The sequence below is a fragment of the Ceratotherium simum genome, chromosome 19, assembly GCF_057802395.1.
Source record: "Ceratotherium simum simum isolate JZ-2026a chromosome 19, ASM5780239v1, whole genome shotgun sequence".
Lineage (NCBI taxonomy): Eukaryota > Metazoa > Chordata > Mammalia > Perissodactyla > Rhinocerotidae > Ceratotherium > Ceratotherium simum.
Genome location: NC_141918.1, coordinates 37,883,436 through 37,955,524, shown reverse-complemented (window position 1 = coordinate 37,955,524; position 72,089 = coordinate 37,883,436). Strand labels below are relative to the sequence as shown.

General features: G+C 38.2%; 2 protein-coding genes, 1 long non-coding RNA gene and 1 pseudogene across 3 annotated transcripts; 1 reads left to right on the top strand and 3 right to left on the bottom strand.

The window, feature by feature from the left end:
* LOC101401021 (amine sulfotransferase-like) overlaps positions 1-5,083 on the bottom strand; it is a 16,716-nt pseudogene extending 11,633 nt beyond the window's left edge.
* A 17,743-nt stretch (positions 5,084-22,826) lies between these two features.
* RWDD1 (RWD domain containing 1) lies at positions 22,827-43,718 on the bottom strand. The gene is made up of 7 exons (XM_004422245.3): positions 43,532-43,718; positions 35,170-35,235; positions 32,828-32,958; positions 26,935-27,078; positions 26,096-26,228; positions 25,505-25,567; positions 22,827-23,122 (listed from the first exon to the last, which is right to left on the bottom strand). Exons 1-7 carry the CDS (start codon positions 43,602-43,604, stop codon positions 23,001-23,003), a joined length of 732 nt encoding a protein of 243 aa, XP_004422302.1. The 5' UTR covers positions 43,605-43,718; the 3' UTR covers positions 22,827-23,000.
* Positions 43,719-43,818: 100 nt separating this feature from the next.
* Positions 43,819-49,400, top strand: LOC147914533 (uncharacterized). The gene is made up of 3 exons (XR_015555263.1): positions 43,819-45,258; positions 45,571-45,670; positions 48,424-49,400. It is a non-coding gene; the product is annotated as an uncharacterized LOC147914533 (long non-coding RNA).
* Positions 49,401-55,077: 5,677 nt separating this feature from the next.
* On the bottom strand, positions 55,078-59,711 carry CALHM4 (calcium homeostasis modulator family member 4). The gene is made up of 2 exons (XM_004422244.3): positions 59,154-59,711; positions 55,078-55,464 (listed from the first exon to the last, which is right to left on the bottom strand). Exons 1-2 carry the CDS (start codon positions 59,709-59,711, stop codon positions 55,078-55,080), a joined length of 945 nt encoding a protein of 314 aa, XP_004422301.3.
* Positions 59,712-72,089: the final 12,378 nt, after the last annotated feature.

The following is a 72,089-nucleotide window of genomic DNA, read 5'->3' as shown; positions in this document are numbered from 1 at the left end:
AGAAAGTAATCTATGCAGAAATCTGAGGGAATCCAAATTGGAAATGATGATGTAAAACTGTCTCTTTGACAAATGACATGATTTATATATAGAAAACCCTAAAGGCTCCACCGAAAAACTGTTAGAACTAATAAATGAATTCAGTAAAGTTGCAGAATACAAAATCAACATACAAAAATAAGTTGCATTTCTATATACTAACAATCAACTATCAAAAAGAGAAATTAGGAAAAAAATCCCATTTATGAAAGCAATCAAAAAGAATAAATTTAACTAAGGAGGTGAAAAACCTGTACATTGAAAACTATAAGACAGTGATATAAGAAATTGAAGAAGACACAAATAAAATGAAAGACATTCCATGTTCATGGATTGGAAGATTTCATACTGTTAAAATACTACACAAAGCAATCCACAGAGTCAATGCAATCATTATCAAAATTCCAATGGTATTTTTCACAGAAATAGAACAATCTTAAATTTTGTATGGAACCATAAAGGACCTGAATAGCCAAAAATATCTTGAGAAAGAACAAAGCTGGAGGTATTGTACTTCTTGGTTTAAAATTATAACACAAAGTTATAGGAACCAAAACAGTGTGATATTGGCATAAAAACAGACACATAGATCAATGGAACAGAATAGAGAGCTGAGAAATAAACTCATGCATACACGTTCAATTAATTTACAAAAGAGGAGCTGAGAAATACAATGAAGAAAGGATAGTCTCTTTGATAAATGGTGTTGTAAAACTGGAAATCCACTTGCAAAAGCATAAAACTGGACCACTATCTTACACTATACACAAAAATCAACTCAAAATGGATGAAAGACGTGAATGTAAGACCTGAAACCATAAAACTTATAGAAGAAAATATAGGCAGTGAGTTCCTTGGCATTGGTTTTTGAAAATGATATTTTTCTATATGACACCAAAAGAAAGGGTAACAAAAGCAAAAATAAACAACTGGGACTAAATGAAACTAAAAAGCTTCTATACAGTAAAGGAAATTATCAACAAAATGAAAAGGCAACCTACAGAATGGGAGAAAATATTTGGAAGTCATATATCAGAAAAGGGGTTAATATATAAATATGTAAAGAACTTATACAACTCAGTAGCATGGAAACAAACAATACAATTAAAAATGGGCAGAGATGTGAATAGATATTCTTTCAAGGAAGATATACAAATGGCCAATGGGTACATGGAAAGGTGCTTGGCATCACTAATCACCAGGAAGATGCAAATCAAAACCACTATAACATTTCATCCCACATTTGTTAGAATGGCTGTCATCAAAAAGACAAGAGATAACAAGTGTTGACAAGGGTGTGGAGAAAAGGCAACCCTTGTGCACTGTTGGTGGCAATGTAAATTGATACAGCCACTATGAAAAAGACTATGAGGGTTCCTCAAAACATTAAAAATAGAACTACCATATGATCCAGAAATTACACTTCCAGGGTACATATCTGAAGGAAACAAAAACACTGACTCAAAAAGATATATGCACCTCTATGTCCACTGCAGCATTATTTACAATAGCCAAGACAGGAAAACACCCGAAACATCCATTGATGGGTGAATGGATAAAAAAATGTAGTATATATATTACACCATGGAATATAATTCAGCCATAAAAAAGAATGAAATCCTGCCAATTACGACAACATGGATGGAACTCAACGGCATTGTGCTAAGTGAAATAAGTCAAACAGAGAAAGACAAATACTGTATGATCTCACTTTTATGTGGAATCTAAGAAAAAATAAAACTCCTAGAAAAAAGAACAGATTGGTGATTGCCAAAGACAGAGGGTGGAGATGGGGGAAATGGGTGAGGATAGTCAAAAGGTACAAACTTCCAGTTATAAGATTAATAAGTCATGAGGATGTGATGTAGAGCACGGTGACTATAGTTAACAACACTCTGTTGTATACTTGAAAGTTGCTAAGAGAGTAAATCTTAAATGTTCTCGGGAAAAAAATAATTGGTAACTACGTGCAGTGATGGATGTTAACTAAACTTGTGGTAATATTCTGCAATATATATATATATATCAAACCATTATGTTGGTTTTTTTTTTTAAACAAATGCACTGCCCTATGTCAATTATATCTCAATAAAACTGGGAAAATTTTTTTTTTAAAAAACCTTACTGATATATATAACATAAATATGAAGTTTAAAATCTGTCAGATCCATATCCTTGTCCATTCCCCATACAGAAATACTGCTAAAGGTATGTAAGTATACTTGAAAAATTTTTTTATACCAAAGGGGTTCTAAACATGAGACCCCAAATATGCCACTTTGGCATATTGATTATTTTGAGCTGAAGGCACTTGAGAAATAGCGGGTACAGGAAGGACTCGGTGACCTCTCCCTTTTACCTAAAAGCAGGTCATAAAATGTCCCATGAGAAAAGTACCAGTACCTGTACCAGGAAGAAAAGAACATTCTTATCAGCAGAGAATGAGAGTCAACCCCAAAGTAGATCTATACAACAAACCTACTAAAATAACACTTATCTTCCACTAGTTTCCCCATTTATTTCCTACTCACTGTCCCACGATTTACTCTCCCTTAGGCAAGCCCTTTTGTCTGGTCACATGCCCACATTTTTATCCTTCATTGTGTAAAAAGTATGTAAGCTTTTAGGTCTAACAGCTTCTCTGGGTCTTCATTTTCCTTCCGAAGACTTCCATGTACAAGTAAAAATGTTAAATAAATGTATATGCTTTTCTTCTGTTAATCCGTCTTACATCAGTTTCTTAGGCCATCCACAGAACCTGAGAGGGTAAAAGGAAGTTCTTCCTCCCTTACAATAAACACTAATATGCCGTCCATTCATATATCATTTTTCTACACTCAAACACATTATATAGTTTGTGTTACTTTTCTTTCTCTGTTTCTGTCTCTGTCTTCCTCTCTTCTCTCTTCCTTAAAAACATATGGCATTATACAATAGCTATTTTCCTACAATTTGCTTTTTAAACTTAACCAATTCATTATGAGTATTTTTCCGTGACAGTATGTGTCCATATATATATGTACAGGCATATATATATGTACATACTCACATATATATGCCTTAGTCCACTCAGGGGGCTATAAGAAAATACCACAGCCTTGGAAGCTTATAAACAACAGAAATCTATTTCACAGTACTGGAGGCTGGAAGCCCAAGAGCTCGGTGTCAGAAGATTCAGTGTGTGGTGAGAGCTGCCCTCCTGGTTCATAGCCAGGGCCTCCCCGCTGTGTCCTCACATGGTATGAGGAGCTAGAGATCTCTCTGGAGCCTCTTTTATAAGAGCACTAATCCCTTTTCTGAAGGTTCTATTCTCATGAGCTAATCACCTCCCAAAGGCCCTACCTCCTAATATCATCACCTTTGGGGGTTAGGATTTCAACATATGAATTTTGGGGAGACATAAACATTCAGACCATAGCAATATATATCAATGTATATATAACATATATTGTATCCTCTCTTGTCTCTATGAATCAAATAATATAGTAACTGGAACCCACTCTCAAGGCTTCACTCTGCATCTCTTGATAGCCATTAAGGTAACTTAATGTTTTAGAGGGACCTTCCTGGATACCCCAGGCCAACTGCACATCCCACACCCCTCATAGATCCACAAGAGACTAACCTGAATGTAAAGATGTTCCCCGTGTCACGTTGACTGCCCAGCTACACCAGGACACTCTCAACATTCAAGTAATTGGGAGACACACTTACATTCAAATGGAATTGAAAGGTTTTCCTCAAAAAAAAATCCCTACTACTGACCCATCAAGTGCTGGCTTGGCTTTAATCTAGGAAGGTTACAGGAGGAGCACACAGGACTCTTAGGGCTCCCTTAGAGCTGCAGTGCTCACTGCGGGGTCCAGCAGACTCAGCGGGAATAAAAAAATATTGTTAAAGTACTCAGACCCTTCATTCTCCTGTGAACCCCTGTAATTTACAATTGTACCCTGTTCTTTTTTTGAGAAGCTAAGAAAACTTTCAAGGAGCAAGACTATTTTCTATTAAGAATTTATGTTTTACGTATATTCAAAGACTATCTAAAATATCTCTGATCTTACAAATGCTGATTGGTTTCTATGGTTTTGATACAGTATTATTTAAAAGCTGAAAGAGTCACTGTTTGATCATCCAATCTGAGGCAATAAGGAAACCGTAGCATTGGAAATGGGCTTAGTGTGGGGAGCTATCAAACAGAATGGATGAATGGGGAGTGAGAAGGGGCAAAAGAGTCCTCAGAATACAGTACATGAAATAAAACTGAGCTGCCTGAGAGGAACAAACAGAATAGAAAATGAAATAAAAATTGGGCCTTAGTCATATGGGGTCATCAGCAGGAAAAGGGCAGGCACAGGTAGGGGATGAAGGTACCAGGCCCTGAGGCAGAACCTTGGGAGAGAAGTGAGAAAAGGCGCAGCCCTTTAAGGTCTTCCCCATGCACTGCTTAGAATTTTACTTTAATGGGACCAGACATTCTATGACCCAGAGACTAATTAAAAATATTTGGGGATTATTACTCATTCTGGAGAATAGTATAAGTTAAATTTCCTCCTTCTCATGCCCTTAGTTATTAAATAAAGCTTGAAGGATGTGTCCAAATACCTGCCTAATGGTAACTCTTCCTGCCTCCTTTCCCAGCCCACTTCAGCAATCAATGTTTGATAGGTTGTCTTCAATTTAATGCTTCAATACTTTGTCCCTTTCGCTTGCCAAAATCAGATATAATGTTCCGCTACATTGTAAAAGACCTTATTTCACAGGGTATTAAATTCAGTTAACTTTATCATACTCAATAGATTAAGAGTATATGCCCATATATAATGCTAGCAAAAAGACTAAGTTCTCATGTTATAAAACTATTATTTATTTATTAGATTAGCTGTTGAGTACAAAACTTACCAGATTTGGGGTATGTGATTATGAAGACATCATCATCATCTCTGATTTCAAAATCATCTAAATTTTCTAAAAAGTCAACATCAAGTCCAACACGTTTAAAATAATATCCTTTAAATTTCAATAAACGTCTTCCTGTGTCTTCCATAATTTAGTTGCCTGCAAAAGACAGACAAAATTATTTGAAAGAAATTTAGAAGAATTTTATATCGTCTTCCCTTCCATTTATTTGCTTGCTGGCCATGTATTGAGAAAAGAAATCGATTTCCTGTTTCTCCACAAATACTGATAACCTGTTGGCTCTGAAGCTACTCTCCCAGATTCTGGACGTGTGGAGTTTGCTCCAGTGTCCAGGAGCCTGCTGTTCATGGGCTGGGTCTTGCTTTTATGTGTGTGTGCTCCATTCAGGTAGGTACAGGGAAATACTTAAAAAGGAATTATTGTAATAATTTCAATAATGATTCTTTTAATCAGAAATCTGATTATGAATATACAAATTCGACTTAAATAGGCTTCAGAAACACTTGTCCATTAGACTAGGCAGATAGTCCTTCATCAGCCGGCCTTTTCTCTCCTGTAACTGAACTGTAATGACTTCGATTTTACCAGATTTATAGAAGATTTTCTTTGTAAACTTTCTGGGTGATCGTCATCAGTTTTAAATATCTTTTGATAAGTTTTTATTTACATTTGACTTTATTTCTTGACTTGCAATTTGTTTAGATCAATTGCCAGAGTACAACTGTGAAGTAATAAACATGAATGTACCCAGGACGCCTAAGAAATTGCAGGTGAGCAATTAAATTGTACATAACGACAAAGTAAACAAAGGCAAAAAGTGAAAGCATGAAAGAAAACATTCAAATAATAGGTTACACACAGAGAGTGCAAGCCAAGCCTTGTGAGTCATCATTTCTATATACATTTTATCTTTCATTATTATCTGTCACTAGCCATATGGAAAAATTTATTTTGATACAAAGAACTCTGAGGTTTTAGTTGATTTGGGGATTTTGTCAGAGGAATCTCAAGTTTCTTTTTTTTCTTTTTCCCAGTTAGTTGGTCATAGGAATAGCTGAAACAAAAGAACAAAAGAATTTCACAATTTGAAAACAATTCCAGGGAGACTGGGCCAACTGTCATTATAAGAAAAGGGAAAACAAAGAATTTTTTTAATGTATTTTGACAGTCACACTGTAACTGGAAAACTTAGGTTTGATAGCCTCTCTTATAAAATGAGATTTCTGAAAGGCAAAAATCAGTTGGAACCATCAACATGAATTCACAGCCAGGGAGGAGAGTAGGGGGCCACAAAGGGGAGGGTGGATGAAGAGAGAGAGGGGGGATTTTTCTGTCACTAGAGTTATTTAAGGAGTCTCTTCATTGCTGTCCTCTGCTGATCAAGTGGAACAACCTAATTGCAGTTTGATCCCCAGATTTGGGCTCTAATATTAACTTCCATTAGAAAGAAGCAGTGCTACCTGAAGAGGAGCCGATTCCATGTCTTGGGATCAAAAGAATAAAGATGAGCCTGTAACATATTGATCTTTTCATAAAGTAAACATAATTTTAGTACTATTGTGGGTAGTGCCAAAGGAACAAAGAGAACAAAACAAGGACTGACCCCCAGTGAACAATGATTACAATCAGCTAGAACGAGTAAAGATGATTTGAAGCAGCATGAGTGCATGATGATGCTGTTAAAAGGTAAGTACATAAACTTGATGTGATGTGCAACAATTTCTAAAACCCCTAACAGAAATTATGTGACTACCACATGAAAACCTAATCCACAACCAGGTAATCAATTATGGGTTGTTAGTAAACGTAGGAGGACATGCTTAAAATGCAATTTAAAATATGTATGCATAGCTTATTAGTTTAGATGGAGGAATAATGAGAATTACTAATAAGAAAAATATGGAAAATTCAGAATGGCTTCTAACAGTGAGATAAAAAGTTATGAAAGACATGTAAAAGATACAGGAGTGTTGAGGAGTGAATGCTTTTCCCTTGCTATCTTTTCACCGTTACTATACTATAGTAACAGTGCCTATATTTTTCGTAGCTGTGCTGAAATATTATAAGAGATGCACCTGGGACAGAGATTGGTCATAGTCTGAATGTCACGTGTCCCATAGACCAAATGGCTTATATGCTCCTAAGTATAGAGAAATGTATAGAGTGGATTTTGAGGGAATGCACATGCCCCACATCTGAGCTTCTACCTGATTGTAAATTAGATTGGAAGGAACACTGGGCATGTGACATGTGTGAAATTGCACAGTATGGAATATTGAGGCCTATTACACAACAGGGGAGAATTATAATTAGACGGTGATGATTCACAGTCTGTTCAAATAGCCCACTAAGGCTATTTTTAAATGTTTGTCAGTATGTAATTCTTGATATTCAAGAGCACCATGAAATGTGGTGAAAATGAGGGAATTTCCTTTACCACCGGGTAGTCAAGAAGAAAGAATATTCATATCTAAAGGAAGTGGCAGAGCAATTAAAATTAGCTTGGAAAGTGGCAGGGAGAATGTGAATACATGTTAAAATGTGGCACAAAAAATGGATCAAAAATATTTACTGTAACAAAATATATTGCTTCTGAGCATGACAATTGAGGCCAGTTAAGAGGGAGATCTGATGAAGAAGAGATGGGGCTCCTAGGAGCTTGTGTAAAGTTGTATGGACATTATAATCATAGGAAACCATTAGAATGGTGATGAATCACAGCCTGTCTAAATGGTCCATTAAAGCTGTTTTTAAACGTCTGTCAGTATGTAATTGTTGATGTTCAAGAGTATCATGAAGTGCAGTGAAAACAAGGGAATTGCCTTTAGCACCAGATAGCCAAGGAGCCAGAACATTCATATCTAAATGAAGTGGCACAGAAATTTTAATACTTTGGGAAGTGGCAGAGAGAATGTGAATACACGTTAAAAAGTGAAACAAATATTGATCAAAAATATATATGGTAGCCAAAAGATATTGCCTCTGAGTGCAATGTTGAGCCCAGTTAAGAGGGAGTTCCGATGAAGAAGAGATTGGGCTACTGGGAGCTCGTGTAGAGTTGGGTGGACATTATAATAATAGGAAAGATTATTTTTCTTCTAATATTTTACTGAACTAATAGAGAAAAAACAAATAAAATAGGAAGACAAATAGGGACATGTCATGAATGGACTCTTTTTCCCAGGGAGATAAAATGTTTAGAAAGATATGGAAAAGTTTAGTGTGATCACAAGGGGGAAGAGAATAAAAAACAAACCAACTAGACCTAAAATCTGATTTTACTATTATACATAATATGAATTCTGCTGTCTTACATTCTACTTTTACTAGAACCTAGTACAAATACTGCTGTCGTGGTGAGTTATATCTTTGTTTTTGAATAATATGTTCAAATATTTTGGAACTATATTCTGGCTCAGTTTACTGAAATTCAAAGCAAAACACTTAACAGAATGTTATTCCCTCATACATAAGATATCTTACATGTATTTAGCTTAGTGTTTATAAAAATAAAACTGCATAACTAGTACAGTACAGACAAGTGAGGTTGAGCACAATAGATCACCCCAAAACAAGCCACTTTGGCATGTAAATTGTTTTGAGCTGAGGGACTACATCAAACTAAAAAGCATCTGCACAGCAAAGGAAACCATCATCAGAACAAAAAGACAACCTAACAATTAGGAGAAGATATTTGCAAACCATATATCTGATAAAGGGTTAATATCCAAAATATGTAAAGAACTTATATATCTCAACAAAAAAAACTAACAATCCAATTAAAAAATGGGCAAAAGACCTGAACAGACATTTCTCCAAAGATATAAAGATGGCCAACAGGCACATGGAAAGATGTTCAACACCACTAACTCTCAGGGAATTGCAAATGAAAACTACAATGAGAAATCACCTCACGCCTGTCAGAATGGCTATAATTAACAAGACAGGCAATAACAAGTGTTGGAGAGGATATGGAGAAAAGGGAACTCTCATACACTGCTGGTGGGAGTGCAAACTGGTGCAGCCTCTATGGAAAACAATACGGAGATTCCTCAAAAAATTAAGAATAGAACTACCATATGATCCATCTATTCCACTGCTAGGTCTTTATCCAAAGATCATGAAAACACCAACGCATAAAGATACACGCACCTTTATGTTCATTGCAGCATTACTGACAATAGTGAAGACCTGGAAGCAAGCCAGGTGTTCAACAAGGGATGAATGGATAAAGAAGTTGTGGTATATATACACAGTGGAATACTACTCAGCCTTAAAAAACAATGAAACCTTTCCACTTGTGACAACATGGATGGACCTTGAGGGTATTATGCTAAGCAAAATAAGTCAGAGGAAGAAAGTCAAATACTCACTCATAAGTAGAAGATAAAAACACAACAAACCATCACATAGACACAGAGATTGGATTGGTGGTTACCAGAGGGGAAGGGGGAAGGGAGGAGGGTGAAAGGGGTAATAAAGCACACCTGTATGGTGATGGATTGTAATTAGTCTTTGGGTGGCAAATATGATGTAACCTACACAGAAATCGAAACATAATGATGTACACTTGAAATTTATATAATTTTATAAACCAATGTTACCACAATAAAAAAAAATTTAAAAATACCCAGCAAACTCAGGAAAAGCTTTTTATCTCTCCCTTAACTACCTGGAAGAATTCCAATAGGGGGCGTGTACTAGGAAGAGAGCTATTATCAGAGATAACTTTTTATATCAGAAGACTTATCAGTATTGCAGGGCAAACATCTGTTTACCAAACATTTGCTTTTCTCATCTTCCTGTGAATTGTCTTGCTCCCTTTTATAGCCCCAGACTCCTACCCCCTTCTCTTTAGCCCATGGTGGTATAGAAGCCTCAATACCAGACTGTGTTTGAGTCTCCATGTCTTTCTGGGACTCCTGTTCACACCTCATTAAATTTATTTTTCTCCTGTTAATCTGTCTTATGTCAACTTAATTATCAGACCAGACAAGGAACCTAGATGAGAAGAAGGGAAAAGTTTTCTGCCCCCACAGAAGAATGAAACTACTCACCTTAAGGGTTAGCTGAAGTGAAGTGTTAACTTCTCATATAAACACAAGTGAGAAGAATAATTTTGTTGATGCTGATGGAGAATGATATAGATGAAATAAATGTATTTCAGTGCTTGGGTGTTGGGAGTGTATATATTTACAGTTGTTATATTTTTTTGATGTACTGACTCCTTTATCGTTATATAATGACCTTCTTTGTCTCTTGTTACCATCTTTGGTTTAAAGTCTGCTTTGTCTGATATGAAAAAGCAGCCTACGCCTGCTTACTTTTAGTTTCTGCGGGCTTAGAGTATCATCTTCCATCCCTTCACGTTGAGCCTATCGGTGTCTGAAATTAGTTTCCTGTAGGCAGCATATAGTTGGGTCTTGTTTTTTCATCCAACCAGCCACTCTATGGCTTTTGATTGGTGATTTCAATCCATTTATATTTGGAGAGATTATCGATGTATAATGACTTAAGGGCCGCCATAACATCCTTTGCCTTCTGATTATTTTCTATCTCCATCTTTTGTTTGTCCTTCTGTTTCTGTCTATCTTTTTAAATTGGTAGTTTTCCATGATTCTGTTTTCTCAATCTGCCTTTTCTTTGTGTTTTGTGTCTCTTCTCTGATTTTTTCTTTGAGTTACCACAGGGTTATAAAATATCTTATAGATAAAATAGTCCTTTTTCTGCTGCTTACAACTTGTCTTCATTGTCTATAATTATTTCACCTTTTTAATCCTTCCCTTTTATATTTTTAATGTCACAAATTATGTCTTATTATGCTGGGAATTTGTTAACCAATGGTAGTAGCTATAGTTAAGTATAATGCTCTCTTCCTTTAACCTTTAGGCTGTAATTAAGTGTTTAACACACTATTCTAAAATAGAGTTACAGTTTTCTAATTCTATCACCTTTATCAGAGTTTTGTGTAATTTCATTTTTGTATGTGTCACTATTCACCATCTTTTCATTTGAGTTTGAAGAACTCCTTTCAGCATTTCTTGTAAGGCAGGTCTAGTGGTGGTGAACTCCCCCACCTTTGGTTTGTCTCAAAACACCTTTATTTCTCCTTCACATATGAAGAATAACTTTGCTGGATAGTGTATTCTAAACTGGCAATTTTTATCTTTCAATACTTTGAATATGTCATTTCCCTCTCTCCTGGCCTGTAGAGTTTTTGCTGAGAAATCTGCTGATAGCCTAATGGGGGTTCCTTTATAGGTTACTTACTTTTTTCCCTGGCTGCCTTTGAAATTAATTATCATTGATTTTTAACAGCTTTATTATAATGCGTCTTGGAGAAGGTCTTTTTGCATTGAGATAATAAGGTCTTCTTTTCACAACTGAGTATGATGTTAGCTCTTGGCTGTCACATATGGCCTTTATTATGTTGAGGTATGTTCCCTGTATACACATTTTGTTGAGAGTTTTTCTCATAAATGGATGCTGAATTTGGTCAAATGTTTTTCCGCATCTATTGAGATGATCATAGGTTTTTTATCCTTCATTTTTTTAGGATAGTATATCACATTGATTGATTTGCTGATGTTGAACCATCCTTAGATCCCCAGAATACATCCCACTTGATCATGGTGTGTGATTCTTTTGATGTACTGTTGAATTCAGTTTGCTAATATTTTGTTGAGGATTTTTACATTTATGTTCATCAGGGATATTGGCCTGTAATTTTCTTTTATTGTGGCATCCTTGTATGGTTTTGGTGTCAGGGTAATGCAGGCCTCATAAAATGAGTTTGGAAGCATTCTCTCCTCGTCTATCTTTTGGAAGCATTTGAGAAGGATTGGTATTAATTCCTCGTTGAAGTTTTGATAGAATTCACCAATGAAGCCATCTTGTCCTGGACTTTTGTTGGAAAGAGTTTGACTAACTGATTCAATCTTACTAGTAATCGATCTCTCCATATTTTCTATTTCTTCCTGATTCAGTCATCATAGGTTGTATGTTTCTAGGAATCAGGGTGCTTTCCCATTTGTGATCTTTTTATCCCCTCTGCCCCCTGGAAAGTAGATATTCTTACTGCCTATTTATACAAGAGGAAATGAGTCTCAACACAGTTCAGTGCCTTGACCAGGGTTACCAGGGCTAAACTGTGACAGCGGTAGGCCCATGTAACACTTGGTTCACTACCGTGCCCCTATTGTATTTCTGACAACTGAGAGCTGCTCAAATTTTGTTTTATCTGTCAGGTAGAAATACTACTAATTGGTTCAACATGATCCAAAAAGGTAAAAGAACTTAGATATTGTACATGGAGTTTTACTTTCCTTTAGGTCATATTAGATTTTTGAGTTTCTATTTTATTTATTTTATGTCTTTTTTACCAGTAGTTGGCAATTTGTGGTTTGATCATATTAGAGGCTGGCACACTCATAAGGATGACTTCAACATTCTCTTTGTTACCTATGAAGAAATGAAGAAGTCTTGTTGTGTGTTTGAGTGGACTTTACTGAAATTTCTTGTCAAACCAGCTCATAACATAGACATAAAATATATATATACATATTCAAACACATATTTTTATGGCACACTGATGTTATCATGTTTAATCTTTACCATTTTTAACTTTTTATTTTAGAATAATTATTAATTCACAAAAAGTTGCAAAAAATACTCAGGGAGGGCCATGCACCCTTCACCCAGCCTGTCCACATGATAGCATCTTGCATAACTGTAGTACATAATCAATACCAGGAAACTGACATTGGTACAGTCCCCTGAGCTTATTCAGATTTCACCAGTTTGACAAACACTTGTGCATGTGTGTGTGTGTGTGTGCACGCACGCATAGTTCTATGTAATTTTATCACGTATGTAGCTTCATGTAGCCACCACCACAGTTCCTGGCAACCAGTAATCTAGTCTCCATCTCTATCATTTTATTTCAAGAATGTTACATAAATGTAATCACAAAAATGTAACCATTTGAGATTGAGCACATGCTTGTACAGTATATTTGCCTATGATGTTTTTAGATAAAAATGTTTTTAGGTTATTAATGAGTGAAATTTGGTTAGAAGTTTCGAAGATGCATGGGTTTTATTTATTCTTAGGTCTTCCTATTCCTTTTATTTAAGTTAGGCAATAGTAATTTATTCATTTATTCTTTCATCCAACAAATGTATCCAGTGCATACTACATTCTGGGCACCATTCTAAGTATTGAACAAAACAGGCAGAAATCTCTACTTTCCTGCAGCTTATGTATTAGTGGGGAAAGAAAGACACTAAATAATAAGTATAATAAGTATGCAAATTGCTTAGTATATTGGAAAGAGAGAAATGCTCTTTAAAAGGACAAAGGAGAGTAGGAACCTGGTAATCAGAAGTGCAGACAAGGGGTTGGGCATGTCACATTATTAAATAGGATGGTCAAGGATGGCCTCATGGACACATAGGTAGGCAGAAATGAATGGAATGCATAGTAAAATGAGTTTCTTCTCATGTTTCTACTTGATTCTTGAACATTTTAGTCAAATTGTATAAACTACAAAGAGAAACATTCATATATCTTTGAGTGGCACCTGCTCTACAGAATCCTTATTCACATGTCTAGTTACATCGTGGGCCTTTACTCTGATACATATGTTGTCACTTTGTCATGGGATTCATATGTGATCAACTTAACCCATTTCAGGACCTCAGAAGCACTGCGTTAAAAATCAGCAAATTTCTTGAAAAGCAGCTGACTAATGAGGATGTGGAATCCATAGTGAAACAGATTACTTTCAAAAACATGAAAGAAGACCCTGGAGTAAATTAGGACATAGTAGCCCACATTCTCAGAAGGACAGAGAAACAAGACTTTCTTCGACAAGGAAACAACAAAGTGCTCTGCTTTGTTTCAAAATCAGGAATAGGGTCCTATTATCAGAATGTTCTTTGAAATATTTTTATGTCTGCAAATGGGTTTTGCTGAAGTCTTCTCACTCTCTTTCAGCATCTCTTGGGCCTAATGACTTGCCTTGTGAGCCAGTTAATTGCTATTTGACAGCTGTCAGACACTGGTTGGAAATCTAATTGTTTCAAGAGGATGTTGTTCTAGTAAATTGGTCTAAATTTGAATAATATAAGAAAAACCAAATAGATACAATTTATAATTCAACAAGAGTTGATGGATATGTGACTTGGTTAAATAAAATTTTAAAGTTACCATATACACTCTGCATGCCATGTCTGGAATAAAAACAATGCTAGGATTTCTAATATCATCTTCTATGGTATAATCATGCTCTGACACTCATTTTGTCTTTATTTGTCTAAGTGTTCTCTTTGTGAACAGGTTCATCTCTGGACTAAAGTTCACACTATTAACCTTATTTGGATCTTTGATTCCTAAATTGGCATTCTTTAACTAACGTTGCACAGATTACTGTTGTATATATTTAAAAGGCAGTTCCTTTACATCACAGAGTGCCTTATGATATTAATTATTCATATTGAAGTTGTGGTGGACTTTTTACTGGTTACTTCCCCAATGGACTTTTCTTACATTCTGTGATTTCTAATAAGAGGAAGAATTATGATGATGCTATCAGAGCCCAAACAGATTACAGCACCTATTATCCCTGTTCATTTAGCACAATCTGATAGATAATAAACTAATATTTAGAAATTTATCATTTTTTCCCATTCATTCATGTCTGTGTACATAATATAGTACTCACAGAAGATCACTAAACTCTTGTTTTAACTTGTATGTCTTGTTTATCCAAAGGGTAACACACTTGAGTGTATCTTTCTCCCCCTTTATAAATTGTCAATATTCTTTGTCCAGAAAACACACTCTTTTTTTTTTTCTCTCACAACTCTAAGTCTATATCCTTTATCTGCAACACTTAAGAAAATATTTCTTTCTATGGGGTGATAAACTTTACCCTAGGAAACATGACTGCTTTCTCAATTGTTACCTTTAATCTGGAGCCACAGCCTTAACTGCAGACATATCTCCACATTCAGTCCTTTTCTCTAGATCCTCTCTTCACATTCTCTATCAGAGCCACATTGACCATGAAGCTAACGAGACTTAAGCGCCAAGGCCTGACCCTTGTATAGGCCCCTTGCCATGCCCTGCACTTAATTTTGAATTCATAGTTTTGTATTCTTTTTCTTAAGAGACTCCTCCAGATTATATAAGCTTCAGCCCCACAAATCCTCGATCTGCCCTATTCCTATATAGGACTCAAGAGGAGAAGGCTCATACAAATAAAAAGCAACCCAGTCTCCTGATTAACCTGAGATTATAAATTTTACAGATTAGCAGTCTTATTCTCTTGGGTGGCCAACTCACCTATATTATCTTGAAGAGAATGGAAACAATTTACTTGTGGCTTTAGTTAACTTGATGTGCAGTTTTCTCTAGAACCCTATTTTACAATGAGAATTGACACTTTGGGAATACCTATATGCCATGTTGTTGATATAAAATACTTTATTTGACCCCAAACAGTAGGAATTATAGTCCAAAACTCTGTAACAGAGTACTAAGTAATTTGTCAAAGGTTAGACAGCTAGAAAATTTGCATGTGGGATTTAAAACCAGTCCTGTCTGACTCTAAATCTCATGGGGCCTCCACATACCACAATTGTAGTCTTCTTTTAATTTTTCTTAAATTGATACTTTATTTTATAACGATCATCCATAGAATACAAAGTTAGAGACAAGTATCGGGGATAAGATAATTAGAAATTTTCCAAATAAATTCCTTAGTAATATGAACTTAGACATACTGCATTTTTCCATTTGTCACAAGATAAATTATCAATGGGGACTACTTAAACGAAATGTTCAGCTCTAGATAGGGTGGTGGGTGGCACCATTTTCTTCTGTAGAATAACTTTTCACTTTCCTATATAAGTAGCATTGCTATTCCTCCATTATACATACTTATGTGGAAAAATTTATCAAGGATTTTTGCCAGGGGCAGGAAAATTAAAATAAAGCAAGTCTGGTTTCCTATTTGACTAATTGTTAACTCAATTGAAATTTTGGGGATAGATGTTTAAAATCTGACCATAGTTTTGCTAAGCATTTGCAAATCTGCAGAATTCCTTAATCCTTAGGTATAGATTTCCACAGCTTCTGCCTTAAAGTTCCACTCAGCCCCATCTGTGACTCTTCTCCTGGCTGCAGTGGGAGCTAGTCATCACAGTCTGGAAGGTCACGGTAGAAGTAGCCCTGAACAGCCTCACTATGCTCTGTGGGCAATAATCAAGTGGTAAAATACAGGCTGGAACATCAGGATGCCAACCCTCAGGAAGAGAACAGTCCTGTTGGTGCCCACTTTGCTGAGGTGGCCCACTTCCAGAGGCTGCCCATGATAACTACTCTGCCTAGGACTTCTAGTACTATGTTGAATAGGATTGGTGAGAGTCAGCCTCCTCATCTTCTTCCTGTTCTTAGATGAAGGGCTTTCAGTTTTTCACCATTAAGTAAAATGTTGGCTGTGATTTTTCATATAGAGCCTGTATTATCTTGAAGTTTTTTTTCTTCTATACTCATTTTAATGAGAGTTTTTATCATAAATGGATATTGAATCTTAGATGCTTTCTCTGAATCTATTGAGATGATGATGTGATTTTTGTTCTCCATTTGGTTAATGTGGTGTATCACATTGGTTGACTTGTGGATGTTGGACCATCCGTGTGCCCCTTAAATGAATCCCACTTGAATGTGGTGTATGATACTTTTAATGTATTGTATTCAATTTGCCAATATTTTGTTGAGGATTTCTGCATCTATATTCATCAGTGATATTGACCTGTAATTTTCCTTTTTTGTGTTGCCCTGGTTGGGTGTTTGTATCATTGTAATGTTAGCCTCATAAAATGAGTTACGAAGAGTCCCATCCTCTTCAAGTTTTTGGAAGAGTTTGAGAAGGATAGGTATTAAATCTTCTTTGAAGGTTTGGTAGAATTCACCAGAGAAGCCATCTGGTCCTGGACTTTTTCTTTTAGGGAAGTTTTTGATTACTGTTTCAATCTCTTTACTAGTGATCAGTCTATTCAGATTCTCTATTTCTTCTCGATTCAGTTTTGGGAAGTTGTATGATCTAAGAGTTTATCCATTTCTTCTAGGTTATCCAATTTGTTGGCATATATCTTTTCACAGTATTCTCTTATAATCCTTTGTATTTCTGTGGTATCCATTGTAATTTCTCCTCCTTCATTCTGATTTTATGCCATCTCTTTTTCCTAGTGAGTCTAGCTAAAGGTGTGTCAATTTTGTTTATCTTTCCAAAGAACTTGCTCTTAGTTTCATTGATCTTTTCTAATATTTTAATCCCTATTTCATTTATTTCCACTGTTTTTTATTATTTCCTTCCTTCTACTGATTATGAGCTTTGTTTTTCTTTTTCTAGTTGTCTTAGATCTAATGTTAGACTGTTTATTTGAGATGTTTCTTGTTACTTGAGGTATGCCTGTATTGCTATAAACTTCCCTCTGAGTACTGATTTTGCTGTATCCCATAGATTTTGGTATGTCTTATTTTCATTTTCATTTGTCTCCAGTGTTTTTTTATTTCTCCTTTGATTTCTTCATTGATCCAGTATTTGTTCAGTAGCATTTTGTTTAATTTCCACATATTTGTGACTTTTCCAGTGCTTTTGTTTTAGCTGATTTCTAGTTTCATAACATGTAGTCAGAAAAAGTGCTTGATATTATTTCAGTCTTCTTAAATTTATTGAGATTTGTTTTGTGGCCTAATTTGTGATCTATCCTGGAGAATGTTCCATGTACATTTGAAAAGAATGTGTATTTTGTAATTTGGGAATGGAATGTTCTGTATATGTCTATTAAATCCACTGGTCTAATGTTTCATTTAAGGCTGATGTTTCCTTGTTGACTGTCTGGATAATCTATCTATTGATGTTAGTGGGATATTAAGGTCCCCTATTATTATTGTCTTGCTGTCCATTTATCCCTTTAGATCTGTGACTAGTTGCTTTATATACTTTGGTGCTCCTATGTTAGGTGCACATATATTAACAAATGTTGTATCTTCTTGGTGGATTTTCCCCTTTATCATTATGTAACATCCATCTTTGTCTCTTGTTATCTTTTATTTCTTGAAATCTATTTTGTCTAAGTATGGGGACAGATGCTTTCTTTTGGTTGCCATTTGCTTGGAGTATCATTTTCCATCCCTTCATTCTAAGACTATGTTTCTCTTTAGAGCTAAGATGGGTCTTTCGGAGGCAGAATACTGTGGGTGTTGTTTTCTAATCCATCCAGCCACACTGTGTCTTTTGATTGGTGAATTCAATCCATCCATTTACATTTAGGGTGATTATTGATGTATGAGGGCTTGATACTGCCATTTTATCTTCTGTTTTCTGGTTGTTCCATATTTCCATTGGTTCTTTTCCCTTATGTTTCTGTCATTTTCTGTGCTGTGTTTCTCAGTTTCCTCTTTTTTTATATTTTGTGACTCTACTCTGATTTTTTGTTTTGTGATTGCCATGAGGTTTGCATAAAATATTTCATAGATGAGATAGTCCTTTCTCTGCTGACAGCATCCCATCTCCATTTGCCTATGCAGATTCCATCCTTTTCCTCTTCCCCTTTTATGTTTTTATTGTCAAAAATTATTCTTTTTTGTATTGTGAGTTTGTTACCAAATTGAAGTGGTTGTAGTTATTTATTTATTTTTTTGTGTGTGAGGAAGATCAGCCCTGAGCTAACATCCATGCTAATCCTCCCCTTTCTGCTGAGGAAGACCGGTTCTGAGCTCACATCTATTGCCAATCCTCCTCCTTTTTTTCCCCCAAACCCCAGTAGATGTCATAGTTGCACAGTTGTAGTTATTTTTAATGCTTTTTTAAAGCATTTTTCTTTACACTTTATGTTATAAAGCCTTTATGTTATAATTGTTTACTAATCTATTCTGATAGGGAGCTGCAATTTTCTGATTCTGTCTATTTATCACCTTGTTTACAGCTTTGTGTACCTTTGCCTTTTTGTTTCAGGTAGGAGAGCTCTTTTCAAAATTTCTTGTAAGGCAGGTCTAGTGGTAATGAACACCCTCAGCTTTTGTTTGTCTACGAAAGCCTTTATTTCTCCTTCATATTTGAAAGATACCTTTGCTAGGTATTCTTTTTTTTTTTTTTTTTTGAGGAAGATCAGCCCTGAGCTAACATCCATGCTAATCCTCCTCTTTTTGCTGAGGAAGACTGGCTCTGAGCTAACACGGATAGGGTATTCTTGATTGACAGTTTTTATCTTTCAATATTTTGAATGTATCATTTCACTCTCTCCTGGCCTGTAGAGTTTCTACTGAGAAATCCACTGATAGCCTAATGGGGTTTCCTTTGTAGGTAATTTGCTTCTCTCCAGCCACCCTTAATCTTCTTTCTCTGTCATTGACTTTTGACAGTTTTGATATAACATGCCTTGGAGAAAGTCTTTTTGTGTTGAGATAATTAGGTGTTCTTTTAGCTTCATGTACTTGCATGTCCAGTTCCTTTCCCAAGTTTGCAAAGTTCTCAGCTATTATTTATTTAAATAAGCTCTCTGTTTCCTTCTCCCTCTCTCTTAGTTCTGGGATATTCATTATCCTTATGTTGTTTTTCCTAATTGAGTCGATATTTCTCGTAGAATTCTTCCATTTTTTAAAAATCTTAATTCTCTCTCCTCTTCCACCTGAATCATTTCTAGATTTCTATCTTTCAGCTCACTAATTCTCTCTTCCATATGATCTGCTCTATTTCCAATGCTTCTTACTTTATTCTTCATCTCATTTATTGTTTTCTTCAGCTCCAGAATTTCTGTTTCATTCTTTTTTAGAGTTTCAATCTCTTGGGTGAAGTACTCCTTCTGTTCATTAATTTTATTCTTGAGCTAATTGAAGTGTCTTTCTTTTTCTTCTTTTTTTTTTTTTGTGAGGAAGCTCAGCCCTGAGCTAACATCCATGCTAATCCTCCTCTTTTTGCTGAGGAAGACCGGCTCTGAGTTAACATCTATTGCCAATCCTCCTCCTTTTTTCCCCCAAAGCCCCAGTAGATAGTTGTATGTCATAGTTGCACATCCTTCTAGTTGCTGTATGTGGGATGCGGCCTCAGCATGGCTGGAGAAGCTGTGCGTCGGTGCGCGTCCGGGATCCGAACTGGGGCCGCCAGTAGCGGAGCATGTGCACTTAACCGCTAAGCCACCGGGCCGGCCCCTGCAGTGTCTTTCTGAGTTTTCTTGTAACTTGTTGAGTTTCTTCATGAAAGCTAATTTGAATTCTCTTGTCAGTTAGATCACAGTCTTCTGTGACTTCAAGTTCCGTTTCTGGAGACTTGTCATTTTCTTTGTGTGATACTGTGTTACTGTAGTTCTTCATTGTACTTGATGAGTTATTTCTGCCAGCACATTTGTGGTAGCAAACACCTTCTTATTTGGGTAAGGCTTTGGTTACTTTGATTCTGAGCTGTTTCTGATTGTATTTGCAAGTCTGTGCTTTCCACTCTCCACTGTGTATTTGCAAGTCTGTGCTTTCCACTCTCAGCTGCCTCTGCCAGAGATGTCTTCATGCCCTCATTGTCCTGCTTGCAACTCTGAGGTTGCTGGTGCCTTGCTGCTTACACTGTTGCTGCAGTCACAGGGGTCACCACTGGGATCACCAGACTGCTGAGCACTTCTGCTGCTTCTGGGGTCGCCTGGGTCACAGGTTCCCCCCATGCAGTGGGGGAGGAGGGGGAGAGTGGGGTGGGACCTTGGGTCATAGGCACCTCTGGCATGTCCAGGTTTATTGAGTCTGCAGGCGCCACTGCTATGGATAGGGGTGCCAAAGCAGTGCCGCTGCTCCCCGGTTATCTGGGGGTGCTGGAAACACTACTTCCAGGAATGCTAGGTTCACAGGTGTCACATCACTGCTGGGTGGGCAGGGGTCATGGTTTATGGGCAATTGCCACTGCCATGGGGGGAGGGGTACCTAGGTGGCAAGAGCTGCCGGGATTCCTGAAACCTCTGCTCTCCAGCACCTGTATGGTTCCTAGAACCTCAGGTCACAGGCACTGCCACTGCTGCCAGGGTCTAGGGTCTTATAGGCAGCCTCTGCTGCTGGTAGAGCTGGTGTCACATGCACTGCTGCCAAGGCTGGGTCACAGGCAGCACTGCATTCCTGAAGCCTCTGGTCACAGTGCCACCTGCCACTGCTGGAGGAGGGAGAGGGGCTGAGTTGCAAGTGCCACTGTGGTTCCTACAGCTTCGGGTGTCCAGCACCAGTGCGATTCCTGGAACCTCAGGTCATGGGCACCACTGCCACTGCCAGGGGTATTGGGATGTTGGATGCAGCCCCTGCTACTGGGAGGGCCAGGGACAAAGGCACTGCCAGTGGGGGAGAGGAAGGGTCACAGGTATCATCGCGGTTCCTGGAGCATCTGGTCACAGGCCCTGCAATGATTTCTGGTGCCTCTGGGAGCATGGGCTGCCTGGATTCCTGGGGCCTCCATTCATGGGTGTAACCTCAGTTCCTGGGGCCTCTGGTCTCAGGTGCACTCACAGTTCCTGGAACCTCTGGTCTCTGAAGCTGCTGTCACTGCTCCCCTAGTTCCACCACCTCCAGGAGGTCCATTCCACTCACCGTCAGATGTATAGATGTATGGATCTCAGGCATTCTGGTGTGCTGTGCAAAGTCCTATGTTAGTCCTATGTTGGCCTATGGATGTCCTACTGGTTGTAACTTAGAGGGGAGAGACAAAGGGAACAACTCACTCCACCAGGATGCTGACATTGCTCCTCACCATTGCTATTCTTAACTTTAACTGAACCACTGTTTTGGGTTCTTATGTATCAGCTGATCAATTTCAAAAAGGACCTCTTCCCTGGAAAAGCAAAACCTCACGTAACACAAACTTTTAGACTTCTCTCTGCATAAAAATGCTGAACAGTGCTGCTATTCCCTTTTATTGGTCTGGAATCAAGGCTGGTGAAAAGTATCAAACTCCTCAATAATAGTTTTGTTTTAAATAATTTGATTTTAATCATAGTCTGACTCCAAAAATAAACATGAGATTGATATTGCTGTTTGTGGGTATGTGGTATATATATGAAGGCAACCATTTGCAATAGCACAAGTGATTTCCTATCAAAGTTAAAATTCAATCCTCCAAAACTGCAGTAACTTGCATAAAGCCTGGCTCTCCTACATAGAGTCCCCAAGTCAATCATTCCCAATTAGTATGAAGGAGGTCTCATATGTGCATGGACGTGGATGAGTGGTTTTCTTGTACATAGTGTACAACCCCAAGAATTCAGACCCCTTCAAACTGGTTAGTTAGAAAATTAGGGGAACATCACAATATATAGTCTTCATAACTGTAGGAGAGTGGTTCTTAATCAGGAGTGTGCATCAGAATCACATGTGTCACTGCATGAGATTTCACTATTTTAAAAATTCAGATTGAGGCTCAGTGTTTATTAGCCTAAAGTGAGAAGGGCCTAAAGTACACACCTATTAACAACTCCACAGATGATTCTGATTCAAATACTACTATAGGACTAAAGTCCATTTCACTCCTGACTACTATGGACTTCTCGTTTTATTAAGACTTGAATTTATCATGCCCAAAGGCTAGACTTCGGAATGCTTAATGTTCTATTCACCTCAGTCTTCCAGTATTTCATATGACTGACAATACTTGGAATTCAAAAGGCACCACTGTCTCCAGCATACAAATTCTGAGTTATTCCAATTCCTTTTATATAAACCCACACCTGTGCACAGCAACAGCCTATCTTCAAGTCTTAGTGTTATAGGCAGGATCTCTGTCCAACACTAAATGTTTTTAAATATGTAACCTTCTTCTCACTAATAAGAGGAATTGAACATTTTATATTCGAAATTTTAAAGTCAGTTTATTTAGTTTAATGATGAAAGCTATCAGAAGAATATTCTCCTGAAAATTATTTTTTCTTAGAAAAAAAGAAAGGAAAATCAACACCCTCTCAGCATAGCCACAGATGCTGTGGCAGTCAAGCCTCTCTGCAGACAGGGACAGTCCATTAGTCAGTCAAGTCACTCTCTGGGTCAGCAGGATTGTAGTCTGGATCATCCTCATCGTCCTCCAGCTCCAAGTCATCCATTTCCTGGAACAAAGACTCATCTACCTCCACATTATTTCCAGCTGCAAAAGACAAAAGTTTTCACATTCAGTCTTACACTCGGGAATAAAACAAACAACTCATTGGCAATACCAAACAGAAACTTCTAAATGTGCATGTGAGGCTCAAGTGACGAAATCCTAAACTACTACTGCAAATCATACCAACAGTGATTTGTATTGGTCAGCAGAGACATACACATTTTAAAAGCAACTTCATGCTTCCAGTTCATAGTCTAAAAAATCCAGTTATTAAAAAAAAGCCTTCCTAGAATGAATTATTTATGATGTGGCATACCATAAGTTGAAGACAATGATGATGTCCTGGTTATACAAAGCTGATTAACACTGACCATACTCTTCCAATAGTGGCAGATACGTACATCATTCAAGCTCAACTAAACTTATTTAATTAATAGATTTAACTTGATCTTCACCCTCACCCAGTTCCCCTTGTAACCAATGGCATGCCTTTCCAAGATTCCAAATATCTAAGCCCTACAGGAAGCAATACCTAGCCTTTGTATTAAACATCTTCAGTCTTCATTTTGTCTGAAGTATATGAAGGTACAATATTACAGTAGTCTTAAATCACCAAAAATTGTTCATCTTCCTTCTCAGACTCTAGCCCACTGACATTCCACTCAATGAGAATGAGTCTTGCTTCAAGCCTTTGAGCAGTTCAGTAATAAAAAATAATTTGCTAACTTTAAGCCAAAGAATAACTGACTGGGAGAGGTAGTGAAGGCTTCACAGAGCAGAGGACATTGGAAATATCTTCATGATAAATTTGAATCCACCAAGAAAAAGGTTCAGGATGAAGTAATTCTAGGTAGAAGTATATGCAAAAGGCAGAGAGAAAAGATAAGACCTTGAGTACTTCTAAGTGGAACACAAGATTCTTGAGGAAAAATATCTGGAGATAACACAGACTGAAGGATTGTGTGGGTCAACCTTTTCCTCTAGGCAGTAGGGAACAGTCAAAGGATTTTAAGGAGAAAAATGTCATTATTAAATATGAGTTTTAAAAATACCATCTCAGAGGCAATGACTACAGAGTAGTTAAGGACACCAGAAGGAGGAAGAGACTGAAGCACAGAGATAATTTAAGAAACTACCACAAAAGTCCAGGTGAAAAACAACAAAACTTGCAAATCAGGAGGAAAGAGCTGATAAGACATTTCAGAGGCAGAATCACCAGACAGCTTTTGGTAAGTTATTGGGTATGAGGAGATATTTGATCCATTAGATAGGGAAAGGAGTCAAGAATGAGTGAAGACATAAAATTCTTAAAGTGCAAGAGAGAATAAGACAAAAGCTTTTTGGATCTAGAATTTCTCAACAAAATAGGAGGTCAAATGAGTTCCTAAAGTGAGAGGAGGATAGATGAGGCTAAGGACATCCTTGTTGTTTTTTGTTTTTTGGATTTTTTTTGAGACTATAAAAATCTTGGAGTAAGAATGTAATATGTTATTTATATATATATAAAAATATAAAATATATAAATATTTATTTATAAATATGTATATTTATAAATATATAAATAATATATATATAAAATGCTGAGTGTCAGTAAGGGCCCAGCTCAGGTTAAGAAGCATGATTTAGCAATGGGCCACAGCAACATTGATTCTTAACCTTTTCCAGCAAACAGTCCAGGAACAACGTTGAAAGGCCAGATGCTAGAGGATCCCCAACCAGCAAGACGGGCATGAGAGAAGGCTCACGAAGTGCAGGACTCTAGGGTGCTATCGGAGGTATGATAGGATGGAGCCCAGTTTAAGAAACACCCTTGGCCATATGCTCCATGAGGGCAGAGAATTTGTCTATACTGTTCTCTGCTGTATCCTCCGTGGCCAGGACAGTGCTCAGCTTATTGTAGAGGTTCAATAAATATTTGTGGATGGATAGATAATGGATGGAGAGAAGACTGAACATGGGTAAGAGTCAGGATAAAAAGGAGAAGGAAAGCATAAGGGACTTCATGCTCCAAAGACAGCAACAGTACTATGAAATGTAAGATTTCTGGTTGGAGGTTATGCTAGGAGTTCCAGATTTGAGGTTTTTATAAAGCTCCATGACAGACCATGGAATACAGTTTCCACAGATTTATGATACTAGAAATTGGAGGAAAACAGGTCACCTGAGTCACAGTGGCCCATTTTACTAGCTGTTAGAGGCTAATATGACCATAATCATTTATATTATCTTTAATGTTAAGTTATCAGAAAACTTTAAAAAATACTATAGTGTAACGTATAAATTAATCAAACATTACAATTTATTCTTCAAAATGTTATTTCTTTATCGCCTTGGGAGGAAAATTTTACATTATCACTCTGATTTTCATGGTTTAATATTAAAAACAGCATATCATGTACATGTGGAATTCTAATATTATCTTACCATCCTCCAAGAATTGGATATCAGATGTGTCAAGATTATGATCTGTTTCAAATAGCTGTTTCCCTGAAAGAAATAAATATGTTTATTTCAAATGACATAGTAGTCCTCTATCCTCTTAAAAAGGATCTGTAGAGTCCTACAACCCTCTTAAAAAGCATAATAATCCAAGAAAATAAGTCTGAAAACCTGTTTTTCTGTGAAGTTCAATAAATTTAGGAACTCAGTAAGTAGCTAAGAGGCACATGAAATGTATCTGCATTAAAAAGAAAGAAGTGAAAACCTAGTCTGCCTTAGAGTCCTAGAAAAACAAAGGGGTTTGACCCTACAACTTCTAAGGCTTGTGATCCTGAAAATCATGATAGCTGTATCTTGGAATCTATCTATTGCAATATTGAGATCAAAGATAAGCAATAAAAAATAATTATAATTTGTATGAAGAAATATCATCACGTAGAGAGAATGTTTTCTCTTTTTGTCCTAGATGCCTAAGTATATTATTTTCTTAGAGAAGTCTGTCCAAATGATCCTCTTGCTATGTAAGAAGTAACACAGGAGGGTTTGGAGGTAACAGGAATGGGGAGGGGGTCATACCACTTAATTTATTTTTTCCTGCTTGTTCTTCTTCTTTCATTCGTTTCTTTTTAATTTCCAAGAGTTCTGCATCAAACTTGGCCTTCCAACTCAAGAAATTCTCAATTGTAACAGGAGTGCCATGAAATAATTGCTTAGAAAATAAAAAAGACATATCACCAGACAAATGAGACATAGTTTAAAAAATAAAGCCTAATGATCTTCTAGACGAATGAAAAGGCACTTATAAGAAAAACATAGAAAAATTAACGTTTCAAGTTTTGAAATATTTAATCTGATTTCCGCCTGCACTCGCTACTCTCATTGGTCTTGGAAATTTATTCTGGAAAAGTCCATTTTTTATTTGTATTACAAAAAACAAAGATAACATGCAATGTATCCCCATTGCTATTCACTGTTAAGAAGAAAGATGTTGCTGTCAGTAGTAATGTGTTTTGAACACACATCAATTTACAACACTAACATCATAGCTTACCTTTTGTAGTCCATTTCAGAATTTGAGGTTTTCTTTACATTTAGTGAGTCTTTAAGTCACTCTGGTGAGAGCTTTATAATTCTAAAATCTATACCATAAGTGAAATAATGTATATTTCTTGATTTTATCTGCATGAGCTTTACTAACTAATTATTAATCATTACTCGTGCTATGTCACCAACTAAATAACAGATTTCCAAATTTTACTTAGTAAAGATTTGCTAAAATTTACTTTTGTATATTTTTGTGATTTCCAAAAAAATTACTGAAATTTCCAAAAACAAAAATAAAACACAAAAAAGCCAAACAACCAAAAAAATCAGATTTAAAGAATAATGTAAGAAAACATGGATCCTAAATATACCTTTTCGGCTTCTTCTGCTTCTTTTTCTTTCTGTTTCTTTTCTTCTTCCCTTCTGGTTTTTATTTGATCTACTATTTCATTTAATTTTTCTTGCACAGCTGTCACTAAAGTAAAGATCATCACCATACCCAGGTTTTCTTCTGCCTGTGTAACCAAAAAAAAAAAAAGCTGTAGTGAGAAACACACTTCTCAGAAAAATTAAAGCTAATCAATGAAAAAGTGTTTTGGCATAATCACTAAACTCCATACATTTATAATATGATTACTAATTCAGTTACACTATAAGTTCAGACATTTGGATAAATGATCATTTAGGAACTGAACATAAATATAAATAACAATATCTTCAATTTAAAAATTCATGTAATTTGCTATATCTAACCTTAAACTGATATTTCAGTAAATTCTGTTTAACAATCATAAATGTAGGTGGAACTCAGATAACCTTTTCCTACAGTAGCTAGCAATAGGAACATCAGTTCTCCAGCATGTTTTCATTATTTTAGTCCTTTTTGGGTATTTGTAGCTGTGAAAATGAACTCAATTTTGAGGCTGAAGTGATTTACCTTTATCTACCTTTTTTTTCTTTCAATTTGAAATGGTTTAAAATCAAATATAAAAGCATCTCCAACTCATGAAAGGGATATAATTTCAACAGCTATTTGGAAGTTGGTCATTTGAAAGCGGAATAAAATAAAACAAGATATCTTGTTTATCCACAGAAACAAGATAGGTTTCCAAGGAAGCAGACAAAACAAAACAAAAAAAAACAAAATATACAAGCCAGAATTCCATTCCTAGAAGCAGAAGACATTTCCAAGCATTCCTTTGACAGGGCCGGCCTAAGCAGCATTTGAGTGGGTATCATCTCCTGGGCCCTCCATGAACACAAGGCTTCAAACTAGCTTCTGTAAACCTTTTTTTTTTTTTATTGCGTTAACATTGGTTTAGAACATTGTATAAATTTCAGGTGTACATCATTATACTTCTATTTCTGCATAGATTACATCATGTTCACCACCCAAATACTAATTACAACCCATCACCACACACATGTGCCTAATCATCCCTTTCACCCTCCTCCCTCCCCCCTTCCCCTCTGATAACCAGCAATCCAATCTCTGTCCCTATGTGTTTGTTTGTTGTTGTTTTTATCTTCTACTTATGAGTGAGATCATACAGTATTTGACCTTCTCCCTCTGACTTATTTTGCTTAGCATAATACCCTCAAGGTCCATCCATGTTGTCACAAATGGCTGGATTTCATCATTTCTTATGGCTGAGTAGTATTCCACTGTGTATATATACCACATCTTCTTTATCCATTTGTCCCTTGATGGGCACTTAGGTTGCTTCCAAATCTTGGCTATTGTGAATAATGCTGCAATGAACACAGGGGTGCTTGTATCTTTATGTATTGGTATTTTATGTTCTTTGGATAAACAACAAGCAGTGGAATAGCTGGATCATATGGTAGTTCTATCCTTAATTTTTTGAGGAATCTCCATACTGTTTTCCATAGAGGCTACACCAGTTTGCACTCTCACCAGCAGTGTATTCGAGTTCCCTTTTCTCCACATCCTCTCCAACACATGTTGTTTCCTGTGTTGTTAATTATAGCCATTCTGACAGGCACGAGGTGATATCTCATTGTAGTTTTGATTTGCATTTCCCTGATAGTTAATGATGGTGAACATCTTTTCATGTGTCTGTTGGCCATCTGTATATCTTCTTTGGAGAAATGTCTGACTCAGGTCTTTTGCCCATTTTTTAATTGGGTGGTTAGTTTTTTTGTTGTTGAGGTGTATGAGTTCTTTATATATTTCGGATATTAACCCCTTATCAGATACATGGTTTGCAAATATCTTCTCCCAATTGTTAGGCTGTCTTTTCGTTTTGTTGATGGTTTCCTTTGCTGTGCAGAAGCTTTTTAGTTTGATGTAGTCTCATTTGTTTATTTTTTCTATTATTTCTCTTGCCCAGTCAGACATGGTACTTGAAAATATGTTGCTAAGACTGGTGTCGAATAGCATAATTCCTATGTTTTCTTCTAGAAATTTCATAGTTTCAGGTCTTACATTCAAGTCTTTAACCCATTTTGAGTTAATTTTTGTGTGTGGTGTAAGATAACGGGGCTTTTCTGTGGTGTCTCCATGCTAACCATCCTAAATCTGACTGTAAACAAACCTCTCTCCTGACTGCTAAACCCACAATAAAACTGTCCACTGGCTAGTGACTCAGATGTACCACAGGCATCTCAACACTGAAACCATCATCTTCTCCACAAAACCTATTTTTAAGTTCTCCATCTCAGAGAATGATACCACCATCCACCCAGCCTGAACATTCCCATCCCATCATAAGCTCTATCACTGCCTTTAATCTATTCTTATACATCATTTAAATCAGTCTATTGTTCTCTATCAACTTTGTTATTACCCGAACCTAGGACACCATCATCTTCAGCCTGGAATATTATAAGAAACTCCTAACTAGTCTTCTTAAAACCTCTGGTCTTGTCAGGCCTGACATCAATTTCTCTGACCACTCAATATACACACAAACTGATCTAGTCAGTCTCTTGTTTAAAATCCCTCAATAGCTTCCCAAACCAATCAGGAGCAAGACTGTATTTTTCCTTTTTTTTTTTTTGGTGAGGAAGTTCGGCCCTGAGCTAACATCTGCCAATCCTCCTCTTTTTGCTGAGGAAGACAGGCCCTGAGCTAACATCCATGCCCATCTTCCCCCACTTTATATGGGACCCTGCCAACGCATGGCTTGCCAAGCAGTGCGTCGGTGCGTGCCTGGGATCCGAACCGGCGAACCCCGGGCCACCGCAGCGGAGCGCGTGCACTTAACCGCTTGCGCCACCGGGCCGGCCCCAAGACTGTATTTTTAAACAGTTTAGAACATCTTTTGGGAATTAACTTCTTTAGTTCCATCACGTATTACCACCAACCTCAAGTTCTAAGCTCAAGTATTAGTATCACTGCATGTCGCGGAAGGAAATAATGATCTTTTCTCTCTCTCTCACTTCCATGCCCCTTAACAAGCTGGTTCCTCTACTATGAAACTCTTCTACTCCCTTTATAGCCTAGTAGTCTTCCTTTAGGTCTCAGCTTCCTCTTGGAAGCATCTCCAATGCCTCAAGTCTATGTCCACTCATATAATCCTGTACTTCACCCATCACAGCATTTTTCATACAGAATAATGATTTTCAGTTTGCTAGTCCATATTCCTCACCAGAGTATAAAATCTATGAAAGAGGGGATGGTGTCTATCTTGGTTACTTAATGCTTGAGACATTCCAAAAACAAATCCCAGCAGGATCTCTTTTTAAAAAGTTAAGTATTCCAACAGAAAAGAAAAAAATCATTCATATGGAAACCAGACAACTAGAAGTCATAAGAAAAGATTTCCACATCACTAGTAATTGAAGAATTACAAATTATAATTGTATACTATTTTCATCTTGTCATCATTTTTTTCTTTCTAAATGAAAATATCTAGTGTTAGCAAATGTGGGCAGACACCTCAATGGCTGTCGTGAGATCATCACTTGGCACAACCATTTTGAAGGTCAATTGGGCAGTGTGTACGAAATTCTTAAATACATATACACTTTTTTGTGTGTGTGTGTGAGGAAGATCAGCCCTGAGCTAACATCCATGCCAAACCTCCTCTTTTTGCTGAGGAAGACCGGCTCTGAGTTAACATCTATTGCCAATCCTCCTCCTTTTTTTTCCTTTTTCTCCCCACAGCCCCAGTAGATAGTTGTATGTCATAGTTGCACATCCTTCTAGTTGCTGTATGTGGGACGCCGCCTCAGCATGGCCAAATAAGCGGTGCATCGGTGTGCGCCCGGGGTCCGAACCCGGGCCGCCAGTAGCACAGCGTGCACACGTAACCGCTAGTCATGGGGTCAGCCCCGTACATATACCCTTTAATCTAGCAATCCTACTTCTAGAAAATGCTGGATTCATATACTCATTATTAATTCATTCTTTTCATCTATTCAAAAAATATTTTGAGAGTCTACTATGTGCCAGGTGCTAGAGATTCAATGGAGACTCTGCTCTAAGGATTCACAAATAGTGATATATAAGAATGTTCAAAGAATTGCACATTAAATCAGGCAAAATGAGAAATAATTATAAGTTGTTTCAAAAAGGATATATGCATAATTATATATACAGTGAAATTCTATGCAGTTATCAAAAACAATGATTCATATATATGTTTACTAAAATAGAAAGATGTCCACATACATTATTATGTGAAAAAAAGGATGTTATAAAACATTATGTATAGAACGATATAACTTGTGGTGGGAGAGGGGGACTATAATAGTGTCAAAAAAAGAAGTCTGGAACTATATCACACCAAAATGTTAATAAACAGTTATACCTCATTGGTGATATTAAGACTAATCTTTATTTTCTTCTTCATGATTTTCTATATTTTTTGAGTTTTTTGTAATATGAACTTATTATTTTGATAATTGAAAATTAATACTATTTTTGGAGAAAAAGTACAAATATTCCCTCAACACATCTGATCTCAGGTAAGTATCAGGAAAAAAACCCAAAACTTCCTTTTTGAAAGGAAGGAGTTTGAGTATAAATAAAATATAAAACACACAGAAAAAAATCACTCAGATCAAATAATTTACATTAATATATGACTAACTAAATATAACATACTGTCCCAAGTTCTCTGCAATGTTTTAAAATGAAGCATGTTAAGTCAAATGATATTAGAATTAATAGAATTTCATACTGGGTAACAGAGTGAACAGGGCCCAGGAACAGCATAAATTCATGTGTGATATATCTTCTTTCACTCTTCATTCCCTAACAGCTCCAGATCCTTTTAAAATATCAGCATTCAGAGGACCAATAATCCTTGAAATATACAAGTCACATTTATGTTGGAGACATGTTTTCTGTCAATTTTTCTTAAAACAAACAAAACTAGGACTTCTGATTTTAAGATGGCAGAGTAAAGATTTTACTTGCTTTCCATACTCCCTACTCTGAAGAACCCAGGAAACCTTTCTGCCCAAGCAAGAGACTGTGGGTAGCCCATCCCACCACAGAACTAAGCAAGTAAGAATTTTCCAATAGCCATTTTTTCTTCCACACAATCTCTCCTCTTGCAGGGATCATAAAGCATTGTGCTGTTTGTAAGCTTAGGGAAAAGGAGAGAAAGGATTAAAAAAAAAAATCACCAGGGGCCAGCCCCGTGGCATAGTGGTTAAATGAGCGCACTTCGCTGCGGTGGCCCAGGGTTCAGATCCCGGGTGCACCCCGATGCACTGCTTGTCAAGCCATGCTGTGGTGGTGTCCCATATAAAGTGGAGGAAGATGGGCACGGATGTTAGCCCAGGGCCAGTTTTCCTCAGCAAAATAAAGAAGAGCATTGGCTACAGATGTTAGCTCAGGGCTGATCTTCCTCACACACACACACACAAAAAATCACCAGTCCTCTTCCTAGGTTATAGGCAACTGCACAGGTCAGAGGAGTTGGGAGTTTTAATTTTTAATTTTTTTTTAAGTTGGAATTTTTAACTGCACATAGGACTGGAGATTCTGAGAACTAAATCAAAACTGTTTGTAATTTAAAGTACCTATCAGACTTTTATCACCTAAAATCACAGGGCTGACTGAGTTTCAAACAAAGGTATAGGGACTTCACTTATTCAAATTTTAAAGATATAGTGCAAAACAAAAAGATGCTTTGTGAATATACATATATATACGTAATGAATTCTGCTTGTTCAATGTACTGTTTATACATATTTAATAGCATTTTCTGACTCTTGAAATTAATGTGTAATATTTAAGGACAATAAAATAATGCCATTACAAAACATAACATGTTATTTCCTTACCTGTAATGCTAATAATTTTAAAATGTCTGAGACATCATTATCTTCTAGATTTTCCTGGGAGAATATTTCATAAAGGGGAGCTTCATCTGGGTATTTTTCACTGTATGTAAACTTAAGGGTAGTCTGGACAGCTAAAGACACAAGACAAAAGTTTGATATGAATACCTTAAAATGTAAAGTATAGAGATTCAACATCTTTGTTGAATCAGTAATTAATTTACAATGTGTCAACGAAAAGTAGCACAACAGATTTTCCTGCAGAGAAAAACAAAGTTACTATGAGGCCAGACAGATACTTATTAACATAAACAACACAGACCACAAAAATAAGTGAAAACAAATGACAGGAATACCTAAAATCACTTCTAACACATGAAAAACATTAACAACTTATTAGTATTTTACCATATTGCATGTCTGAGACAGAGGATGGATAAAAGCCACTCTTTTTAAAACCTTCCTTAGGATGAACAAAAGGCACTGAATATAACACATAGAAAAAGAACTAGCTTCTGCTCATTCTCAGGGCTCTACCAGAGCCAGATCCAGTTCAGAGGATCTGGCTGTAGCCCTGGAGTCTATATTTCTATCTGCACAGTGCCTGCAGGGCACTGCTAAGGGGTTGCCAGAAGACATGGATTTGAATTGGACAGTTAGAGAGGTTGCTGAGAAACTTTTAACCTGACTCATCTATACTTTCTCACTCACTCTTTTGGCCTATGCCAAGTCTCTGATCTGACACTTGTACGGAGTGAGCTTCCTACAGGCACATCAGTGCAAGGGATCTCCCTGCAGCCCCACTGGGTGAATTCTCAATTCCACCAGGCAATTTGCAACTAAGCAGCAGTGCCAAACATTTTCTGTTAAAACTTGTTAGTCATAACGATCCTTTGTCTAGATTTTACCTTTATTGTAACTCACATTTTAATTAGTAAAACCTCCTGATTTTGATTGATTTTCAAAGGAGGGAAAAAAAAAACACCTTAAAATATGCTGGTTTGATATTTTTGTCTAAATTTTTGTGTATGATGTCAATAAAGAATTTTATGAGTGAATGGATATAAGAAAGATTGATAGGTCAGTAAGAAATACATAGTGTCTTTTGGCATTTTTCTTTCTTTTTTTAAAATTAACATGTTTCTAGTTTTATAGCTAGAACAAGAAGTTTTTCTTTAATTTACTGATTCTACTATATGATGTAAGTATGAATGTAAGACATTCATTACAGAAACTAGGAATACATTAAGGGAAAAATAAAATCAATAATAATCCCATCATCAGGAACAGATCACTTACTATTTTGATATATTTAAAGTATCTTAAAAGTATTTTTAAAAACATAAAGTACTTAAGGTATCTTTCTATGCATATATTTAAATTTTAAACAAAATGTAAAAGAATGCTCATGTTGTATTTAAGATTTTATATACATAAATATCTATATGTCTATAAATATACATGTAAATAACTGTATCCAACATCCTTTTAATTCAGATTTAAGTAATAACTCAATGCTAAACTCATTTTCAATTGTACAAGACAGATTTAGAGTTATCAAGTGATACCACTAAAATTGGTATTACTGAATGCTCATGGCAGTACTTAAGTTGACTAGCTCAACAGGAAAAAAGAAACCCTTGGGGTTAACACCAACTTATATAACTTTTTAATATAATTAGAATATTAACTGACTGGACTAAAGGTGGAAATGAACTTTAGACACTCTGCCTCCAAAATCTGCTAAATTTAAATTAATTTATTTAATTTTAATTTATTAGTTTTGTAGCTACTTTATTTCAATTTGTATGTTTGTCTTAGTTCTATAATTATATAATAGTGTTTTTTATCTGGTTTTATGTATGTACGTATTTAAATAACAATAGAATATCCATCCTAAAGAGAGAGAGAAAAACATGCAGATAGGTGTTTACCCAGCCCAATTTATAATAGCAAATGTCCAGCAAACAATCTAAACATCCAAAGAGAAAAAACAGTCATGGAAAAATACAGTCATTCAATGGAATACCACATAATCACTGAAATATGTGCGCATGCAAAGTCTTGTTTTGGACAAAAATCTCCTACCTTTTCTCCATCTGCTGTATTGTTAATGATTCTGTTTCACTTTTAAAAACTAAGATTATTGTGTCAGAATATATCTCACTGACTTCCTCGAACCAGAAGTCATGTTCACATAGTAAATACTGACTAGAAACACACAATATTTATACTAGACTCTTAACAGCACCTTAGCACCTCCACACCTGCAATGCCCAGCACAGTGAGTAAAATTCGCGCGAGAGAGGCTTAGAAAAACCACAAGCACTTCTGATCAGACTTACTTTCATCATTTTCTCCAGCCTCAGATGTCACAGTAATGGTGAAGCTGGGTGGATTTTCTGATAATACTGCAAGAAAATATACACAGAGCTTATGTTATTAAGATGCTTCCAAAGGCAGATGCTTTTCCTTATTAGCAAAATATCACTATTTAGTCCCAGAAACTGATCCCTAGCCTGTATTTCCATTTCCACAAATACGGAATGAATAGAAGATTCAAATGATAAAATGCCCATCAGTTTTCTATTTAATTCTAATGTCTTTAATGTGGAAAGAAATACCTATTGTAGATACCCTCTTGGAGTTTTATCAAATCAATTAAAATAATTAAATAATTTACCTTTTAATCCACCTATACATGGAAAAGTACATTCTAAAAAGCTCCCAAATGGGGCGGCAAAAAAAAAAAAAACGTGGGGCCAGCCCGGTGGCGTAGTGGTTAAGTTCGCGTGCTCCAATTCGGTGGCCCAGGGTTCGCAGGTTCAGATCCCGGGCACAGACCAACGCACCACTCATCAACACATGCTGTGGCGGCATCCCATATAAAGTAGAGGAAGATGGGCATGGACGTTAGCCCAGCACCAATCTTCCTCAGCAAAAAAAGAGGAGGATTGGCATCGGATGTTAGTTCAGGGCTAATCTTGCTCACCAAAAAAAGAAGAAAAGTTTGATGTTTCTCATCAGAAACTATCCACTGATAGTCAAGCTTATCACTAATTTTTATACTTATATATCCTGAAGCATAACTCAGAATGTCCATGACAAACAGTAAATATTAACTTGTTAAGAGTTTGTGTCTGCTAGCTATCTCTTTCTCCCACATCATCTCTAGAACCAAGCTTTATTCTTTCACAAATTATTAAGCCTCTACCATCTTTCATGGAATTATAAAATTAGTCATGAATCCAAACATCAAACTGCTTAAAATTTGTTAAGCAAGACATGTAAATCAACATTTATATAAATAAGACAGCGTTATATAGCCTTTTACAGCCTGATGTCTACCTGATACTATGTGTCTGTTTACTCTATTCTCCCACAAGAAGACTGTAAAACTCTATGAGAGCTCCTAGATCAGGGCCTGGCAGTATCTAGAAACTCAATAAATTTTGGCTCAATGAAAGAGCTAAACTAATGGAATGAAAGGAGAAAAATGAAAACAAAGAAAACTTGTATTCAGAACCATTACAAGAGTAAACACAAAAAACCTGAGCCACCCCTAACTGCTGCCAAGCCCGTGAGAAAAGCCTTCCTCCCTCAGGGCGGGGAAGCACTGGCTCCTGTCAGGTTGGTAGCAGCTCATCAGCCTCTTTCTGAAATGAAACAGCAAGGGGATGTCTGAAGAAGTCACCATGGGAACTACTCAGCTTTCCCTACTCAAGAACTTCTGAGGCCTTTATTAAATATTCATTATCAATAAAATTTTCAAGATGTATGCCTTCATTTCAATTGAAGTTTGAAAGCACTTGAAGCAATGATGAACATCTATGATTACTAGGAAGGGGTTTGTCAGGAGGATAAAAGATTCGTTGGACTCATTCTTTTTTTCTTTGAGGAAGATTAGCCCTGCGCTAACATCCGATGCCAATACTCCTCTTTTTGGCTGAGGAAGATTGGCCCTGGGCTAACATCTGTGCCCATCTTCTTCTACTTTATATGGGACACCACCACTGCATGGCTTGACAAGTGGTGCGTCAGTGCGTGCCCTGGATCTGAACCTGCGAACCCCGGGGCTGCCAAAGCGGAGCACGCACACTTAACCACTTTGCCACTGGGCCAGCCCCCACTGGACTCATATTTTAACAGGCCTCAGGCAGCCCAGCCCATGCTGAAAAATTCCCTGAAAGGTAATTATAATAAAGCTTTTATAATACGATTGGCCCTATCTTTTTTTTAACAAATGTGTATAAAATACATTTGATGTATTTCATTCCTATTTCTTTTCATGACAACTTTAGCATTTACATGTCATGAAATGTAAACACTGCAACTATAGAAATAAGGGTTCAACTTAAAGACATTCCAACTTATTACTATTTTCTAGGACTCCACGGGGCTGTAAGTTAGGGGTCATCTATACCTAATAACAACAGCTCACATTTATTGAGCATTACTTTGCACCTGTGCTGTGCTATGCATTTACATGAAGATCCTTTAATTTTCACACCAAGACCATGTTATTCTATTACCATATTTCACCCAATTTAAGATGCCATCAAGTATGAGATGCACCCTACTTTATGTGTCACTAAGAAAGAAAAAAGAAGTTGCCAATTACACTATGATATGTAATTGATTGTAAGACAAATTCATATTTCAGACATGTTAAAATGTATAAATACGTCTTAGAATCAATTAAATATAGTACCATCCCAATTTTATAGATGTGGAAACTGAAATAAAAGAGCTTTTAAATAATTTTCCCAAGGCTATACAGCTAGGAACTGGTGGAACTGAATAAACCCAATAGTTCCTTCAAAAAGAAAAAATGTTTTCCAGCAGAAAAATTCCAGGCAAGTCATTTGAGGTAGACTGTAAATTAAGGTGTATTGGTAAGGAGAGACGGAGAGAAGGAATGTAGGTGAGAGGAACACGGCAGCAAGGGTATAATGGTGGGAAAGCTTAAGGAATATATAGGGAATAAGAAATTATTCCATTTGGTGGACGTATGAGTGGGTGAAGAAAACTACTTGAAAATATAGTTAAAAGTTCAGTTGTGGGCAGTATAGTTTCTTTAGCAGCAGTAATATGGTCAGAATTTTATTTCTAAACATAGGAAGATAAATCTAGCAAGAGTGCATAAAATTGAAGGAGACAAACAAGACTAGAGGCAGGATGAAATTAGCTGTTGAAATCGTCCTGGCAAAGTTAATGAGGTTCTGATTTAGGTTGGCAGCTATGGGAATAGCAGGGAACAGGGAGGAATCTAAGATGGTGATGGATGACACTTTGAATTTGCAGGCAGAGGATGGTGGTGCCACTAACAAAAACAAGAAATACAAAAAAAAAAAAAAATCAGATATGATACATTTGAAGGACACAGAGCACTGTCAGTTGGAGGTGTTGAGCATGCAATCAAAAATGGGCAAGTGGAGCTAAAGAGAGGTGCTTGAATGGAATTTGGGATCATCCACAGAGAGGTGACAGCTGAAGCCATTAGACTAAATGAGGTCACCACACAGAAAGCAGAGAGAGAAATAAGGGCCAACACCAGCTTTGTAAGGAATCCTAAATTTGGGCAACAAAAGTAAGAGAAGGAAAAAGTGCCAGAGATTAAAAGAAAAGCAGCAGCCATGAAAAGTAAAAACAAACTCAAGCAAAGCCTACTTTATTTGTGAGGCCACCCAACTATGGAGACCCATGTCTGACATGCCAGTGTCTACAATGTGCAGGGTCCTCCTCTGCGTAGCTACGTGGGGGGAAATGGGTGCTGAACCGTTGGCCTATAAGATCATATCTAAATCTCTAACATGGCCCTTTGTGATCTGGTCTCTGCTTACTTGCCAGGTCTCATTTTCCATAACTCTCACTTTATTTTCTAGCAATATCTAGCCACTTGTCCTTTGAACACATTTTGCTCTCTCAGAGTCATGCTTCTGCACATGCTGTGCCCCTTCCTCTGGTTTCATTCATTTGTTAACTCCTCATCACCCCTCAGTTCTCCAGAACAACTCAGACCCTCCCCTCCTCCTATGCTCTCGCTGCATCCTATACAAAGCTCCATGAAAGAAGCATCACACTGTGTTGTAAATTACTTATCTGGTGTTTTTTCCCCATAGACTGAGCTTCTAACAATGCATACAGTAAATATTTGGTAAATGAGGAAACCAGTTGGTAAATGAAGACATGGGGATGGCTAGCAAGAACATCACTGAACTGCCTAGAGAGCCAGAGAGAGTAGGGAGGCAAGATGGACAAGAAAGAAGTTGATGAACTATCAATCCATGAGAAATCACGAAAGCCATATTCAGAAAAAGCATGGCAATGAAAACACTGCAGGGCTACAAGTTTAGAGACAGAATGAAGAATTTCAGAGGCCAAAATTTTCAAGACGGCATTCCAAAGGTGTAGCTACGGCCCCATACAGTTGAAGGAAATGGAAATCAAAACTGTTTGTTGATAAAGAAAGAATTATGAAGCCATATTATTAGAAGAATCAGCAACTAAGATGGTAGATTTCTAGTAAAGAGTATCTTATATTTGTTTAACAGTTATAAAGTATTTACACTTAGATTATTCCTCATTAAACAGATAGGGAAACTGAGGCTTAGAGAGCTGATATGATTTGTCCAAGGTCACAGAACTAATATCCACTAAACCAAGCTGCCATTACAGAGAAAAAACTATGAACCAGGTACAACAAAAAAAAGGATACCGGAGAACACTGCTAATATCCCCCAATGTCCACTCTCCCCTTCTTCCAGTTATACCAGTTTTCACTGAGCATATTGACCACCCAGAATAAACACTACATTTCCCAGCCTCCCCTCTAATTAGGTCTCACCCAGTTCCAGCTGATGAGATGGAAGCAAATAAGTCCTTTGAGAGTTTTCAGGAAATTTCCTTACGAAACAGCTATCTTGCACTTCTTTTTTTCCTTCATTCCTTTATCTGTCCTACTGCTTGGAAAAGGCACGCTGCCTGTTTTTTTATCTTATTTATTTATTTATTTTTTGAGGAAGATTGGCCCTGAGCTAACATCTGTTGCTGATCTTCCTCCTTTTTTCCTTTTTTCTCCCCAAAGCCCCAGTAGATAGTTGTATGTCATAGTTGTATATCCTTCTAGTTGCTCTACGTGGGACACTGCCCACATGAGCAGTGAGTAGGTCCGTGCCCAGGATCCGAACCCGCAAACCCCGCAAGCCGCGAAGCAGAGCGTGCAAACTTAACTGCTACGCCACCGGGCCCGGCTCCATGCTGCCATCTTGACCATGAAGGTGAGACTACCTCTTAGGGATGACAGAGAACTAAGAAAAAGCCTGGGTCCCTGAAGAATTCTTGGACTAGAGCTACACAACTATCTTTTATGTGCAAGAGTAATAAACTTTTACCTTTTTAAAATCACTGTTATTCGGAGTTTTCTGTCACAGCTGAACCTAATCTCCCCACCCCCCAAAAAGCCATGGAAAGGGAGATAACATTCCAAGGCTTAGAGATGACTAAACTAGGAATGGGAAAGTTACTTAAATGGACATGCAAAGATGAATAATGCCTGAGTTCTGATGAAGGAATAGTCCCATTCCAATGCCTTACTGTGAGTTGGGGTAAGTAGAGGAAAGATAAGCCGTCACGAAAGACACCAGATTTCTAGCATTGTGAGTGGATCAGAATACTTTTGAGAAAAAGAGTCAGATTGTCCGGCATAGAGGAAGGAACTAGTGGAGGGGCAGGAGAAGGGTTAGGTGACGTATGGGCTGGTGATGGTAAACTGGACAGAATTAAGGATTTTGTTAAGAACAGAGATAATGGAGATAGTAGCAGAAAGGTACACTGAAGGGAGACAAATGACATCAAGATTTTCACAAAGAACCAGACAGCCCACATTAAAATCAGTCCCTTTGGGTCTTAGGGAGTGTCTGTCTTAGAAAAACTCCTTTCACAAGATGACCTCTGCCCCATCTCTTAGATGCAATTATAACTGTTACATGCTCATGGCTGCTACTTAGAGGTAATGACACAAGCAAATACAGGATTATGTGCACCTCTGTGTAAGACCAAACAGAATTAAGGGAACTTAACTTTTGGTTAGCCTGAAGCCAACCAATTTGTTCCAAGAAAACTGCCCATTACCAGAGACTTAGATACAGAAATACAACCAAATTCTACTACCTTAGCAGGACCTCGTCAAGTGAAGCACTACTGAAGGAGAATGTGGTATCAGGAGAGCCATTTATATTTTGGAAGACTAGTTTTTACGAGTATTGGATCAATGTGCAATCAAGCTACAGAATAGGCAAAAAAGAACAAACTGCATTATGATTTGTTATAATTCACAACAAATCCAAGAGTGGACCAAAAGCTCTCTGCAAATAGTCAAGCAATCAATTCCGAGGTTAGGCGAAGTCTATGTGGCTAGGACTATGGGCTGGCTGGATTGTGCCTCTTCAGCACCCACAAGGGGGTCGTGATTAACAAAGGCTTCTCTGTCGAGCACTCAGCCATCTATTAAAAAAAAAAGTATATCTACTTCCTTCATCAACAGCATTGAGTATTTACGAAATCTAATATTAAATGTGATTCAAAATCAAGTTAGAAAACTACCCACTAGTGTTCCTCCACAAAGTGACACAAGTAAGCTCTCTTTCTTAAACCTGGTACGAAAATATGAAGTATGAAATCATCAACACAAAAGAAGGCTGTAAAACAGTAAACCCTGCAAAGCCTCACGATTTCAAAAGATCAAACATGGAAACCTTTTACTCCAAAGTCCTCTGCCTTTTCCCTGAGAGGTTTCATAAAGAACATGATCATGAGTAAGGCAAAGTTCTGGCAGAACTATAAATCAAGACATCTCATTTTAATTTACTTACTGTAAAGCTTGTAGGAATGCTGATACGAATTAGAGACAGATGGGCTCAGCTGATACTACAGAATACTGGAATTCGCCCAAGATTCATAAATTATCTTTATTACCCTGGCTCAGAATCCTCAAGCCCTTTTGCATCTGACAAGAATCTCACATACTGAACTATCTCAGAGTCTAGTACAATTTGAAAGATCCACACAGTTGTTTGAGTGTTAAAAATGTATCACTTTTATAAATGCTTACATGCACAGTACTTAATGAGGGATACCTTATGTCCAAAGAAATGAAAAGAATAACACATTTTATGCTTTCTTAACTCTGCCTACACAGTGTTCATGCCTGTTACATTTCCAATGTACTAGAAATGACCAAACATCACGATTAAGAATATAACCAAAAAATGACCCTATATTCTATTTTATCTAGACAATGACATATAAACAAGGATAGAGAAGGGAGCCAGACTCCATACACACTCACCCAGTTAATGACACTCTCAAACCCCTCTTCACTCATCCCCTTAACATCCTCACAGCGCAGCTGTACTGCTGGTGAGAGAGAACATGAACAGGACTGGAGCTATACAGGGATAGCTGAGAGACATCTGCCTGTTGGCAAAGCAGAACAAAATTTGCTACCATTGAAAGCAGTGATCAAAAGGTGGAGCTAAGAAAACTAAGCTGAACAATGAAAGGGAGAGATTGAAGTTTGCAAGTTAAAATAACATACCTTACACTCTGAATTCTAACAATCAATGATGGACGACACTCAAAGGAAGGCATGGGGAATGAAACCCCACAGATCTAACTTCTATTCACTCATATTGGCTCTATTTGATCACATCTCAAAAACTGAGTATGTGAGAGAAGCCATATTGATACAGTTATCTTGCAGGATTTTCAGACTCATCTGAAACACGATTTAATACAGAAGAATTCTCTTCCTTTAAAATGTACCTAACGAACTTCTCAAAAATATTTTATATTAGCCCAACCTACCAAGTAATCTTCTGCTCCCCCTCATGCCAGCTGGAGCTAGATCCCAAGTCCTACATGTCTGGAAGGTAAAAGGAACAGGAGAGAGTTCCAGACCTAACTCGAAGTCCGGCCACTAATTTGCTGGCCCACCCAGAGCAAGCCACTTACCTTTCCTGCGCCTCCACTACCTTGCTTGGAGCAAGAGGAAGCCAAATGGATGAGGTCTAATATCCCTTTTAGTTTAAGAACCTGTGAATCCACAAGGGAACTGAAATTTGGGCCACCTCGTTCATTGGGCATTCTGCAGAATGCCAGAATATTAAAAAAAGAAAAAAAAAAGGGCGGGGGGAACCGACAAACTTCGGGGACAACGCTCCTCTCAAAACTGATTCTCGGTCAGCACTCTGAATCCCACAAACTTGAAAACATCATCGTACGAAAAACAGCTTCTATCTGAATAAAGGTGAAAATCTGAAAACTGACACCTCTGAGACCCTGGAAAGACTGCTACGACTTGGAGTATCTGGTTTCGCGTATTTCACTAAACCCTGGGTCGCTGTAAGTGACACAGAAACCAAAGTGCCTCCGACCGAATTCCAGGCCTGACACTCTCCGGGGACCTCGCCACCTCGCCCGGACCTTTAGATGTCAGGGAACAGCGGAGAAGGGGAAGCCGCCGCGGAGCTACGGGTAAGCCTGAACATTTGGGAGAAGAACCTGAGCAGACAGTGGAGGGCGAGGTGGCCACGCGGCCTCGCTGCCCTCGTCTCCATCCCAGCCCGGGCTGCCGAGGGCCGCGGCGGCTCCAGCCGGTCCCACTCCACCCCTGGGTGGCTGCGGGCCCGCGGCCGCGGAAGTCACCTGTGAAAGAGTCGGGGTAGATGGACTCCAGAGCCTCCAGCTCGTTGCGCTGCTCCTCGCCGTAATCTGTCATCGTGACCCTCGCCGCTGCCCATGGATCGCCCGGACACCCGGCGGCGCGCTGCAGCCGGGACCGCGGCCGCGCCTGGAGGGCGGGCAGCGGCCGGGCGGGCGCAGGCGCAGAGTCCTCGGCTGCGAGGCCCGGGGCCCAGAGCCAGGCCGGGCCTGCTGAGCAATCACCCCGCGCCGGCCTCCGCCTGCTCGCTAGTTCTGCGTTCGACTCGTTGGGCCTGGCCAGCGGAGCACTGCGTAGCCGCCTGTCCCACGCCCCCTCGGGATTTGGTGGGATGGTGAAGGAGTCAGTCTGGCATTCGCCACGGACACCTACGGCCGGCTCTTGGGCTTTGCAGGGCCTGAGAAGCCCCTCAGCGCGGCATCTTCGCTCGATGTGTCTGGGCTGAAGGCTCGCGTGCCGAGGCGGGCCGGTGGAGCTGGCGGCGGGACGCGGGGGCGCCCGCGAACTTCGTCGTTTCCGGTTTCCTGTGACCTTGTGGCCCCGGCTGCGCAGACAGACGCGCATCCTAGTCCTTGGCTACTGGTGGGGTCCAGGTGGTTTCTACGCTTCTTGGATCTCAAGTTCCTTGGCGTCCCACGGGAGTTGGACGGGGGCGCGAGACTATTGTAAAGAGTCCAGTGGGCAGAGGGGCAGAAGCTCGGCTCGTGGGTCGGCGAGTCCTGAAGGGTCGGCCCAGCTGCTGAATAGCCTGTCGGAGTGAATCCCGGGGAGAAATCGATTGGAAGTCCGGAGATCTGGGTTCTCGATTCAGATCTCTAGGCTTCACTTTTGAGTTTGTAAAATGAACGCGGCTGGGACATAGATCTAAAGATGTCTGTGATTGCGTATTTCTGTGAATTGATGAAGGGGACGTAGATTTCAGTAACGGTTTTGATAAGCAATGAAAAAGTATCAGTACTCCGAGAAAATGTTCAGAACCTTTGATTTGGGAGAATAAAACTGAGGCAGTAATACTTAAAATATATACATCTTCCATCTCCAAGTTAATCGCAGCAGTTACAAAGAAAATTTTCAAAGAACCATAATGACAAAAGCTAAGAAAATGGCTAGATCAACATGGTACTTTTATGAGAATACTAAAGAACTATTTATATTTATGTTTATAGTAAAGGAACATGGTTATGTTAAATCAAAAAAAATCGTGGAAAAATGTAAGAAAATACTCCATATATTAAAAGATTTTTCACTCTTTCTTGTGTTTTCCTGTGTTTTCTGTATTAAAGCCGGTTTCACTTGTGTAGTGGAGGAAACCGTTTTTAAATAAGAAGCTCCCAAGTAACGAAGGCTCTGATGTTTTCTCTTTTAAATGATGTTAAAACGATGTTGTCCCATGGCCCAGAAGGTATCTTGCTCTTTTATTGGGAAGTATTGCTTACTTATGGCGGAGGAGTACATTAAAACAAACATGCGGGTACACTTTGGTACTGATTCCGTGTCTTCAGTATTAAGGGTTGATTTGGAGCATTCTTTTAAACTGGCAGGGAAAAAGTGGGAACTCTCCTGATAATGGTGAGAATCAAATAAAATACACGTAACTTGGCAAATATAAAGTGCTTATTTTTCTGCATTTCCTCAGTTCAAAGAAATCAATGATTTGTTATTGGGGAAAGAGCTGCTGGGCAGAGGGAACAGCCAATGCAAAGGTCCTAAGGTGAGCGCCCGCTTAGTATTTTGGAAGCTAGCGTGGCTGGTGCACAGTGAACTGGTTGGGGGGTGGGAGAGTAGTTTGCAGTTCACGTAGGGTCATTGGAGAATTTAGATGGAAGAGTGACAATCTGACTCTATTACTATAGAAAGACCACTCTGGCTACTAAGTAAATATACTTAACGGGAACAAATTATTAAGGTATGGAGACCAATTAGGAGGCTATGGCAATAATCTAGGCAAAAGACAATGATGGCAACCAGAGCTGTAGGAGTGAAGGTGATGAGGTAGTGATCAAATTCTGGATATGTTTTGAAGGTACAGCTGTCGGGATTTGATGTGGGTTCTAAGAGACGAGTCAAGGATGATTTTTGGCTAGAACAACTGGGCAGACGAAGTTCTTTGAACAAAATGACAGGTAAGGAAAACAATGAGTTTGGCAAGGAAGTTGATAGATCCTCTGAAGCTCTTACTCTTTCTGTTTCTGTTCTCTGTTCATCTTTATTGCTAAAGGAAAATGTCCCTAAGAGAGTCGTAATCTTACATTTTTGTACTCATCTAAGTTTCTTCTGCAGGTAATGCAAGCTCACAGTTGCTATTTCCTAATATTGTCAGTCTTTAAAAATTGTTTTGATGTTTATTTTTACTTTCCTGTGCCTATGCGTTTTCTCGGCAATCTCACTACTCTCAGAGGTGCAGAATGGAGAATTTCCTATTTAAAGGTTAATCTTAGTTCTGAAACAGTTTGTGGGGCTAATGGTTCATTTCATCAGGTATCTCAAAGCCTCATCACCAGTCACAGATACCGATAGACATATAGTATTCTAATTCTGTATACTCTGAAGAGTCCCCTGAAGGGTAGTGAATCTTGGCGTCACTTCTAGTTTTGACTGACCTCCCTGCTTCCACTCTTATCTCCTAGTCTACTCTGACTCAACACGGCAGCCAGAGTGATCCTGCTACAGTATAAATCAGGTCATGTCACTCCTTTGTTCATAACTGTCCCCTCAAATTAAAGGCCCCTGTCTTTATAATACAGGCCCTATAGAATCTGGCTCCCGGATCCTTCCCTGCAGCTCTTGTCATCTCTCTGACCTTACCTCCTGTCTGCTCCAGCCACACTAGCTTCCTTGCTGTGTCTCAAACATGCAAGGCAGGTTCTCCTCCTCAAGGTCTACACTTGCTGTCTGGAATACTCTTCCTCCCCTGCCCAAGCGGCTTATTCCCTCACCGCCTTCAAGTCTTTCCTCAAATGTGATTTTTTTCAGTGAGGCTACCCCAAGCACCCTACTTAAAATTACAACCACTCCCTTCTCCATTCTACCTATCCCCATTACCCTGTTGTATTTTTCCCATGGCAGTTTAAAATTACACCAGATTTATTTATTATGTTTATTTTCTCTATCCTCCTACTAGAATGTTAAGTTCCACAAGGGCAGAGATTTTATTTACTGTTGTATTTTAGCACCTAGGGCAGTGCCTGATACAGAGTAGGCACTCAGAAATTATACATTCTCTGAATGAGTGAATGAATCCAAAGGAGTAGTAACATGATATGGTTCTGAAAGCACTGGACCAGGGGGTTATAAGACTAGTTTAGAGCCTTTCTTTACAATTGATTTACCATATGTATTTGGACAAGACACACCTCTCTGGGTCTCAGCTTCCCCGTCTAAAAAATGAGGACGTTGGGCAAAATGATCTTCAAGATACTTTCCAGATACGAAAGTCTATGATTCCTCAAGATCGTGCTTATGGGACTAGACTTCAGAGTTAGCAGTTAACATCTCTGACTTAAGGTGTCATGGCCAAAAAAGTGGTATCTGTGGGTGGAGTTGTTACTCTCCTAACAACCTTGATGCTAATGTTCTTGAACCATATAACAAGATGGGGCTTCAATTCTGGGCAACAGCAAAGTAGGGACAACACAAGTTTTCAGTGGGCTGCACTGCCAATATCACCTTGCATGTAAAGACGAAGTTTAAGATGGGCAGACAAGAAATAGCATCAGTACATGTTCCTTTTCTCCCACCCTTAGCAATGACCATTTTGATCATTTTGATCTTCTCTTTGACTTTTCCTCTCTCTTCCTCCTCCTCCTTCTTCTCCCCCCCCCACCCCCCTTTGCTTTGGATCTGAAAGGGACTAAGTGAGGAAGCAGGAAAGAAAATGAAGGAGCAAAAGAGGTATGGAAGAAAGTAGGGTTAGTGAAATGCAATACGAATTACTTAAAATGTATAGAAGGAAAATGAACTTGAGAGTTAAAATGGAATATTAAAATTTAAGTTAAATCACTTTTTTGGCTTCCTGGGAGAAAATACGGTGAAAGGTTGAGTCAGGGATGCCCCTAAGGGTATGGGCAAACATGTTTTGTGGGGTCCCTGTCTATATAAGCAATTTTATTAAAAGATGTATTTTAGGGGGCCAGTCCCGTGGCTGAGTGGTTCAAGTTCCACACTCCGGCTTTGGTGGCCGGATTCACAGGTACAGATCCCAGGCGTGGACTTACTCCACTCATCAGCCATGCTGTGGAGGCATCCTACATGCAAAATAGAGGAAGATTGGCATAGATGTTACACAAAAATAAAAAATAATAAAAAAAAATAAAAGATGTATTTTTAAAATGTATGGGCCCACATGAGATACAGTGATCTGCTGATGAAGATTTAGAATAACAAAGGCACTTATGCATTTGTTTATTGTTTAATCAGTGCGCATGAAGATTCTCCATAGTGTCCATGCACCTTCTCTTCCTGTTCCGGTTGAAGAATCATCTATTTATGTTCTTTATTGTCAAATGCACTGTTCCTGTCTAATTTCATATCTCCCACAGTGATGCAAACAAAACAAGAAAGTAGCAGTGCTGTTACTACTGCAATGCCATGGCTCTTGTAATTTCTGTTGAAACAATGTAGCTCTTGCTTGCAGAATCCTAATACCATTTATGTACTGCTGGTCACATCATTACTCATTAAGCTCTATCATCCATCATGCTGCTCATGAATACTGGCTTCCAATGATTTTTCTCAAAAAAATGTGCTTTTTTGATGATGTCCACAAATGCAAGTCTTACCCAAAGTTTGCAGGAAAATGTGAATGATCATTTGTTTTCTAGTCGTGTTAAATTTACTACGCATCTTCCAACAATGTATTTTCTGGATTTTTTTTCAGGCTGTAGTCGCTGCATCCCTAGAATGGGATCTCTTTCGGTGCTGGCTGCACACCACCTTCCATACATCGCCACCAGGTGGGAGAACAAGCGACACGCCTGTGGGCGGAGCCAGACGTGCGGTCCGCTTCTTGTGCAAGGAACGCGCTTGACCAACCGGGGAGAGTAGGGGGGCGCCAGGCTATCAGAGGCCGGAGAGGACGGCGATGTTAAGGGCCGGCTGTAAGCCTCGGAGGACTTGTCGCGCCGTCCCAGCGCGCTGCCTGTGAGAGGCGCGCAGCCTGCGCGGTGCCCACCCTGGGAGCCAGCGGTGCGCGCACTGAGTACAGCACCTGCCCACCCGCCGGCTCGGGTGCTGGAGACGGGAGTTGGCACTTCTGCTCAGAATACCCGGGTCTCGCCCCACTCAGGGAAGAGGGTCGAGAGTGCGCGGAAGGAAAGAAACCGGTCCACGCTATTGGGTCCGACTCGGGGCGCCCCATGCAGGCGGGTCCCAGAAAATTTCCGAGAATGAGCTCAAAGCACTTGGCGCCCTGATGGCGGGCAGTACTGAACTGCATACTACATTATATTATTCTAGCTCTGCCCGTAATAACCTGGAGGAGTTTTGCTTTTGGCTTTATCTACCCCTCAAAATATAGACCTTTCTCACAGGACCTCTGAGGATCTATTAAATCATTATTGGAGTAAAGATGCTTCTTCTGTAGGCAGCCTTCTGAAATTCCAGTTATCTCAAAGTGAAAGAATGGCAGTCATAAACTAAATAATAAGCTGATTTCTCTTGATTTATAAAATTTATATAAGTAATAAAGCACCACATAGATCCAGATTAGTTTTTTTCCTTTGGCATTTGTTTTTCCACATTTCAAATGCCGAAATATGTCCACATTACGAAATAGTTTATAATATATACTTCTGTTGATGTCACTAACTGAAAGCTACCGAAGAAAAATATATTTAAAAAATTTTTATTTGTAGTTTGGGCTGAAAAATTTATAAATATATATAAAATGTATATACAGCTGTTCTTTCTGCACTTTAGAACTTTAAAATATTAGAACACATTGTATTTGCTATATTTATAAAATATTATAGATATATTTACTTATTTTCCAGGAGCAACAGTTTTGCCTAGGGCAGAGCATCAGTGCATGCAGAATCATAGCATGCTTGTGCTAGAAATTACCTTGAAGAGGTCTTAATCCAGGGGACATAATGCATGACAGGCTTGTGGGTTCATAAACTCCTGAAATGTGTTGGTTTGTGTATTAGTTTCTTATTGCCACTGTAACAAATTAGCACAAACTTAGTGGCTTAAAACAATGCAAATTTACTATCTTATAGTTCTATAACTATAAGAATAGTATCTATTTCTTACTTTTCTGACGCAAATCAGACACAGATCTCACTGGACTAAAGTCGAAGCGTCATCAGGGCTGTGTTCCTTATGTAGGCTCTTGAGGAGAATCCATTTCCTTGCCCTTTCCAGCTTCTAGAGGTTGCCTGCATTCCTTGGCTCATGGCCCCCTCCATCTTCAAAGCCAGCAATGGCTAACTTCTCAGGCATCACTCTGACACTCCTTGACACTCCTCTTCTGTTCCTGCTTTGCCTTCTCTCTGACTCTGATTCCTCCTGTGACCCTCTTATAAGGACCTTTGTGATTACATCCAGCCCACCGGATAATCCAAGATAATCTCCCCATCTCAAGATCCTTAACTTGATCACATTTGCAAAGTTTCTTTTGCCATAAAAAGTATAAAATAACATTCACAAATTCCAGGGATTAGAAACGAGCATCCTTGTGGAGGCCATCATTTAGCCTACCACAGTATGCAAACTGTGAGGTATGTGAGCCTGTGTCTGTGTGTATGCACAGTTTTCTGGATATTTCCTCAAAATAGCTTTCCCCAGGATGGCTTTTCAAAGGGGTTTGTGACTTAAAATAGTTTAATCGCTCATTCCCTCAATTTTATCACCCTCTCCTATTTCCTGTAAGGAAACATTAAAGTCCCAGAGACATTGACTTGTACAGCACCATACGAATGATGAAAGACCTTGTTTTCCTGACCCCATTTTGACCCTTTGTAACTATGGCCTATTGAAAACAAATTGACAGATTATAATGGTGTCTCGCCCATTCCCTATGTAAGAAAGAGAACACCTGAGGGCCGGCTCCGTGGCTTAGTGGTTAAGTGCGCGCGCTCTGATGCTGGCGGCCCGGGTTCGGATCCCGGGAGCGCCCCGAGGCACCACTTCTCCGTCCAACGTGAGGCCGAGTCCCACATACAGCAACTAGAAGGATGTGAACCTATGACATACAACTATCTACTGGGGCTTTGGGGGGAAAAAACTGAATAAATAAAATCTTAAAAAAAAAAAAAAAAAAAAAAAGAAAGAGAACACCTGAGACTCCTGGGCAAGCTTGCAGCTAGACTGTGGCTCATAGAATCAGTGCCACTGGCTGTTTGGTAGCTCAGGTCCAAAGTTATGCCCCAGCAAGAGCAGACGAGTCACTTTGCTAAGAAGCACAGTGCCCTGCAGGTGGTCCCTTATATATGCAGGTACAGTGGATGTGGAAAGAGGGGGCTCAGACGTGATGTGGCACCTTATCACTGGAGCTCAGGATGTTTTAGTTATTCATTGACAGGAGTAGGAGGAGAATCTTCCTAACACCCACAAGGCCCTGGAAGGTTGATAAGCTGCCTCCTGTTGCTGTATTCCAGCACAGGCTATGAGTGCAGGGTCAGAAAGCAGACTTCCGGGCTGGATTCTGGCTCTATCACTTTAGGTATGGGACTTTTGGCAAATTGCTTGACTTCTCTGTATCTCAGCTACCTCATCAGTGAAATGGAGGAACTATCTTATTGAGGTCAGATAGACCTGGATTCCAATTATGACCCGTGATTCACCAGTTTGTCTACTAAAATAATTAGATCAATGAGAAAGCATTTCATTTGTATAGCACTTTACACAACATTCCTTTGCATTCTCTATGTTAGTTAATGTCATTCCAGCAAGTCATTTTATCACATGTGACTGTTTACCAGTTTGTTATAAAGAGTAAATGGGATAATTTGTTTAAAGTTGCTGGCATATAGTGAGCACTACGTATTATTTTTACTTCTAATACTATCACTACCACCACAGATGGATGTAGACACTTGTCTGGACCACTGAGGGGCAGCAGAGGAAACAATACTTGGAATCCATTTCTTTCTGAAGTTGTGTCTGAGATTAGAGAAGTTAAATCTTACCTAATGGTTAGTACAGAAAAATACTTTGGGTCACGAATAATGTCATTTGCCTCTCTGGAGATACCATCTGTTGCTCTTTGGTCCAGAGGTCACGCTTACAGATTTGCGCCCAGCAGCTCAAGGACCTAGCTGTGCAGCTGTCTACTCTGAGGATAGCTGAGGATAGCCTGCCAATATCTGTTCTTCAGTGACCAGCGCTAAATTTTGGTAGACTTATTTAGAAGCTAAAATTGTATCTCTACACTTTATATTGGAGGCAGCAAATAGCTACCTAGTCTTGCGTTTGGAAGGCTTTTGTTTGGCTGTCATATTTCAGAGTTCTAAGGTTAATGTGATTTCCCTTTATGCTACAAACAGAATGCAAGAAAACGCTTTGTAAAATCACGTTGTTGTTTCTTATTGCAATCAAAAAAATAGAATTTTTTAAAAATGGAATTGGAGATTGAAAACAGAGAAAGGAGACAAAGAAGATGATGAGCATAAGTATAATTCTGCAACTCGGTTTTGGAAAACATAAAGAACACTGAGTAAAACAGCTCTAAATATGAGGATTGGTTTTGTCTCCTGGAAAGGAGGCAACTTAGATTGTGACAGAGCAATGGGGGAGCTGACAAAGTTGAAGTTAAGAAATGAGAAAGTCTGTATATATGCCAAGCCACAGCATTTGATGTAGTAGCCCAAAGCATTTGGTAGCAAAATATAAGGTAGTATTAGCACATAATTGACTTTAATTATATGTTTTAAAATTATATAAGTCCATTAAACATAAAGGGGAGGAAATACGTGTTCTTAATGGAAAAGTTTTGTCTGGCTATGGAACAAAAGAATATTCTGGACGAAAAAAAAACGGGGGGGAATTTAATTTATTTAATTTGAAATGCATAATATACAGTGAAATCTCAAGGATGTGTACTACCCTTTAAATGTTCACATAGATGCAATAAAACCCTTTGAAGTCATGTGGAGGACCAGAGAATACTTATAATCCTTTGCTGGAAAGCTGTAGTGAAAGATCAAGATAAAGTGGTCCAAAATATAAACTGTGTATGTGATACTCTGAAAGAGTTTGATGTAGAAAGGGCTTCCAGAATCTAGTGGAAAGAAAGTTTCTTGGTGTTAGTATATATACAACTGTTATCTTGTTTCTGATTATGTAATGTTTTATCTTCATACACTCTTCGATTTTGCTGTTAACTGAAAATCTTATTGAAAAGTGTTTACTGTGGTATATTCCCTGAAAACTAGTAAAATACAGAGGAATTTCAAAAATTCTCAGATAAATAGAGCAAAAGAATTTTTGAGCTGGAAGAGACGGTAGAGAACAAAGTGGATGTGACCTTCCATATTTACATAGCTCATTTATATCAGAGCCAAACTAAGACCCTAGTTACTTTCCACATTTACTTCTATTTTTTTAAAGTTCCTTCCTGTGATGTCATACCAATACTGTACATAGAGTTAGGTGACAAAGTGGAATAGCTTTCCTTGGCCATTTGAAAAAGATCCGTACATTAACATTCTTTTAAAAGTGGAATGCCAGCAAAGGTCTTTAGAGAAAGCTCAGAATCAAACTCAGTGATATTTTCCTTCCAACAGAAACAACCTGGGCCTACTACCATTCCAGGAAATTGTATACATATTGACCTGTATACCTATAAACATAAACATAAAAATCTTATGAGATTCAGAAGGGATCTCAAGAATTCGTTTGGTTCAGTTCCTTGCCTTCCAGCAGGAAAGGTATCATTATCCCTATTTTATAGATGAAACAGTTGAGTCCCAGAGAGATTAACTGACTTGCTCAATAAGTAATGGTGAGGGAGGGACATGTCTCCTGTCCTAGCAAAATACTACACTATGCATCTCTTATTGGTTAAAAAAAAATAGTTTCCTTAAAATTCATTTTATATTTGTTTCTATTAAGTTTGAGGGACCCATAATTTCACACAAAATAGACTGTTTCTTACATGATGTGTAAAAGCAGATTACCAAATAATTGATTGCATTTTAAATAGTCAAGTTCTCTGGTCTCCTTGAAAGTGAATCTTGCAAGTCAGCTTAAATCTTGGCAGTTGGTCCATTGCCCAGTAAGCAGCCATTGTTTTGCTTTAAAAAATAAATAAAAGCCCTCATTTTGCTTATTTTGGCCAATGAACCAGTTGCTTAAATGAATGTGGCAAAAATCAAGCAGAAAACACATATCAGAATTAAGATAAATTAAAAAATTGTTAAATATTAGAATTGCAAAGTCGTGCAGACAAAAGTCAGGTAGGCATCTGCTTTTGGAGTTCTAGATAATGGATATACAAGTATAGGGTGCAGTCTTGCTTTCCCAAATGGATTTTGAGGGCAAAAGTGCAATTTGATAATGAAAAGGCATAAATGATGTCTCTGTAGTGGAGCATAGAGGGAAAGATTTCTAGAATAAACTATATGTCATGGGTATAAAAAAATGCTCCTAGTATGGAGGTGCTGCAAATAACATTTATCACAGTAATGATGATACGGTAATGCATCATCTTCCCCTGGTGATGGCAGGATGACTCAAGACTGTCTTGCGTGGGCTTCTCTTTTACATATTACCAGTTTAGAAAGGGCTTTGTATCCTAATTCCCAAAAGGTCAGATATTTAAGCTTGAAGAAAAATGAGACAGCAGTGAAAAGTTCCTGGATGTTATGTAGAGGTAGAAATAAAGAAAAACCAGAAATTAGAGACAAGGAAAATAGAAGACATGGAATGCAAAGAAGAAGGGAGAAAGTAACATTTATTAGCACTTACTTTATGAAAGGCACTATGCCGAGCACTTTGCTTATATTATCACATTTAACCCTCACAACAGCTCTATGAGGCAGCTACTATGTGCAGATAACAAAATGACACTCAAAAATATTAATTTTCACATAGCTACTTAGTATCAAAACCAAGATTCAAATTTTGATATGACTTCAAATTCCCTATTTTTTTTTTATAATTTTATTTATTTATTTTTTTCCCCCAAAGCCCCAGTAGATAGTTGTATGTCATAGCTGCACATCCTTCTAGTTGCCGTATGTGGGACACGGCCTCAGCATGGCCGGAGAAGTGGTGCGTCGGTGCGCGCCCGGGATCCGAACCGGGGCTGCCAGCAGCAGAGCGCGTTCACTTAACCGCTAAGCCACGGGGCCAGCCCCTCCCTATTGTTTTAATTAGACCAAAATAGGCATCACCAGACCATCAGTGAAATTTCAAAAAGAGATTGGCACAATTATCAGATAAATTGATTTTAGAAATAGCATTTTGGATGGACTTATGTAAACAAGTAACAGAAGAGAGAGAGAAAGATGAAGAGATTGCGCTGAAACTTCATCATCACAAAAATAAAGCACCTGTTAAGCAACCTGAATTGTGAAAGGCGCTATAATCAAGGTTTTAATTCAATACCTCTTGATCTGCTTTCCTCATTATCTTCATCCACCCTGTCTCCAAGGAAGCTATAGTGACCTTGCAAGTCATCACCCATGCAGAGAAGACTGGGTGCTGAAATCTCTCTCCAGTCCTGACACGAAGGAATACGGATGTGTTTGATATCTTCATTTCCAGGAACGAGGCCAAATAGTTTCTTTAGACGCTGCACGGTGAGGAAGCGGGAGTGCTGCTCTGCAGCGTGTTCAAAGAGCTCCCTCTCATTATGGAGGTGGTTGGTCCAGTAGTAATGCTGCAGAGAGGTGAGGGGAGAGCAGCACCTCGCCAAACAGCAGGAGATCAGAACAGCGATGGTTGCCAAGGTGATCAAAATCCAGCCCAGCATCTTCCCATAATTATTTAAAAGAAAAACAGAAAACATCAATACATCAAATGTTCAAGAAACAGCCATAGTAATAAGGATTCCTACAAAACTGAGAACTAAACTGTGGGTAAGAAATTTATTTTTCTAGTCTTTAACGTATTAACAAGGCGCTGATCATTTGATATGGAGATAGGTGTGATGGGGGGTAGAGGCCCAACCATTTCAGCTTGGTTTTTGGATTACAAAGGATATTGACCAGGTAATTGGAATGGATTCTAAGTACTGTCCTTGAAGTGGCAGAGGCTATAACCCACCAATTACCCTTGCATAAGGTACATAAACTACATTCTTTGCTTTTAGTTCAACTTTACTTTTCAACCGTCAGGTACAGGCTCAAGCAGTCTTTGTGTGCTTAATAAATAATGGATAATGATGGTGATGAAAATGATGACGTGATAGATAATAATGGTAGCTTCCTAAGGTGTCTTCAGTGGCTTCCTAAGGTGCCAACAAGTATTCATTGATATTTCTTCCTGAGTTGCTCTTGCCTTTTATTTTTTGTGACTGAAGAAGAAAGTCAGTGAAAAGACTCTTATGTCCCTACATGTGTAGCACTTTATTACTTTCCTTTTCAATTCCCTCCTCCTTCAAATAGTCACTTGCTGAACAGTTTTATGATTCTTTTTTGAAATGTACTTCGAAAGGAAAATGAACTAGATTTTATTTGCAAATATTTAGTGTCCACTTTTAAAGCCTGATGTAAATGGCTGTTTTCTACTCTTAGTATCTCTTTTTTCCTTTTAATTACTCTTTTTTCAATATTTAGTGGTTGTTATGTAAAGTGAGAAAGACAAGTTCCACACAATTAGGGAAGCCAGCAGTCGGCAGCCACACTCTGGGAGGTGAAGGTTTCTTCCACGGCTTGTGATTCACCGACAGGACTGGAATTACCAGTGTGTGCACAGGGGGATAGCTGCACTCTGTGGAGGTTAAAACCTACAAAGTGATACTCATCGTGATTTAACTTAATAGAGGCCAGCATGGAGGAGGAAAGGCCATCTCAGATGCCCATTAATTCATCAGCTGTCATTTACTGAGCCCCAGGTTGGCCTCCCACCATATGCTGTACGTGGTGCTTGGTTATGGGAACTCAGATGTGAATAATTTAAGAAAGAATAAATTCATTCTTTCCACAGTCTTGAAGCCTAAAGATGGAGACAAAATAGCAAGCCAAGAAATGTGGTAAAATGTGATCGTTTTTGATATGAGTGAACACAGGGCCCGAGGAAGCACAATGGAAGAGAAATGAACTCACTTAAGGGAGAGGAATATCTGGAAACACTTCCCAGGGGAGGTGATGCTCTGATTTAAATTATTAAAGAGGTGTTCACCAGATGCAAGAAATTGAGGAGAGTTCTAATAAGGCAAGAAGACAGAAAATTGAGAGTGTGAAGAGTTGGGAGAACCTCAAGAAGTTTGGATTCACAGGGTCATAGGAATCATGTGGAAAAGTGGTCAGGGGTCAGATGCTGAAGTACCTTGCATGTCATGTCAAGAATTTGGATTCGTGCTTAGGCTGGTAGAAAATCATTGAAGGATTTTATATGATGAGGGGGCATATCGTTCACCATACAATTTGCATTTAGAAAGATGATTTTGGCATGGGTGTAGAAGGTAGATTAAAATGGGGTGAAACTAGTCAGGAAGATATTTTAGAATGATGTATGGGCAGAGAAGGGATTTGAACTTAATATGGTCTTGTGGTCAACTCACAATAATCCTACTTAAAGACAATATTCCTCAAATGAGATTGAAGTTTGAAATAGTCGCAAAAGGCAACCTGGTGAAATGGAAACAGCATGATCTTCGAATATCTCGATCAGCCATTTATTAGGTCTATGAACTTATGAAAGTTACGTAATAAACCTTTGCGCTTTCGTTTTCTCATCTGTAAAATGGGGTTGACTATACCTGTCTCTTAAGATTACGATGATTAGAGTTAAGATAGAAAATATTTACACAGTATATGATAAACATTTCAATAAATATTAGTTTTGTTGTCACTAAACCAAAATATCCACTGGCTGATGGTATTCGGAACAGTAAAACTGTCTTTTCACAGAAGTCTGTGTATGCATTAAGACATTTTATTTTGACTTTAAGAAGATCTTAGTTTTTCTTAAGCAAGAACATTTTTTAAAGTTAATTGCACCGTTGATTATCTGACTTTTCACCTGTCTTCACGTAGCTCCTCTGCCTGAACTTTAGGGCTAGTATAAAAAGGTTGAAACAAAGCCTGTCTTAATGAGATTCCTAATATTGCTTAAACTGGGCCATATGCCACACTTCAATATTCTGAGTGTTGATAGCAATTTTTTTGACTAAATAGCATTAGCACTTGTAAATTGTAATAACTGAAAAGTGATAGGTCAAAAAATGTGAAGCCTTTGCAATAAGTAGTTTAAAAAATAATGTGATTTTATTGTATTGCTGTGGTTTAAAAATGTATTTTTTCCAGGGCTGGCCCAGTGGCACAGTGGTTAAAGTTCACGTGCTCCCCTACAGCAGCCTGTGGTTCGCTGATTCGGGTACCAGGCACTGACCTACACACTGCTCATTAAGCCATGCTTTGGCGGCATCCCACATACAAAGTGGAGGAAGATTGGCACAGATGTTAGCTCAAGGGCAATCTTCCTCAACAACAACAACAACAAAAATGTGTTTTTTCCTCAAATCCCTTGGAGAAACTGATGAAAGCCAATGACTCTTTCTCTACTGAGAAAAATGTGCTTTTACACTTTTTAAACTTAACCTCTAAGTGCAATAGGTTCGGGCCTTCACTCCACCTCACGCCACCCCTCACCCAAAGCTGTGTAAGGATGCTAAATTTAGAACCATTATTGGAGTTTATTTTTATTTATTTATTTATTTTTTGGTGTGGAAGATTAGCCCTGAGCTAACACCTGTCACCAATCCTCCTCTTTTTTGCTGAGGAAGATTGGCCCTGGGCTAACATCCGTGCCTATCTTCCTCTACTTTATATGTGGGACGCCTACCACAGCCTGGCTTGATAAGCAGTATGTAGGTCCACACCGGGGAGCCAAACCTGCGAACCCTGGGCCCTGAAGCAGAGCATGCAAACTTAACCACTATGCCATTGGGCCGGCCCCAGGAGTTTATTTTTAATCATAATTAAGCTTCCTCTAATTTTAGATGAGATTTTAATGTACAAGAATGCATATTTAAGAATATATATATGCATAAAGATGAAATTTAGTAATATAGTGATAATAATTTTAATAACAATATCTAAAATTCATTGTTTTCAATATAGATTCTGGACACAGTACTGAGCACTTTAGATGTATTAGCTCATATATTACTCACTGCAACCCTACGTGGTAGATCCTATCAATATCCCCATTTTACAGCACAGAAAAGTGAAGCATGGTTAAGTTATATAACTGGTTTAAGGTTTTGTAGTTAATAAATAGTAAAGCAAGATTCACATCCAGGTCTGCTGACTCCAAAGCCCCACATCCTAACTATATTTACATAGCCGTTCTGCAGCAATCACTTTGATGCATGGCATCTAGTTTGTGTTTCATAATTAGACAATACAAGAAGCAGCAGGAATGTGAAATATTTCTAGTGACTGTAGTTAATATGGGAGAGCATAGCAGAAAAAAGAAAAAAAATCAAGAACTTACTTGTGAGTGGTATCTGTGCAGAAGAGCTACCTCATCTCTTACCAAGATCATGTCAGGTGGAGCTGATTTGCAACACGGAAACCCAGCGAGGATCTCTTTCTGTTTGCTGGCACTGACATTGTCAAACACTGGGTAATGGTCCACAGATGCGAATTCACTTGCTGCACATTCGTAGTAGGTGCCTGTCAGCAGGGTCACCGCCAGCCATGTTAATGGAGCAACGAGCGCTCTCCCAGTGATGCTGAAGAACCTAAGGCAAGCCAGCTTGCGCTCCAGGGGACTGATTCGCCGGTGTGGAGGGGCACAGCTGCAGCAGTATTCACTGGAAATTGTCCACATCTGGCTTCTCAGAGCATAGCCAGCAACCAGAAGGATCAAGGCAGGAATGACCAGAAATGCAGAACCATAATAGAAATTTTTCCCAACCTGACAGGGACATCTGAACGTGAAAGAGGAGAACAGTTGTTGCCCAACAATAGTCAGAGCAGCGATTAAAGAATTGATAAACGTTCCACTCCTCTGCAGAGAAGATACAATACTGTTGGGAGTTGGGCTCATCATTAGGAAGCTCTTGCACAAATCAGCCTGTAGCCCTTCTGAACATTAGACTCCACCAGCTATAACCATTTTATGAGATCTTACTGGTTTAACTGGTTGTGTCAAGCTAGCCAACATCCTTATATGTTTAAAGGAGTCTAGCATCTTTCCTTGTGTACTTTGTGAATCCTGAGCTAATAAATGCACTTCAAATTACTGCTGGAAAAAATTGAAGGAGAGATTCACTTGGTATGAATGAAGGGTAAAACTTCTTCAGTGTGTCTTCCCACTAAAAAGAGGATGGCCTGCTTACAAAGCCAACTCCTGCCATCTTTTCATGTGCTGCTTTGTGTGACACAAAATGCCCAGCACCAGCAAATAGAGCACTGGAAGCAACATAGAGAAAATTCTCGCCTATACTAGACCAGGATTTTGTTACCATAAAATTATGACTAAAGAATGATGGAAATTATCAAGTACTAGAGGGATCCAAAATTTAGGGCTGTCCAGAGTATTTATAACCTAAGAGTTCTTCCAGAAGATCCCACAAGCTTTCCCAAAAGAGAAAAACAAGGCTTGGGTACCCCAAAGCCAAACCACGACAAAGACATTGAAATTTACATGAAAATCTGTTTGTATTGACAGAATCTAATATAATGTGTTGCTTTATAAGTTGCAAATTTGTTTATATGGTATTTTTTGTTGTATGAAAATGTGACATTTGGGTATTAATAAACATATATCTATAAGCAAGAAATAAAATGATCAGCTATGTAAGGTGTTTTCTATATTCATTTAATCAGCAAATATTTATTGTAAAACTGCTATATAAAAGGCACTGGACTAGGCCTGGTTGGACTTATAAAAAGGTGAATAGATATAAATGTCTCTTCTCAAATAAACTCTCAACTAGACATGGTTAAATACATAATTAGCAAATTGAAACATAATGCTGAGGAATTCACCCAAAGCACAGTACACAAAGACAAAGAAATAAAATAATATACTTTAAAAACCAATTAAAGGAAATAGAGGAAAGATTTAGCAACTCCATGATCTGTTTAATAGGAGTTCCAGAAGAAAAAAATGAAGGGATAAGCAGAGAAGCAATATTGGAAGAGAAATAACAGAATTTTGCAGAATCAAAGACATTTCTCACATCAGAAGAGTGTTAGATGTTCTGAGCAGTGTAAATAAAGATAAATCCACGTATAGACACATCATAGAAAAACTTCAAAGTGTGAAAAATAAAGACATATTCTTAAAATCCACCAGAAAGAAGACATACATAACCTACAAAAATCTGATAATAGACTGACAGGAGACTTCTGATTAGTAACAATAGAGACCAGAAGACAATATCTTCCAAGTGCTTAGTACTGGCTGAACTATCACTCAAGACAGAGCAAAATAAAGATAAAGACTAAGGAAATTTACCACCCACAGAACCTTATAAAAAGGATTAATAAAGGATATATTTCAGCAAGGAGAAAAATGAATTCTGAGGAAGGACATATGAGCAAAAAATAACGATAAGTACAAATATGATATTTTAAAAGTTCCTTTAGTTATTAGCTGTAGAAATAACTACATTTTATTTTAAAAGATACAACTAATGCAATACATGGTTATAATAAGATATCACTACTAAAATAGCTAAAATTAAAAAAGACTGACTATACCAAATGTTGGTGAGGATTGCAGACTAACCGGAACTCGCATACACCAATGGTGGGAATATAAAATGGAACAACTCAATTGGAAAATTGTCAGTTTCTTTAAAAGTTAACTACACATCCACCATATAACAGTTATTTATCTTGTAGTTATTTATTCAAGAGAAATGAAAGGACATGTCCACATGAAAATTTGTACATGGATGTCCATAGCAGTTTTATTTACAATAGCTGCAAACTGGAAACAACACAAATGTCCATCAACAGGTGAGTGGATCAACAAATTGTTATATAGCCATATAATAGAATACTATTCAGCAAGATAAAAGGAATAAACTATTGATATATACAATAACAAAGAAGGAATTCAAAATGATTTTCTGAATCAAAGCATTCAAGCAAAGGAGTCCATAAAATATGACTCTATTTATATAAAATTCTAAAAAATTTAAATTAACCTATACTGACAGAAAACAGACCAGTGCTTGCCTAGAAAGTGGGGGAGGAGGAATAGGAAGAAAGAGATTACCAAGGAGCATGAGAAAACTTTTGGGGGTCATATTAATATGTGCTCATGGGATTTTAATTTATGGAGGTGGTGGAGTGATGACACGGGGAGGTCAATGTCATTGAAAGAAGAATTTATTATTTACGTTTACCGAGAGAAGGGGGTATGCCAGGACACACAGGGCCACATGAGGAAGCACCAGGTTTGGTCAGGAGGCAGAAAGGAGGAGTGGAAAGCCTAGGCCAGAGCTTTTATTGGGGTTTCCGTGGGAAAGGCAAGGCAGGCAGGGCAAACAGCTTAGGGCTGGCTAGTTTAAATAATTTTGGTGGGCTTTGGGGATAGGGGCTGTCGCTACTTGTCTGTTGCCTGGTCTTGGGTTGATCTAGAGAAGGGGAAATATTGGTTTGGTCTATGAGAGAGAGACAAGAAGGTAGTTTGGAGTATGCGGTCTGGGTCACAAGGGAGATAGAACTACTTTGGCTGTTAGTGTGGCCTGTAATTAATGGATGTCAATAGACAAAGAATCTGTGATAACACTACTAAAACAGTGGTGATGGAAATGTTAATTATATTGATTGATTTGATGCCTTTGGGTGTGTATACATACATCAAAACTCATCAAATTGTACATCAATTATATTTCAATAAAGCAGTAAAAAATTTTTGTTTTTTTTTTGTGAGGAAGATCAGCCCTGAGCTAACATCCGTGCTAATCCTCCTCTTTTTGCTGAGGAAGACTGGCTCTGAGCTAACATCTATTGCTAATCCTCCTCCTTTTTTTTTATCCCCCTGAAGCCCCAGTAGATAGTTGTATGTCATAGCTGCACATCTTTCTAGTTGCTGTATGTGGAACGTGGCCTCAGCATGGCCAGAGAAGTGGTGCGTCGGTGCGCACTCAGATCCGAACCCGGGCCGCCAGTAGCAGAGCGCGTGCACTTAACTGCTAAGCCATGGGGCCAGCCCCAGCAGTAAAATTTTTAAGTATAATTATTAAATAATAGAAATACAGTGTATACATCATTCAAAAAACAGAGGAAATAAAAAGGGGATATTGACAGGAAAAGAGATAGTAAGCAAAGAGAAAAAGATAATAAAATGAAAACACAAAATGATGGTATAAATGAGACCAAACATATCAACAATTACACAAAAAATTTTAAATAGCTAACAATTACTGAGTGCTTACTACGTGCTGGGCACTGTTCTAAGAACTTTTATCTTATTTAATCCCCACAATAACCCTGTGATGAGGTACTAATATTATCTTCAACTTTTTTACAGATGAGAAAATCAAGGTGTGGCGAGATTAAGGAAATTGTACAGAATCACACAGAGATGAGTGGAAGAGCCAGGATTAGGACCCAAGTGGTCTGGTACAAGCTCTTAACCACCACACCAAAGCTGGAGTAAGTTTACCTACAGAGTGATTAAAAAATAGAGTTGTGCTGTTTATAAGTGACACACCTAAAACTAGATGACAAACAGAGCTTGAAAAATAAAGGTATTAAAATATATATCAGTGGGATAATAATATGTTGGGAAAACTGAACTAATGGCAAAAAGTGTTAAAAGGGCTAATTTTGAACACTCCATCCTAATAAAAGGAATAATCTGTTATGAACATAAAACAATCATCAACTTGTATGTCTGTGACTGCATAACTTTGAAATACATAAATCAAAAACTGATCAAATTATAAGAAGAATTCTTATGATCATAGAGAGATATTAGAAATGATTGATCAACTAACATTAAGATATAAAAGATGTGAAGAACAAAATTAGCATGCTTTGTCTAAGATATATAGTATTCCATACCCTAAGAATAGAGAATAAACCTTTTTATAAGGTCCCCATAAATCATTTGGCAAAACATATTTATCATGTACAAGATGTCAGAGGAAATTTCAGTATTAATGTACAATAATAAGGAAACAGATTAATAAACATGGTAATAGAATGCTATAGAGTAGAGGTTGGCGATCTATGGCTTATAGACCAAAGTGGCCCACTGCCTGTTTTGTATGGCTTATGAGCTAAGAATGGTTTTTACATTTAAAAATGGTTAGAAAATTTTTTTAAATGTTTTGTGACATGTGAAAATTACATAATCTTAACAAATAACTTTGAAGGAAAAATGCAAGCTGTGGGATACACGCAGTATGATGCATTATGTAAAGTTTTAAAACAAAATAGTATTACATATTCTTTATGGTTTCCAACATACATAGAATTTAAAAACATGTATAGGAATGGTAAATATCAAGTTCTGGGTGGTAGTCACCACTGAGGAGGAAAGAATAGGATTAAGGTGAGTACAAGATATTTGAACTGTGGCAGTACTGCTTGATTGCTTAATAAAAAGCCTGAAATATATATAGCAACTTGTTCACTAGAGCTTGGGAGGAAGTACCACATCTTCCTTATGTTTATAATTTCATATTACAAAATCCATTTAATAGAATATATGGGAAGTGAGGAAGTGAAAAAGGAAATTGTAAACCATTCTTTTGAGGAACTATGTAGGAAAGGATGGAGCATTGATTGGTTAGAAGTCACTATTGGGTGTCAAAGTCTTGCTGTAAAGGAGTTTGTTGATGACAAATTCTTAAGTTTTTATTGTTGTTTTCTGTTGAAAGAACCAATGACTGCATCTGCAGTACAGTGTGTAACTTGTCAGTGATCATGAATGATTACATCTATGAGCAATCAATTTTCTTTAATGCTTTACAGCCAAATGGTCCCCTTGTTAAACATAGCTTGCTGTTGCCTATCTATCCAACATATAAAATGTCTGCTCCTCAGCAGGGATCCAACAGCTCATCCACTCAGTGCATACTGGCCCACACCCAAGGAAAATCAGGTCTGACAGCTAGAACATCCTCAGTGGGGTTGGGGTGCTGAGCAAATCAACACTAACTTTGTGTAAAGAAATTCGGTTAAAATAAACGCCAAAAGCAGGCTTAAATAGAAAAAGAAGTTGCAAAAAGATAACAAGCCCCTGGACCAGATGTTATGGTAGCTGGAAACAGCATTGCCTTGTCTGAGAGTGTGTGGATGATCTTGGATGGAGATCATACAGCTGACAGATCAGTAGATCTCCTCCTCAGCATGTCCCCAAGTTTCTATTCAGTTGTGCACGTACCACCCAAAGGACTAGTATAGGGGAGTTCACCATTGCCTTGAGTTGGTTGGCTGTGGTACAGATATGATGAGATTGAATAATACATCATTTTCCCAACCCTGGGTCTGAATTCCATCCAAGGCTACTGAAAGAACTCTTAATAAAAGGGGAAAAACTCGGAGTGCCATCAGCATCATGGCAGAATGAGCTCTTTACTTAGTTTCCCCCCCATAAGATACAATGGAAAGGACATTCATAAACCAGCAGAGGACATTCACACACACAATAGACATCTGAGAGATCCACACAGCTGTACATCTGAAGGGGGGTGCAGGACACCTCTGGGAGGCAGTGGAAGAAGGTAGGCGGATCTCCTCTCCCTCCCAAGTGGCAGCAATCTAGGACGCAGAATCTTGCACAGCAGCTGGTGCATGACTCTGAGAGGGGAAGGGGGAAAGGGCAGCCCTCTGCAGGAATGCTCTTGCTCTCGGAGTTGCCTCCCAGTCCATGGGAACACTCCACACTGAGGTGGCTAAGCAATCGCAGGGGCGTCCCCACCAAGCCAAGGAGCCCAGGCAGGCAGACAGTGAGTGCAGAGTAGGAGCCTGAGGGATTGCATGTGCAAGACAGAGAGCCCCTCCCCCACCTCCTGCCTGGCACACCAGCGTGGCCAGTCTGCCAGAGTGGGGGACCCCCACCAGAGAGCCTGCTTGCTTACATGTGTGAAGCAGCAGCAGCCAGCAGGAGGGCACAGATGGGCCCTGTCAGCACAGCTTCCAATGGGCAGGCACACCTGCCAAGGTTCACAGTGGGCTCAGAAAGCACAGCTCCTGCCCCAGCCAGTGGCGGCAGGTGGAATCTGTGACCAGATACTACTGCTATGTGATGACAAAGGTCCACTCCATCAAATAGCATGAAGAAGTATATTAACAGTCCAGACCAGAAGGAAAATGACAAGTACCCAGAAATCAATCCTAAAGTCACAGAAATTTACAATCTAAATGAAAGACAATTCAAAAGAGTTATCATAAAGAAACTCAATGAATTACAAGAAAACTCAGAAGTACAGTTCATAGAAATCAGGAACAAAATTAATGAACAGAGGGAATTCTTCACAAAAGAGATTGAAACTATAAAAAAAAATCTGAAACGTTGGTGATGAACAACAATGAATTAATGAGATAGAGGGAAATCTGAAGTCCTTAAATAACTGAGCTGATATTATGGAGGACAGAATTAGTAATGTGGAGGACAGAAATATAGAAATGCTTCAGATGGAGGAGGAGAGAGAACTAAGACTAAAAAGAAATGAAGAAATTCTCCGAGAATTATCCAACTCAATTAGGAAATGCAACATAAAGATTATAGGTATTCCAGAGGGAGAAAAGAGGGAGAAAGGAACAGAGAGCTTATTCAAAGAAATAATAGCTGAGAACTTCCCAAACCTGGGGAAGAGCTGGAATTACAGGTAAATGAAACTAGCAGAACTCCTAATTACATCAATGTAAAAAGACCTTCTCCAAGGCATACATTAGTAAAACTGGCAAAAGTCAATGACAAGGAAAATATATTAAGGGCACCAAGACAGAAGAAAATAACCTACAAAGAAACACCTATGAAGAATTTGGTGGATTTCTCAGCAGAAACCATACAGGTTAGGAGAGAAAGGAATGATATATTCAAAATTCTAAACTACAGAAACTTTCAGCCAAGAATACTCTATCCAGCAAGACTATCCTATGGATACGATGGAGAAATAAAAACTTTCCCAGATAAACAACAGCTTAAGGAGTTCACCACCACAAGAACCCCCCTGCAAGAAATGATCAAGAAAGCCCTCAAACGTGAAAAAAAAGAAAGAGTTTACAAAGCCTTGAGCAAAGAGATAAATAGACAGACAAAATCAGAAAATTTCAGCTATCAGAACAGATTAGCAAACACTTAATTATAACATTAAACATAAAGGGAAGGAAAGCATCAGAAATAACTATAATCACTTCATTTTAATCGTAAACTCACAACACAAAATGGAATGAGTTGTGATAATTATAACTCAGAAGGGAGAGAGGAAAGGGATGGAATCTGATAGGCTAATGGAGATAAGAGGCGATCAGAAAATGGACTATCTCATCTACCAGATCTTTTATACATACCTTACAGTAACCACTAAACAAAAAATCAGAACAGAGACACAAATGATAAAGAGAAAATCATCATAGATAATAACCAAAATGAACTGGCAGTTGGAAATACATGGGACAAGAAACAAGCAAAATACAGAACAACCATAAAACAAGTGATAAAATGGCAATATCAAGCCCTGGTGTGTCAATAATCATTCTAAATGTAAATGGATTGAATTCTCCAATCAAAAGACACAGAGTGGCTGGATGGATTGAAAAACAAGACAAAACAATATGCTGCCTCCAGGAAACATATCTCAGCTGTAAAGACAAACACAGGCTCAGAGTGAAGAGATGGAAGACAGTACTCCAAGCTAATGGCAAACAAAAGAAAGCAGGTATTGCCATACTTATATCAGACAAAGTAGACTCCAAGATAAAAAAGGCAATGAGAGACAAAGAAGGGCAGTATATAATGATAAAAAGGACACTCCATCAAGAGGACTTAACTCTTATAAATATATATACACCTAACACAGGAGCACCAAAGTACATAAAGCAACTATTAACAGACCTAAAATGGGAAATTAACAGCAACACAATGATAGTAGGGGACCAACTCATATGAGATGCAGCAAAAGCGGTACTAAGAAGGAAATTTATAGCAATACAGGCCCACCTGAACAAACAAGAAAAATCTCAAATAAGACATCTTAAACTATACCTAAAAGAACTAGAAAGAGAAGAACAAAGTCCAAAGTCAACGGAAGGAAGGAAATAATAAAAATTAGAGCAGAAATAAATGAAATAGAAAACAACAACAACAAAAAACAATAGAAAGGATCAATGAAACTAAGAGGTGGATCTTTGAGAAGATAAACAAAATTGACAAACCCTTAGCCAGACTCACCAAGAAAAAGAGAGAAAAGGCTCAAATAAATCAAATTAAAAATGAAAGAGGAGAAATTACAATGGATACCACAAAAATACAAGGGATTATAAGAGAATACTATGAAAAACTATATGCCAACAAATTAGACAATCTAGAAGAAATGGCTAAATTCTTAGGGTCATGCAATCTCCTAAAACTGAATCAAGAAGAAATAGAGAATCTGAATAGACCAATCACAAGTAAAGAGATAGTAACGGTAATCAAAAACCTCCCCTAAAATAAAAATCCAGGACCAGATTGCTTCTCGGGAGAATTCTATCAAACATTCAAATCAGATTTAATACCCATCCTTCTCAAACTATTCAAAAAAATTGAAGAAGACAGAACACTTTCTAACTCATTCAACAAGGCCAACATCACCTTGATCCCAAAGCCAGAAAAGGACAACACAAAGAAGGAAAGTTACAGTCCAATATTGCTGATGAACATAGATGAAAAAATCCTCAACAAAATATTGGCAAACCAAATACAGCAATACATTAAAAGAATCATACACCATGATCAAGTGGGATTTATACCAAGGATGCAGGGATGGTTCAACATCCACAAACCAATCAATGTGATACACCACGTTGACAAATTGGGGAATAAAAACGACATGGTCATCTCAATAGATGTAGAGAAAACATTTGACAACATCCCACATTCATTTATGATAAAAATTCTCAATAAAATGGGTATAGAAGGAAAGCACCTCAATATAATAAAGGCCGTATATGACAAACCCACAGCCAACATCATACTAAACAGGGAAAAACTGAAAGCCATCCTCTGAGCACAGGAAGAAGACAAGGGTGCCCACTCTCACCACTCTTATTCAACATAGTACTGGAGGTTTTGGCCAGAGCAATTAGGCAAGAAAAAGAAATAAAAGACATCCAAATTGACAAGGAAGAAGTGAAATTCTCACTGTTTGCAGACGACATTATTTTATATATATAAAACCCTAAAGAATCCATCAGAAAACCATTAGAAATAATCAACAACTACAGCAAAGTTGCAGGTACAAAATCAACTTACAAAAATCAGTTGCATTTCTATACTCTAGTAACGAACTAACAGAAAAAGAACTCAAGAATACAATCTCATTGACAATTGCAACAAAAAGAATAAAATATCTAGGAATAAATTTAACCAAGGAAGTGAAAGACCTATACAATGAAAACCATAAGGCATTATTGAAAGAAATAGATGATGACATAAAGAAATGGAAAGATATCCCATGCACATGGATTGGAAGAATAAACATAGTTAAAATGTCCATACTACCTAAAGTAATCTACAGATTCAATGTAGTCCCAATCCAAATCCCAATCCCATGACATTCTTCATGGAAATAGAACAAAGAATCCTAAAACTCATATGGGACAACAAAAGACCCCAAATAGCCAAAGAAATCCTGAGAAAAAAGAACAAGCTGGAGGCATCACAATCCCTGACTTCAAAATATACTACAAAGCTATAAAAATCAAAACAGCATGGTACTGGTACAAAAACAGATACAGATCAATGGAACAGAATTGAAAGCCCAGAAATAAAACCACTCATCTACCAACAGCTAATCTTCGACAAAAGGAGCTAACATTTAATGGTGAAAGGAAAGTCTCTTCAATAAATGGTGTTGGGAAAACTGAACAGCCACATGCAAAGTTTGAAAGTAGACTATTATCTTTTGCCATACACAAAAATTAACTCAAAATGGATTAAAGACTTGAAGGTAAGATATGAAACCATTAAACTCCTAGAAGAAAATATAGGCAGTACACTCTTTGACATTGGTCTTAGAAGGATCTTTTTGAATATTGTGTCTACTCAGGCAAGAGAAACAAAAGAAAAAATAAACAAATGGGACTAAAGCTGACAAGAAAGCTTCTGTCAAGCAAAGGAAACCAGGAACAAAATGAAAATACAAACCACTAACTGGGAGAAAATACTTGCAAATCATGTATCTGACAAGGGGTTAATCTCCAAAATATATAAAGATCTCATATAACTCAACAACAAAAAAACAAACAACCTGATCAAAAAAAGGGCAGATGATAGAACAGACATTATTCCAAAGTATACAGATGGCCAACAGGCACATGGTAAGATGTTCAAAATCACGAATTATTAGGGAAATGCAAATCAAAACTACAACGAGTTTTTACCTTAATTACCAGGACAAAAAATAACAAGTGTTGGGGCCAGCCCAGTGGCGTAGTGGTTAAGTTTACATGCTCTGCTTTGGCGGCCTGGGGTTCACAGGTTAGATCCTGGACATGGATCTACACATCGTTCATCAAGCCATGCTGTGGCAGGCGTCCCACGTATAAAATAGAGGAAGATGGGCACAGATGTTAGGTCAGGGCCATTTTTCCTCAGCAAAAAGAGGAAGATTGGCAACAGATGTTAGCTCAAGGCTAATCTTCCTCACAAAAGAAAAATAAGTAAATAACAAATGTTAGAGAGGACATGAAGAAAAGGGAACCCTCATACACGGCTGATGGGAATGCAAACTGGTTCCACCACTATGGAAAACAGTATGGTGATTTCTCAAAAAATTAAAAATAGAAATACCATACAACCCAGCTATCCCACTACTGTGTATTTATCCAAAGAATTTGAAATAAACAATTCAGAGTCTTATGCATCCCTCTGTTTGTTGCAGCATTATTCACAATAGCCAAGTTGTGGAAGCAACCCAAGTACCAATCAACTGACGAATGGATAAAGAAGATGTGGTATATATACACGTGGAATATTAGCCATAAAAAAGTCAAAATCATCCCATTTGCAACAACATGGATGGACGTTGAGGGTATTATGTCAAGTGACATAAGCCAGACAGAGAAAGACAAACACTGTATGATTTCACTCATATGTGGAAGATAAATGCATGGATAGAGAGAACAGATTAGTGGTTACCAGAGAGGAAGGGGGTTGGAGGGTGAGCACAAGGGATAAAGGGGCACATATATATGGTGACTAACAAATAATAATATACAACTGAAATTTTACAATGTTATAAACTATTATGACCTCAGTAAAGTAAAAAAATTAAAATAATTTTAAAAATAAGAGGAAAAACTCTTCTGCATTATTTTGAAATGTTTTTTCCTAGTTTGTTGCGAGAGCAGACATTATAGATAATCTACCTGTTAGAAACATAACCTGTATGCTTTCTTCTATTTAAGTGAAGGGCAGTTTTTCATAAAAGTAAGGAGGCTGGGGAATACAAGGCTCACTCCCATCATAAGAGCTGCTAAAGGCAAGTGGGTTTCACAGGCTGGAAAGAAGCAAACCAGGGTCCCAGCCAGTGCCTACTGCTATACTTCGGCAGGTTGTGCTTTTGTAGGATGGTGCCCAGCAGAGACTCCTTCCGTAAGCCCTGTGGTCCTGGGTCCAGGGGCAGGAGACAGAGGGAGACTCATAGGTCCAGAAGAAGAGCTGGCTTTTCTAATGTACCCATGATGTCCTGAATTCTCATGGTGGCCCTGATGTCACCATACCACAGCCATTAGAGTTGAGTGAAATCGATTTCTGTACCAGCACTCCCCTCCCACCAAGTACACAGGCCTTTTTGATGTTTTTCTCAGTGATCTCTCATCCAGAACCCAGAATTGCTCCCAAACTAGGCCCAGCAACATGCTGTCACCATACCTTAATAACTTTTGTGAGTCTACCTCTAAAATATTTTGCTCTATCATAATTAGAGTTTATGCAATAGAAAAAAGGTTTTTGATTTGGAGTCAGCGAATTTAGCCCAAATCCCTCTTTGTTGCCTACTATCCAGCTAACCTTGAACAAATTTCTTAACCTCTCTGACTTTAAGTTCCTACCTATAAAATGGTAATGATTACAGTACTGACTACTTCACAGATAGTAGCTGAATTAAAATGAGATAAAGAAAATGAAAACCATGTTGTAAACTGTAAAGTTTATACAAATATAAGGTGTTATTAATCTGCCGGAAAGCCCCTCACACCCTACCACCCAGCAAAACTGATTTTCCTGATAATGGTGTCATTGAACATA

Excerpts from the sequence above, each read along its gene's own strand:
- RWDD1 (XM_004422245.3), bottom strand. The coding sequence starts at position 43,604 with ATGACAGATTACGGCGAGGAGCAGCGCAACGAGCTGGAGGCTCTGGAG. Across the intron at positions 35,236-43,531 it reads CTACCCCGACTCTTTCACAG|TATTATCAGAAAATCCACCC; the intron begins GTGACTTCCGCG and ends ATTTTCTTGCAG. Across the intron at positions 25,568-26,095 it reads AGGAAAAAATAAATTAAGTG|GGAAACAGCTATTTGAAACA; the intron begins GTATGACCCCCT and ends TATTTCTTTCAG.
- CALHM4 (XM_004422244.3), bottom strand. The coding sequence starts at position 59,711 with ATGAGCCCAACTCCCAACAGTATTGTATCTTCTCTGCAGAGGAGTGGA. Across the intron at positions 55,465-59,153 it reads TGCACAGATACCACTCACAA|ATGCTGGGCTGGATTTTGAT; the intron begins GTAAGTTCTTGA and ends AATTATGGGAAG.